Below are 72,089 nucleotides of genomic sequence, written 5' to 3'. Positions count from 1 at the left end.
GATTGCGCGGAAGATGTCTACCTATAAATTTACATGAAAATATTTATTAAAATTCACTTCTAATATGTTTTACATTTTTTCGTTATACAATATTAATTAAATTGTTTATCTAATAATTTTAATGTAAGTACAATTGAATATTTATTTTCTTTCAAAGTGAGTAACATAAATAATATATGTTTATATATATATGTATAAGATTTGCATTTAAGTGACTGGTCGCAATACATCTGGAACCATAAGATTTGCAATTTGACAGAAATATTCTTATTACTGAGCTGAAGTCAACCATGAACTAATTTTAGGAAATTCCATCTGCAACTTCTGCAGTTTGAAATCATGTTTTTTGTATATATAAAGCCTAGCCAGAATACTGATTTTTGACATGTGATATGGTAAATGTAATTATTCATGAATGGACTTTATGAAACGATACCTGTAAAAGGCAGTGTGAGCATAGCAAAGCGGACGAAGTACAGTTCGTGAAATATGAAGCAATAGCGCCTCAATTTTATTGCTTTTATCATTGATAAAAAAATATTTAATGCAATTTTGCACATACAAGTTTTTTTTTTAAATCATGGATGAGTCTTTGAAAAAAGTTGTAAATAAATCAATATAAGAAACTAGCCTATACCTGTGCATTAACAAGCATAGTTTATTTTCTCTTTCCCAAACAGGTATAGCTGTCTCAATCGATACAAAGTACTTTCTATAATAAGCCAACACTTCAATTTTAGGTAAATATTTATTGACATATTCAATCTCTAATCATTTAGCAACAGCTTAATAATGTTAGTTACAGATTGAGTTATGAATAAAGACATCTTTTATATCACTAGTTATTATTAAAGTGACATAATTAAAGTCGCGGAAGACACTGGATGTAGGCTGCATAAGACTGTTTATCGTGGCGATCTATGAATAACGTTTTTGCCGTTCAGTGGGTGTCTATGGGCTAAAAATATGAAGAAGTAATAATAATTAAAATGAAAAAGTAATAAATAATTATTAACTAAACAACTTACAGTATCAGTCAGTTTAGTTATATTCTGTATCATTTCATCTCTTGCAGGAGCCGCCAATTTCGCCATAAGATCGACAACAAAATTTGCATACTTATGGAAATCAAGGCTGTTGTTTTCAGCCTGTTGCTTAATGAAGTCATTATCCAATACCTCTTCAATCATTTCACGTAGTGTCACATGATGCGGTAAAAGAATAGAGAACAGACCCTGTGAAATAAAATATACAAACTTTAGATAATCTGACAAAGGTGCAAAACAAGTAATGATAATTACTTTTATAACAATTATGCAATGATGATGATTACTGATTTAATGTCTTGCGTTATATAGTGTATACTCTAAATCAAAGGTTCCTACTTTTCTTCTCGTAGACTAATTTCAAAATTTAGCTACTTTCAGGACTCCCCTCATTCCTATCATATTCAAAAGATCCAACAAAAAAAAGGTGAGATCTAATATGCAATATGCAAGGTTTCATTAGTAACTGTCACCGACCTTCTTAAAATGTATTTGCCAATATTGATAGAAGTCTTTAGTTCTTTACTTTGAAAAGCAGATAATTTTTCATAATTTTTTAGAAATTGTGACCTCCATTTTGTCACACCATAGTATACCTCGTTGAGTAACCCATAGACCTCTGGGGTCCACCTAGACCATTTTGGGAACTAAGACTTTAGGACAATTAATATTATATTACCTAGTTAAATTGATAACAGATAGCCACTGGGGCCTTAAGGTTCTGCAGCGGAGACCATAGACTGAGAAGCACTGTGTAGGACATTCACCCACAAGTTTGACAAATAATTATTCGGGTTGTCCAATAACAAGGATTTTTTGTTTGACTGCTGTTTATGAGCTGTGGTGATTTTTCAATATAAACATGGTGTGTGTAGAAACCCTAAAATTTATAATAATGAAGCACAGCATTCAATCTCTCCCTTAACGGTAACAATAAAAGTAAAAATATGCGTAGGTATATTTTACCTGCTTTACATCCTCAAGTAAAACAAGTGCCCGCTTGTATTCAGGAGGATCAGAGTTGAGCTGCTCCCTTAGTAAGTCAAAGTATGCTTTATGCATAGTTTCTTTAACAAGTTTTTGATAACTGCAATAGATTATAATGAAAAATTATTTCACAGTAAAATATCTATTTCAGTAATTCCACTATGGAGAGACAAAAAAAATCTGCATTTCTGACTAAAAATATTTGTGTAATATTGAATTCTCATTTTCTTTTAATATTAAAAATAATTTTCTGATGAACAAAATTTTAGTACATAGCTGAAAGGTAGGGACCAATGTCTGGTATCTAGATGCACTCCTAATCAATAATATTATTTGAATAAATATTTCTCCTTTTAATATTCTACAATGTAGCAAAGTGGCAGTAATTCCAAATAAATAAAATATTATACAATATAATCAGTACAGATTTAATATCAAAATGCATATTTTTTACACATGCATATTTTATACTTAAAGTAAGTTAGTCCTCATGAAAATTGCTTTATGAATGAGCAAGACAAATATTTATACCTTATTGTGTAAGGAAGACAACAATTAAAAATTACCTATTATCTGGTGGTTCAAAAGGTTCTAGTTTAAAATCCTGATCAACAGCAATTTCATGTGCCAATGCCATGTTTTGCATACCATGAGCCGCTTTCATTATATCTTCCAGTGTCACAAATTTAGGTGGAGATGCTCCTGTGATTGTAGAGCCCCTTACTCGAAACTGGATAGGCTCATTTGAGTAGTAACTACTAGCACTGAAACATAGCGACATAAAATAACATTATTAATTTTACAGATAAAAATAGATTATTTATTAAAGAAACAAAGAAAAGTCTGCTTTAATTAAATATCAAAGTTTAATAGACAAATAATTATAAGATTTTATTTAGATATTATAGTGAGGTATTGGTACTTTATCATATTTTAAGAATATTTTAGAACGATTATTTTTGAGTAACTAACATAAAAAAATCAATTATTTACATAAACGATAAACATGTGGTCTTACATTACTAAGATAAAGAAATTTAAATATATTTTACTTGCTGAATATTGACCAACCTTGATCTAGATCCAGTAGGCATTGGCTGGGATGGAGTCCTCGTACTCTTTTCTCCTTTGTCTCCCCATTGGGAGTCTGATCCACTTGATCCGTCACGGTCGCTCATCTTCGAATACAAATAATATCTGACGTACGCGGTAATAAACGAATGTATTAAACCTTTTACATCCCATATAAGGCGGGTGGCTCAGAAGCAAGATAAAAACTTCATATCATCTTGAAGCGGAATCACCTTGAGTCATAATAACCTTATCCATGTAACAAAGGAACAAAGGTTTGTTAAATAATTTAGTTTTATAGTATGCGTTTATTAATAACATTGGTTGTTTTAGGTTATATTATACGATATTTTGCTTAATGCCGTTTTTATAAAGGGTTTTAATCCCAATTGTTTTCATTTACTTGTCAATTTGGACGCTGTCAAAATATTTTTTATTGTAATGGAAAAATGACATTGGAGATGTTTTAGAGATTCGTTATAATGTTGTGTATAGAAAAAATGTATTTTTTTTATTAAAATAGAAAATTATCAAATCATTTCGATTCTAACATTCAATTAAAAGTTATATTTTTTGGTCGACATTTGTAGCTCGATGTTTTTTTTTAAATAAACCTAAATTTTTTTCTTTACAATATCTATAAATCTTAAAAATGTATTAAATTTACACACATTACATACATTTTAATATATTATATTACACATACATAAAATGAGAGTGACGCTATATATTAAAAAAATTGTTCGTTTTGCTTGATTTTGAAAATCCAAAACACGACTGATATAATATTAATATGACTTTTGAGGCTTGTTAAAGTGAGATTCGTATATTTTGTAGAACTGGAAGATAATTCAAAGTCTAAAGTAATTTCCATGCTATAACCCACTTAACTTTAGAAATTAAAGAAGCGCAAAAGTCGAGAAGGCAATTTAACTTCCTTTCTGACAGAACTAGCAACTAATTTGCCTGTGCAAACGTATTGCCCCTCTGCGAGTCTTGAAAGTAGATTACTTTTGAACTATTTATTTCTTTTTATGTTTTGAATTTATGTACAGGTGTGATCAAAGTAATATAATTCAAAATAAGTAATAAAATTAAATAGTAAATGATGATCTAGTAATATTACGTTTTTATTATTGTTAATATTTTTCAGTATAATTAAAAACTATTTATAAGTTTGATTAGGATATACCTATAGATAAGTCTTGTTTAGCATCACAAGCCAAAATTAAGCATTTAATATAAATATATGCACATGTAGATAAGATTTTTGGTTGCGGGTCAAAATTCGATTGAATATTTATTATTTTCGTTTCAAATAAATAAAAGCATTACGGTTTAACTCAGACCTAAGGATTTGTTGCTTTTACACTTGAATTCGTGTTATCGCACAATTCCTAAGAAGGGATTAGAGAAATATGGACTTTTTGCCTGATGACGGACTTCGATTAACACTAAAATGCATTATGGTGACAAACGTCACCACAACAAGTTCTTCCTATAAATCTACTACCTCTAAATCAAACCCTTCATGATAGTCATGTGATTCTGTCAATATAAGCTTCAATTTGCTCACTTTCCGGGGGATGGAGTCCCAGGAATGTGCGAACTTCATCGTGCAACTGGAATTTGTTTATCCCAGTAATTTTTTTTCATAAGTTCGCGGATCGTTCCGTTCCGTAAATTCAGCTTCGATGAAGCTGTAAAAGCTCTCCGGGCTGTTTAGACAATGTTATCAGAAAAATACAGTAAAAGCATTTCGTATGGAACAGCCATGAGGTTTACTTCAAAACAGTCTTTTATTTAATTTAAGATATAGAATCTCTCTCTACTCCTTATGATTTCTTGTTAACACCGTAGGTTTTATGGAGATAAGAAAATTTTAAAATTATTTTTATGTAAATACGAATTCTATCGGAGACTAAAAACTAAAGAAACGCAGAAGTCGCGGAGGCAATTTAACTTCCGCAGAGACAGAACTTAACTAGCAACTAATTTTACTGCGTCAAGGTACCGGCTTTGCTCGACGGACTTTTATTTTTTCTTAATATTTCTTCACAAACTGAGATATTAATATTTTGCAAAGTTTTTTCTAAGAATCTTTGAATATGAATGACGAACATGATTATATATAGGTGATTGGTTATAGGTGTAATAGCTTTAAACTGGTGAATATATTTCACCAGTTTAAAGCACTATATAAAAACAACGATTTTGTATGTATCAATATTTATTATTGTTTACTATATTAGAATGAATAAATGAATAACACATTTCATAGTGATCACTTTATATGGGGTGATTTGAAATAGATGTAAAAGTTTTATAACTATGGTTGATTACTACCGATTACTATTGATGCATAAGCCAAAGTTACAAGGATGTAAATCAATTGTTGTTGTCTAAAATTAGAGAATACCTTAGAAGTACAATGTGATTCTAGTTTGTTTCGGAGTGGGCTCTTGTAGAATTCTTCCCATGACATATATAAATGGTCACTTCAAATAATACCTATTATGATATTAATATGAATAAATGTGTAACAACATTACACACTGACAAAATTGGATTGAGTGCGAAAAACCAATTTCAATTTGTCATTTCGCTTATGGTTTTTTTTTTCAAAGTTACGAGATCACTTTGTAAATGTCGCTCGTATTGTGGGCATGATGTGGGTACGGCGGGCAGTTTTCCCGTCTGAATTGTATTACTTTCTGAAAGGATTCGATTATAAACGCTAATCTGAAAATGTTTTGATGTATGCTTAAAGAGTATAAATTATTCTTTACATAAAAAACAGTGTAGCTATAAAAATAAATTTTGGTTACGGAAATAAAAATGATAAACTTCTTCGCATCGAACAATTAGAACACTGTATTTTTCAATTTATTATTGTGTAACATAATGCATCGATTGTTTAAATAAACAGATTAAAACGAAATCGGTGTAAAATATGATTTTTTAGGTTATTTGCTATTAATTAATGTACGGCAGCAAAGGCAGCGCACCAGTAAAGGACAAAGACTTAAGGACGCAGGTTCGATTACCGACATACAACCTTAGATAATTCACCCTTTGTCCATTAATTATGCAGGATTGCCACCGCACACAAAAAAATCCAAAGCGACATCTTCGTACCCCACTTCGATCGCCAACCCAGCTACCAAGGGTGGATATTATGGGGTATACCCACATGGTTATCTTCGGCGAAGGTCTTTGCCTTGCAGACCAATTCTTATCTAAAAATCATTGGTTTCAAACATAATAAATAATATAATGATAAGTAGGTGAGAAAAAGTGATATGCTAATTTAAGCGTAATATATTCAAATTAATTATTGTTTATTTTGTACTGCCAGAAGTTATTGTCCTGTTGCATTCTATGGAAAAAACTAATTAATGTGGTGATCACGACCTGGTGAAAGTGGCGAGGTTAGACCATCCTTTAGGTGGACGGATGATCAAAGTAAGGGTGGCGGTAAGTAGGTGAATGCGGGCAGTGCAAGACTGGTCATCCTGGTGATCATTAGCCTGCACCTTGCAGTAGACTTCTATCGATCGGTATGAAAATGATGACGGTTTTAAAGCGTTTACTCTAATTAGCAATCACTCTCTATAATGTTCATGTATTTTTCACTCTAAATTAAAATGTTTATTGATTAGACTTCTCTTCGAATCTATGGATACGAAAGGTCCTGGCGTTTCACACAAAATTAACAAGCGGATTACGCGGCATCTGGTTCACGACGCGGGTAGTTTCGGACGAAAATCTGTTAGCCGCTGGAACAAGTTACCTGCTGAAATAATTTAAACTTTTAATCCGTGTTTGCGGTGTAAGCTTGTTTGTTTTCTATATGGCGTTTGTTACAGGTTTTCTATTTTACATGGCTATTTGTAGTGTATAATGTTTTTAAACGTATAATGTAAAATGGGATATATTTTTAAGTTTCATTGAAAACCTAAAGCATCATCGCGTCGCACCTATTTGCTGTCAAATAATAAAGCTTACATATTATTGTGTGCTAGTTAGAGGGCACTGGAGTTAGTGTAATAACGGTTCTAATGAAAAAAAAATATTTTTTCCAAGGCGATGAGTATAGCTATAGATAAGTTTTTACCTAAAAACACAAATAGCTTGTTTCCCTTACTATTAGGATGTAATTTCATTTATCTCGAGTCTGTCTATATATTTATTTACTCTTTATTGTGAATCAATATATATAATATAAAAAGATATTTGGTGAAATTGGAAAACAATGAAATATAAAGGGCGGTGGGTCGCAAATGGCAATTTCTCCCAGACAGGCATTGCTCTGTTTATTCTTAATTTAAAATAAAAAATCCTCGATCAATCTACCATCATGTTTTTGAGCTTTATAAACGGTATTCTTTTCAATTATGAAGTAATTTAAGTAACAACATTACAAGAAGACGCCAATTTCGTAATGAGAAAAATATAGAAATATATACTTATTAAACAACTGTACCGCTACTCAAAGCCGATAATCATTGAAAATGGCAACACTGCTTTTCCCTGATTCGTCAGTTCCAACTTTTATCTATCTGTTCCTTTCTCTCATCCCCTCCACCGGGAAGCGCGTGTAGAGGCAAAGAATCTGTGCTGCGCCCCTCAAACTCCGCATAGCCTCCGGTCCCTCGGAGCGCTTTCTCTGTATTGTGGAGCACTCGGTCCTTCTCGCGGCCCTTAAAGCGGAATTTAAATAATATCCGCTTCCTCGGCTCAACGCCAGGATACACGCCTCACATCGAGCTCCAGCGGTTTCAATGCACATGTCATGCACACTGTACTCACTTACACATCACACGGCGGCTGTGTCCGCCTAACACGCGTTCAAGCGAAGGCGGCCCGGAGACGCCCGTGTCTCTCCCGACATCCTACATAAACTACACCGCACTCACTACACTATACACCTTGTGGACGTCTTAGTCGTAGCTGGGGTACGATACCCAGCGTAAAATTTTTAGTCCGTGGACCTCTGTTACCACGGGCTCAATTTCGATGAAGCTGCACAAAGCCTAGACCGGCTAGCAGCATAACTTCTAAAACATCAAATGGCAATGGCAAAATGCGCTCCTCATCGGCGTTTTTCACACTGAGTGGTCAACGATCTTTTTGGTAAGTGCTCAAAACTAACTAAATAAATAAAAAAAAGTCAACGGATTTTTCCATTCGGAAATTTATAACAAGTATAATACTATTCTGTTCCCTTGAATTCGCATTTTAATTGTGTTAGCGTAACGGTAATGAAGGTGTATCTTCGTCTTCATCGTCTTCAGTACTTCGGAATCTGATAGCAATATGGATCAACCAAAGGTAGAAGTGCAGGCCGAGGTGCATATTGCGGAGTCTGCGACACAACCACCCGCTCGAGCGGAACTGTCGCTTTCGCCCCGCCCAGATGTTTCCTTTAGCAGAAAACTTAAGGCTTCGGAGCCCTCTAGGAAAAACATCACAAATGACATCGAAAGATAATAAAATAGGGCAACAGAAAGGCAATAAGCAATAGTTGTCAAGACAATAGCCGAACAGGTATAAGAATAATAATTTGGATGAGGGTAATTCCTCGGATGTTTCATTAAATGTTAGCAGTTAGCTATACAATGAGCTTCCAGATCAGCCGGTATAGGGTGCGGAATCCTGTTCAATATCCGCATTAATATGAACACAGTTCTTAAAGAACCTCCAGTGCCAAAATCTAATCAAAATGGTTTGGATAAGCTGAGGGTAATTCAACATTTTGACTATCCGGCTTGATCTAAAATGCGTTACACCGATATTCAAAAGAAAAATAATTCAAAGCCTGGGTTCATAGATTGAGAATGTAATGATGAGTTTAAAGCGTATGATAAATTTAATATGTCGCTTACTGAACGTGGTTTCGCAGCTATTTCGCAAGGTTTGCTAAAACAAACAAGAACTGTCTAAGATGGCTTTGAAGATCTCTTAGGCTTCCTTAAAGTAAACGTGCTATGGTTCATACAAAAATTAAAGAGATTTTCGAAGAATGTAATTATCAAAAAATTTCTTGTGACCTTTTCCAGATGGCTTGCGGCTATCGCGCAGACTTTGTTCAACATCGTAGAGATGCTATATTGCGCTCAATTAAAGACAAATATATAAAAACTAGTCTTTGAAGAATTCCACCTTCATGCGAAAACCTTTTTGATTCCGATATTCTTAACAGATCTTTAGATAAACAGGGAGGCGTAAGTGTGTAAGTTGCTTAATAAGCGTTTTATTGTTTGGTAAAACACTGTTACTAAGAACAATTTTAAATTGAATTGTTTTTCCGCTATTATACATTATTTATTTTAATTTGTCAAAGCAATTTGTTAAAAACTTAAATTGATTTATCATTTTATTGATTTAGCATATTAATAATAATCTTTATAATATTTCATTGAGCCGTCTTCTAATAAGTGTTACACATAGAAGCCATTGTCTTCCCATATTAATTGAAATCTTGGTAAGATATAAAAAATATCATCATTCCTATGTCCCTAAGATGCGGCAGACGGCGTCCACGGTACGTCGCCATCCCGAGCGGCCTTGAGCTTCGCTCTTTACTTCACTCCTCGTCATTCTGTCTTCACCTTCACCTTCACTTCAGCAGTGATCGTCCGCCGCCAGGTTTGCTTTAGGCAGCTACGTCTTCGTTTTTCTTGAGGATTCCATTCCTGCGCTTGTCTTGGTATGTGATCAGGGTCTCTTCGGAGCGTGTGGCCTATCCAGTTCCACTTGCGGCATTTGATCTGATAAAATTTCCAATAAAGTTTGACTGATAAAAATATGCTACATAGTAATTCTTAAGAGAACAGAATAAAAGATACCGTACAACAGATAATATATAATATGTAATTGCAACGTATTGCAAGTCTCTTTTAAGTATTAACTTATATTTAAAATGTTACTACTTACTTTTCATTAGTGTAAACATATTTTAAGCATAGACTGGGAGACTAGAACATTGATAGAGACGACGGGACGTCTCTCTAATGAGATCCTTCAGCGTGGTTTGCATTTCATATCGGTGCCCGCTTTAGTATTCATGGTAAGCCTAAGTAATTTTCAAACGATGAGATTAACGTAATTAGTTTAGAAGTTACGGTATTACTTTGTTTTAACAAATTCCTTACTCTAAATTGAGAATTTATATTCTTTATCTGCCTTTATTTTAAAATAGAATTGTTTATACTGTCGTATCAATTCCACCACGTGTAAGTTGATCTTAAATTAAGTTTGTTTAGTGTTTTTTTTTAAAAAGTTATCTATTATTTGTTGCAAAATATTCAGGGGCCAAATACGTAAGTAACATTTTTTATAATAGAGAGAGGTTCTCCATCCTAAATGAAATGAAACAAAATTGTGTGAAGTAAGTTATATGGCTATTACATATCGAATGCTTTTAAGAAATGGTTGGTTTGACAAAGTTACATGGATATTTAAACACCTGCGGGAATGTTATTATAAAAGGTGACCACAGTCGGTCGGCGTATGAGTGGTTCGTTGTGATGTTTCTTATCTCCGTGTCCTGTTCCATTATAGGTGTCTGGTGGTGGTGGTGGTTCATTATATCTGCCTCTCAAAGATCATTGAATAAATTAAAATATTCGCTTAGAAAGTTTAAATTAGTTTAGTTTTAATGTTGCCTAGTTAAATTTCAAAATTGTATGATTTTTTTTAAAATGAATTTTAAAAGTTTATCTTAAAAATAATCAACTATGTTAAACTGAGGTGTCCTCGTTAATTTTAGTTTATGTCTATCTTTATCATCTGATTTTTATGCTGTCTTATTGTGAAAACATTCCTAGTGAGTCAACGCTGAGATTACCGTGGCCTCCTTACTAACACCCTTCTTACTTAATATTGCCTCTATATTATTTTGGGAAATAAGTTCGTTTTATGTTAGTGTATACTAACATACAAGGTTGACAACAGGAATTATTTTGTATAACGCAGGAGTGGCCAATTATTAAGTATTATCCTTCGTGAGGATATTTACAAAAATTATATAATATTATTGTTGAATTAAAATATTAAAAAATAAAAACCAGTTTTACTATTTTTGATAATCCTTTAAAATTTGGCGAGTAATTTGTGACAACACTTTTCTTTTAATGAATACTGATAAGTGTGTATTTCATTGAAATAATGTAAAATATATATAATTTTTTAAGGGCCGCATATGGCTGTTGTAATGTAATGTTGTCTGATATAATGGATTTACTTTTTTTTTTCTAGCAATAAGCAAAAGTTCACGTGTGCGAAATTTCGCATCGATCGCAACTTACAGGTAAACTAATTATTTATTTTAGTAATCATAATTTTGATTCCATTTTAAATAAATGACTGTAAGAGTAAGACGTTTGATTGTAAACACCTGAACGTATGGACGTATTTGGTGTATACATTTTGGTTACTATCTCTTTTGTTGACCTGACTGCCAGTGCGTTCAACATTGCGTCGAAGTACAATCTAAAACTGAACATTTTTGGGCGAACTTAACTTTGTTTTATAATAGTATTTTTGCCGTTGATTACTCAATTGTTTAGTTAATTAGTCTTCAGCTGTTACTATGTGTTATAAAATACCACGAGTGTATTTTTATATTGTGTCTAGTACCTAAACTAGCCCTAGCATATCTTAGACAACAGAGAGATTCTGTCTATTACATGACATAAAAATATTCATAAATGTTTATATATGTAAAGTGTAATATGGATTTATTTTATGTACTTTCAACTTAAAATTAAGATATGTTTCAAAGTTTCGTGACGCGGGAGTGTAAAAACAACTTTTATAATATTTTTCTTTTTATTGGTAATAGAATGGACGTAAGTTATCTCGCCGTGTTGACTAGAGGTAAACTTTACGAAGGCAAATAACCAGACCTATTCCTGGGGGAATTGGATAGCCTCTATTATATTTGTTTTAGTTTAATATCAACCAAGTACGGTATGAAATAACTTGTGATAGTAAGAAAATGAAGATTCATTCACATTTAAAGAAAGAAACACAATTTCGTGACCTTTATAGACTTTTTTTTCATTAATTCTAATTTGTATCGCTAGTGTTTTTTTTTTTAATATTTTTTTTCGCTTTTGCTAAACGCAGACAGTTGGGAGAGGGTTGCCGCTATTTGATACGGATCTTTTTTCTCCCAGCTGCGAGGCACGACAGCGTTTTATATTTTTTTACAATTTTTCTTACATTATTTTCTGTTATGGGTAAATACAGCTAAAATTTAAACATATTAACAATACAATTTGGAAGTTTTACTCAATTATATGTTAGTTGGTACATTATAATATTTCAAGTCGCTGCCCAAGCCCTACAGACCGTTAAATGTCTTGAGATTTAGAACAATGTGCCGGGCCAACTCATCAAAAGATTCTGCAATACATTTTTTCTTGAGAAGGTCCGGTAAGTTGAACGGACGTATATTAAGGTTTTCACATAAGGTCACGTGGTTAAGTCTTTTGGATTTGAATCGGGCGCAGTGTCTGGTCGGTCGGTCTGGTGGTGGTCGGATTTTTTAGACTAGAAGCTGTTTTAAAAAGTTGAAATTTATTTTTTGATTTCACTCGTGCAACCAACGACCGTAGGTCCCCAGTGGGTAAACCGATAACGTAGTTCAGGTCATGCGAAATATCTGATAGGGACAGCGCTAGAGCTGTCATCGTAGTGAACTTTGGAGGACTTTTTATCAGCTGAAAAGAAGTTTTATTATAATTATACTATTAACATTTAAAAAGATTATACATTTATTTATAAACCTTTTTTATTATAGTATTTCAATGTATTTATACATAAATAAATTCATGTTTATATGTGTCTATGTAAATGTATTTGTCTTTTGAATATAGTATATAGTCATCATATTATTTCCATACCATTGTTGTCTGTAAAAATTGCCTCGAGTGATAAGACCGCCCATTGTATTTTTTATGTTATTATAACTTCATGTTTTTCCTTCTGATGTTACCTGTACAATAAAGGGTATTCAATTATATCCAAAAATGTAGCATTTACGAATTTGTACTCACGTTCTGTGTCTTAACATTACAAAGCTAATCACTAATAGATTTATTTGAAGGCTTGCGGGAAACGTTATTGGACGATAATAGAAAATGATTAAGGATCTTAGTAAATATATTAAAGATGATGATGAAGAAATTAGTAAGTAACGTGGAAGCGGCATGAATTCTGAGTTCTTATAGGTGTCTCCACTCCAGAACTTTAAGGCTTTAGAGGCCATCAGTTCTGCGCGCTGTTGAGTTGTCACTTTAATTTTCACTTGCCAATTCACTGGCCTATATCGGTTACTTTTTTCTTCCTCTGATATCCTCATTCCTGGTTAGATCTCGAAGAGACCCTGGTTTCAGGCCAATCGTTACTGAAAAACGAATTAGGAAGATGCTCTATGGATGAAATAATAATGATAATCAATATCTTTTACGGCAAAAAATGAATGAGCAGTGAGAGGATTCTTTCATATACATAATTTTAAATGATGTTTTTAAATTGTGTTCATACTTTAAACAAATCGTAACAAATAATGTTATTTGGTTTTTAAAACAAAGTCAAAGCTTTAAATTCTTTTTCCAAAGCATTTCCTATTATACTTTTACGTTGCCTGTCTGTTGTAGTTTTGACATTATCTGGCTTGTTTCTAGTACACCGAGTGGAAAGGTAACATTTTTGAACGTTTCACAATTTTTTGGGTTACCCGGACAATGTGAAGAGGAAAAAAAAGCAAGGCTGACGTAAAATAAAGATTTATAAATTGTAAGCTTAAATATTTTAATGATTGTAAAGAAGCAAGCGGTGGAACTGATGGTCGTTGGCACCGAAGGGTTCTTAAGTGACAACGAGACGGTGGACGTGGCGTAGGTAGGCTTCCTACGAGGTAAACTATCGACATGGATAAGATCGTGGGATGTGCGCTGGATGCGCGCAGTGCAAGATCGGTCATCGTGGCGTTCTTTGGGGAAGGCCTATAATGCCTTGGAGTGGGCATTTATCGGCTGCAAAGAAGATGAGAGCCAATCCGCTGAAATACATCGGTTACTTCTCAATGGATCTCCTCATTTTTGATTTGATGTCGAAGAGACATTGGCTTTAGGCCGCTTTCAAATCCAATCCTTCTTCCAGGCCCTATAGGAAATCTATGAAGGAGTCGTATGTCTAGTCGCGGATGTCCTTATATATATATATATATATATATATATATAAATATACGTTTATAATGTATAGTGATGTAATGATAATTTTCATTAAATAATGCTTCATGAGTTTAAAAGCTTTTTTGAGGGTAATATTTTATATTGGAATTATTATAATAAGTCCCATTCTACTTAATAAAATTAACAAACATAGATTTTGAATTAAACGTTTCGTATGATCTGAATTGTATAACAATTTATTTTCGTATTAAGTTGTGCAATTTAAATGACTAAAAGATTTCACAATATCATGCGTTCGCTGCAACGCAAGGAAGTAGACATTTCGCTTCTTCGCTGGCTTCTCGTTAAATGTGAACACATCATTAGCGTACGTTCACAAGGTATTTTGAGCTCTGTTAAATTTAATTTTACCAATTAAATTTAGCTTATTCAATATTTTAGTATTTTTACGTAAAATAGTTTATGTAACTTATTTAAAATTTGTTGGATGTTAATATAACAAGAACCTTATTCTAAGAGTTTGTGCGACGTGCCTCTGAGACTCCTAGTTAAATGGTAAAGTAGGCATTTCGTTCTTCGCCCGCTACTCGTTTTGTGTGAACACGTCTTAAGTCGGCATCGTTTCGTTAATGAGATTCTTTGGCTCACGGTTTGCATTTTATATCGGTTTACGTCTTTGTGTTCGCGCCAAGATTGTGAACTGAACTGATTATCTAATTAGAAGATTGTGGCTGGCTTTTAACGAGTTTCTTGTATAATTTAATTTATTTCTTCATCCTAATCTGATGCTGATGGCTTCTTTCAAGGGACAATTATAATTACTTAAAATAGTATAAGTTAAAGTAAAAACCAACAGTAATATATTGTATGTAATATGTGTGTACATAAATTTTTATACACCTTTTGCTTGTTGACCAGCAGAATCATTGAATAGTTGCTTGGAAGAAATGTCATTTCGCGATAAGAACCTTCGTATACCCAACTCTTTTTTAAACAGTGTATATGTTAATAAAGAACCATTCAAGATGAGAAACCTTTAAACTGCTTTCCGAAAAACCGTGCAATAGAAGTCCATAAATCCACAATCCACATAAATCTATATCATATAAGTATTAATAAAACGAAAACAAGTTTTATAACCAAAAAATTTAAGTTTTCAATGAAGGTTTAGTTCATAAATACGAAACATATAAAAATACTATTAAAAATCAATCTTTCAACTATTTATGGGTACTTGATAATGGTATGGTGATAAACGGTGCCCAGTTGTGTTTTGATGCTGTATGACTTCTGTAAGCACTGTCAAAAAAGAATTAAAACAGATAGAGATTCGTAGAACACAAAATTCGTGTAGAAGTGTGTTAATTTTTATTGTGGTATAAAAATACACATACGTACACAATTCCGGTAAAATTAAAGTCAACAAAAGCCATCAATGGATAAACTAACCAATGGATTCGCGATAACTTACTATCATCACGATAATTGGATTTTATTTGTTTATTTAAGTAAAAAGTATAAATAGTATTTGTAAAAAAATACGTATTATATTACACTTATGTACCCTATATTATATTTATATACCTTATAGTTAGGAGTAGTCATAGTAATATTTATGTTAGGTGTTTTATTTTTATCTAACTTATTTTTTTAAATTTTATTTAGATTTTTTTCCCTTTTATGATATTTACTTATTTTACCTACCCTAATTAATTTGTCTCTGCACCGCCCAAAACTTAATTAGTAAAAAATGTCTTCGTCGATAAGTATTTAAATAAATAAACTTATTATTTGTACGAGGTTGTTATAAAACAAAACGATCAGACAATCAATAAAGTGTCTTACGCTGACGGTGCAACAACCAAGAACATTTATCAACAGGTCAAATCCCGTCCAGCCGCGCGGACAGGATGACCACGTGCTCTGTACGATCAATCTTCATCGTGAGACGCCCACTTGGACCTCGTATACATTGCACTAAAGATCTTGGAATTATAGAATGACGACGTAGCGTTTTTTGGTGGGAAAATCTTACACGACATTATCTACATTGTGACACTATAAGATGGTGTTGATATTGTAAAGGTAAAAATAATATCTACCAAAGTTTCATCACAGGAGCTACTAAGACACGAAACGAATTTACACGTTCTTGTTATTGTGACATCTTGAAAGCTGGGGAAAAGACTTCGAAAACATTTCGAATAATCTTGTAATAAAACTTTTTTGACTGTACTATTTGTATCTGGATGGTTTGGATAACATTAAAAAGTTTTAACCTTTTTTATATTTTAATACTGTGATTCAAAAAAGAATAAAATGCAACACATCCGCGCAGAAAATTCGCCACGTTTATGGATCTAGTGCAGTGTCTGTGAGAGTAGCACATAGATAGCTTCAGAATTTTTAATCCGGGAAATTTTGATGTCAAAGATCACCTCGCTCTGATCATTCAGTCCGGAAAATAGACACCATTTTCAAAAAAGTGAATCAAGTTTTAAAAAAAATAGGATATATATTTGCTCCCAGTTACTTGACAGATTCTTGTTATGGTTTTAGGAATTTCCTTGTGTAATAACCTTTTGCATTAAAACGCATTGGTTATAAATAATGATCTTAAAAATAAAAAAAGAGTCTTTTACGACGATACGAATTATATCAGGGTTACTGTTTTATTTATATATTCAATTTATTAATGTTTATTCACTGTGGTGTAGTTACGATCGTGAAGAGATGTTTCTGACCTACCGGTGTATATATAGAACAAAACACCCGGTGCTAGAACGTGATGTATTGGAGACTACTGGAACAGAAAAGACCACGGAGAAGTTTACAGATGCGAGGAGGAATGGCATTATGAAAGAGGCGGGCAATAACTTATCCCTTACTGCCTAAAACAAAGAAAAGTGGAGGAAAAAGGTCTTCACCAAAATTTTAGTCAAGAAAGGCTTAGGAGGCGAAGGATGTCCGCCTAAATGGTAGATAGACGACCCTATTAGGGTCGTTGGAAGACTCTGGATGCACACCACTTCCAAACGGTCCTCTTGGAAGTCGGTGGAGAAGTCCTGAGTCCATCTCCAGCTGTGGATGTCAAAGGGTATAATGATTATGATGATGATAAATGAAATTTTTAAAAATCGTTTGCTATGAAATAGCGAACAGCAATTCAATTTATGTTTTTAATACTTTATTTCGTCTTAACTGGTTTATGATTTTGTATGGGCTTAAATTATATATAAAATAAAATTATAGATTAACTGAAATATCAATGAGTTTGGCACATTCTTTTTGATTCTCGTGCCGTCTTTAAAAATGAAAACGCGTAAGATCGATTGATGTATAGGCCGCAGGTTATAGATGGATTTATTAGATCCTCATCAGAGCTGAAAGTGAGTTGTACTTTTCTGGATGTTGAATCACAGCCATATATCGAAACAAGTTATATGGGCACGTAATGAACAACAACATGCAAACGTTTACATCGCACGTAATGAGTCATTAGTAAATGTTGTTGTTTTTTTTTAACAATTCACATGTATTTTATTAGCGGATGTAACATAGGCTTATTCTATTAAAGAGTTTAGATATAGCTTAGCATTATTGTGGGCAGGGAGAGTCTAATTATATTTAGAGTAATGAATAATATAAATACCACAGCAGCGACTAACTGACTGAGCAGCCGAATTCGAATTGATATTCGAATTTTGATTGATGTTCGAATTTCAATTCGGATGAGCAATAATATTTTTACACTAAAAAGTATTGATCACCGTAGTGACCAGTAATATGGCGTGTTCTTATTTGAACGTTTGAATTTCGAATTCTTTATGTAAGCAGCACTAATGCGGCCCATGTGTGAGCGACTTAGGTTTTAACATCAATAGCTTCAGAACATGAATCCTTTAAAGTTTTTACATAGATTTTCAATTGAAATTTTACCAGTATCGAGGTGCTTAGTGGGTAAGTTGTGCGGCTTTTCTAAGTTGGTTTGCTTCAAAACAAATCAAACTTATAAGGATTTTTAGATTATAAGGCACGAGTAAAATTTTTTATTTCATTTACAGTGAATTTTTATCACGGAATACAATAATCCTGAAGCTGACGGATTCATCACAATACCTTGATTTTATTATATTTATACATTATAATACTTTTTATAATATTTTATTACAGCATTTAGTACTTCGTTGGTATATCAAGGTTAGGTTTTTTAACAACTTTTTATCTTTTTTTTATGATAACTATTTTTCTCGCCTACATCCAATAACGTACATCTTCAAAGCTCAGACGGTAAGATTGTAGAGAATTTCTGATGAAAGATACATAGCATATATAATTTAAATACGTATCGAACATTGTTAATGTATGAATCAAGTAGGAAGAAGCGGCATCTATATGTATAAAAATATTGTTTAACCGTGTATGTTTAAAATTTAAAAACTTTAAATTAAAAATGTCAGCCACTTTTGCAGAAGTTTGTAAGGCGTGATTTAATAAAAAAATTGATAGAGAATACTCGGGAATTAAATTCTTAATATTAATACTTTGTATGAAAGTGCATAAATCCTTCTCAAAACGTCGTAATCCTCACAACAGAGCGTAGGGACTCTTTTTAAAAAGTTAATCGCTTATGTTAGAAGTGTACAAATAAATAAAGTTTATGTATCAATGTCTTGTTGGGTGGTCTACTATTAGAGGATAAAACGAAATATAGCTGTCACTGGCTTGCAACAACTTTAAATTTTTAGATCTTGCTGAGGTCTAATAATTCTTCATCACTGTAAGGCACAGTGGTCTTCCAAAGATCGTCACGATGACCGGTCTTGAATTGCCCGCATGTAGTAACTTCCTGTGAACATAACTATGTCATCGGTCCACTTAGCTGAGGGCTTATCTAAGGCGCGTCTGATGGCTCGTGGTGACCAATCGAAAACTTTTCGGCACGTTGGCCATCGGTTGCACGAGCAATATGACGCGCCCACAGCTACTTCAGATGAGCAATTTTTCGAGCTACGATGGTTACCTTGTTTCTTCTACGGAACTCCTCATTTCTGATTCAAGCCCCTCCTTTGCTCTCTGGATGACTTGGACCTTTCTTATGAGAACCATCGTAAGCAAAAATTAACCTCTAATAATACACGAGATATTATTTGTTTGTTTCAAGATACTGTAAAAGCTGTGTGCGCCACATACTTGTTACAAAAATGACCAATACATAAGTTACATTTATGTGCTTTTAAAAAATCAACAAGTAGATAAGCGTGCATAAGTTTACCAGAAGAAAAACTTAGCAAGTCAATAAGCGTAGACAAGTTCGTGTAAGTTAATTTGTTCGAGTGTGCAAATCTTCCAGGCACGTTTTGAGTCGCTGCATATTTTATACCAAAAAATAAAACTTGTGGAAGGTTTTTAAAGTAATTTATCTTTGGTGTTTATGGTATCAGTTCATTATGGAAAAGGGGTTTTTAGCATAAAATAGTTTGGGAATCCTTGGTTCAAAATTTAAAAACATATAGACAATAGATATATGTGTAAATTAAAAAAAATGTGTTAAATTTCATATTGGTTTTAAATGAAATATTAAATGCAATGGCGTAAGAGATTAAGTTATCTGGCAATGTTTATGTAGAGATAAAGTTTTGGAAAACTTTAGTTAGGAAATTTGCGGTTCGCGAAGCTCGGTCGCGCTGGACTTGTTAATTAGTTTTCATTATTTTTGGTCATAGAATTAATTTTTCTTTCATGTAATGTATAATTTAATAAAAAATTGTAACCTTGTTAATAAAAATATGAGTTAACTCATGCGACGAATATTTTTAACCCTTTTTATATCTACAAAACATATATTGATATCTTTTTAAAATATATGTTCGTTCATTTATCATTTTTGATGTTGAGGTAAATCCGAAAAAACGACTACGATAAAGGTTTTATCGAACACTTAAGAATGTGTTGTAATTTTTCTAAGTTCAGTAATTTGTCATTTATATCATTGTTATACTTATGTTATGTTGGTGTGACCGCATTGTAAAATCGTTAATTGTTGGTTGACACATACTTTGTATACATCTGATTGTTAAAAATTGATAATTGAGAGACGACGAATATATTCGTTCCAAGATGTTTGGTATGAATTGTTCTAGTTTGAAAGGGAAATATTTTATTTTGACAAAATCATCAAAACTGAGTTTCTTGTTTTTTTACTCAGTACGCGTTATGAACTAACGTAAACTTAACTTTAAACTAATGATTATAGATGATTGTAATAATCTATATAAAAAACAATTTTGACTTTGAATTTGACTTTGATTGTGTAACCCTTGTTGGTGGATATAAATAATCACGCACAGATGGCACAAAAAAGAGAGATGTCGTCTGAACCATTGTGTTAGTCGAATAAAAGAAAATCAGCCAAAGCTATTTGTTGGCAAAAGTTTATTGTAATTATTTAAATTGTGTTAGTGATGTCGGCATCACCCAGCGGATTAGCAAGTAAAAGTTACAATGGGCAGCCCATAAAGAGCATCGAATAGTTTGTTACTTGGTCTATAAGTTTCTTGAGAGGAGACCGCAGACTGGCAAACGTAACGTGAAACTTCCACCGACCAGATGGGTAGAAGACCTTGTTAAGGTCCGGTTCGACCGGTCTTATTGGAAATCTGTGAAGGAGAGTCATAAGACGCCCCCGTCAAGCAGTGGACGTCTTATGGCTGAAATGATGGTGATATCAGCAAAGTTGAAGTCTTTTCCAAAAACTTCTTCGAACTACTTTTAATCCTTTCACTGAGATATTTTAAATTTAACATAGAAAATCTTCTAAAAAGAAGTTATGCTTACTAGATCGATACCGAATTTATTAAATAGAGATTATTGTATAGTAATAAAAGCAAATACGAAGAAAATATACGATCCTAGCACAATGGTCAGCACGGATCGGGATTAGACAAATTACAAGTTTTACTTGTTATATTAGTTTTCCTCGCAGACCCTTATTTAAGTAAAGCAATCGTGTGTGTTTTAACTGGATAACTTTTGTTCAACCGCCTTTAGTTTATATTGACTTCCTTCTACAATATTGGAAATAGAATTAATTTCCAATATTGAAATTATCTCTGTTTATTTAAATAAAAGTGAGAAGGTAACAAGCGGGCAGTAGTATCTCAGCGGTAGAGGAATGAGATTTGTGAACGGATTTGACTACCGGGATACAATTGAATATATATATATATATATATATATATATATATATATATATATATATATATATATATATATATGATGGACAAATGCGTCCTCTGCGTACCATAACACCATTCTGCGAAACGTGGCAATTATGGAATATTCCCTATAGATATCTTTAGCTATACCTATGCCTTGTAGTAGGCATCTATGGGCTGAAACAACGATTTAGAGAAAAAATTGATTTAGAGCTAAAATTGAAATTTTATTAAATTTGTCGATCATAGAGGATGTTCCGTGCCTTTTCAACTTCACTACCATTTGACAGGTAGGTGGACATAAGACTGCCTCGTAGATTTACAATGTGACCGGCGGCCTACATTTTATGACTATAAGATCGTCTGTTCGACTTGTGGGAGAAGGTCTCACGTTACGTTAGGCGGTCAGATTAATTTAGGCTTATACATACCCAATACAGATTAAGATATTGTTTACTGATGGTGTTCCATGAAGAATAGATCCTAAATTAATGTTAGGATGATTGTTCTAGAACATTTTTGAACGGGTTTTAATCTATACATAGCAGCATATCAGTCTGTAAAGTTATTGGCATTATGTGTTAGCTACTAACTACAATTCTTACTCCACAATTATCACTAATTCGGGGTACAAGTTAACAGATTTGATTACAACATTGCTTTTATGTGTTTAATACATGTACAATACGCATTTATCAGCGGGTCGGCGGGCGGTGCACTTTGTTGCACGACTACCACTGCATGTGCGTAAGAGGCTAAATATTGGTCCTTTTCCTACTGTATTCATTATTGATTAATATCTTTACCTGCAGATATTGTACTGCCAAAAATTATTGGCCTGTCACATACCAAACGTAAAAAAAATATTAATGTAACATATTTAGATTGTAACAGATTTAATTGGTTATATGTGTAGCTTTACAGTTTCATGCTGACAAATGAGCTATACCTTCTCTACTTTAAAGCTTTTCATTTATATCCTATTACCCTTTTTACATTTAATAACGAATATAAGTCCGAGCTACTAATTTTTTTTTAATCATTTAGATTTTTTACTACCGGGTTTTGATACTTATTGTTCACTAAGAAGCTGTTCTCAATACAATTTCTAACCTAATAATACGACTGTTCAGTATTCAGACGGCATCTCCGATTTCCAGTTTTGCTTGCGGTTATGCATATAAAATAATTGTGTCTAGTCTGTTTGTTTTGAATAGAAATATTATACGTAATGTCTTAGAAAAATAATTACAATGGTGACAATAAATCTTTTCTTGGTTGAACAAGATATATGTTTAATTTTGTACAATAAAAATAGAAAGAAAGTAGTACATACGATAGAAAGAAATAAGAAATGAATTAATTTAACATTTATTTATTAAATTTAACAATTAGCTACGTGACCAGCTAATAGATTCCACGCATGAATAATGATGAATTAAAATTAAGATTTATTTAAAATTATGATAAGAATTTTAGGTAATTCGATAGATTAACCAGTGAAAAAAGAAAGGAAAAAAAAACTGTAAATAGTAATTGTAGTAATATGATAGGTAGTACAACGTCTGCGCCGCTTAAGAGAAGAAGTGTATGGCCATGAAAAAGGATAATGAAAAAACAAGATTTGTCTAAATGTAGAGAAAGAAGTTTCTGGAAGCTTTAGTTTAAAGTTTAAGGTTCCCTTATTTATAAGTGAATGATAATGGAAATAAAATGCACTGGTATCTTATTCGAATAATATCAATATAGTCAGGATTTAATGTTTAAAACTGTAGTATTTACTTCTTTTTACAAAATTTCAACTAGATTTAAAATGTAGATATAACAATATAGTTATAATAAACAAAAAATATACGGCATCCATATTGGATTATGGGTTGTTCCGGTTCTTTTAGATAACACTTATGTCTCAGCAGCGGAAACATTACAATAATAGTATGCTATGCATTTATTTATATACATATGTAAACCATAACTGAATAACTTGGTTGAAATTCTAACTACGTGTGTTCAAGAAGGCGCTTTAAGTTTTAACTAGAGTGAATTTAAAAAGTAAATCGCCTAGAATTTATAAGAAGTTTCCCGTAGGATTTCCAGTTGCAACCTCCCGTCTATTCAGAGGCTTAGTGGCGAACTTTTCGAGCGTTTCGAAACTTTGCTCAACACCTAAGTAGGCCAAGTGTTTATTTGAAAGAGTTAAAACGATAAGTATTAAGTAATTATCGAATGGTAAGTAATTGTAAACGTTTTTGAATAGGCACCAAGTGTGTGGTCACAGAAATAGTTCTGTATTAATACACCTAATAATTTTTAATTAATATTTATAAATAATGTGAAAACGTAATGCTATCTATGATTTCGAAGTAAGAATTGTGACCATATTTACATATCATTCAAGTTATTTATAATACATATTTTCCATCTTAGTGCCATCTTGTAAATAAAAAATAGAAACTACACTATTTTTTTTATATTATAGCATACAGGAGTGTTATAACACAGAGGTATAATTGACAGACTTATCGCAATTTGTGATTTCTTGCAGACAAGCATTGATTGGATTGGAAGAGACTAGGAATTTTGTTTGAATGAAATTTGGAAAGGATAGAAGAGAATAAGAAGTAAAAAGAATAATTATACAGAAGTAAGATAATAACTTTTGTAATAGACTTATTTATTTCTATTGCAAGCCAAACAGACAACAAAATATAAACCAAGTAATATAAATTAAAATACGTGTTAATTTAAATAAAAGTCTACCATACAGTAGAGGTTGAATATTTTAAATTAATAGAATTGAACTGACGGACTGTATAAAAAAGACGATCGCAGCGTTCTTAGCGCTGTCGTGTAATAGTTATCAAAATAAACTGAGTAAAAAAATAAAATAAAATTATTGAAATAAGTTTATCAAGAATAAGGAGATCTGTAGACGAATGAATGTATCTGCCATAACCTGGTGGATTAGCAAGTTGAAGTGGCAGTGAGCGCAGAACAGATGGCCGTAGAGACCTTAAGATTTTGGAGACTCATGCGCAGCGCAGATTGTCCACTCACAAGGTGAAATGAATTTGTTCATATCTTCATAAGACGCTGGATGCAGACCGCTTCCTACCGATATGAAGAGACCTAGTTTTAAACTGAAATGATTGTGACGAATATATGATGTTCATTTAGTTTTTTTGCAAGTTGATATATTTATAAACCGAAAAACAAAGAATACAAAGTGGAACATGCCAAAGGTTACCAAAAAACCTTTCGATTCATTTAAAACAGTTTCGATTAATACATTGTAAACTTTCGACAGATCAACACGAAACTGAAATTAAAGCTGGGTACAATCCGCAATACGATTTAATTATCGCTGATGGGGTGAAGCCAACCGAACACGAACGAACGGACACAAAAGTTGGACGACGGATTAAAGAGTTTATCTGGAAAGTTCTACGTAGCTCTTCATAGAAGCTTTTATTTCGAGATAGAAAATATTCATAACATTTCGAAAGTGAACGAAACTTATCTACTTTAGTCAAGCGTCAGATTTATAAAGGATCTTTTTATACATTACTATTAAAACTATCGAATAATATATACGAATATATACGAATCATATTTTATTCCAATGTGCTCCATACCTGAAGTAGAAGTTTTACGACCAATGTTTATTTATCAGTGTAACTGTCTGTCATGAAGGATTTCACGGGATTTTTCAACTGTATTGAATCTGGAATGAGAAGATTTGTAGACGAATGAAAGTGACCGTACGATAGTCCAGCGGATTGGCAAATTGAAGTGATTGTGGGCAGGCTACATAGCTTATAAACCAGATGGCCGCAGGGGCTAAAATGATCTGGCGCAGGTCTACCTGAAATAAGGACAGAGAATATTATTAGGGACGTCGGCAAGCACAAGACGCAGGATACTTCACTCTAATGGAAATGTATGGAGTACGCCGATGTTCATCAGTGGACCTTTTATGGCTTAAGTGATAATGATGGTGATGAAATACAATGTCGACAAAGTTTTTAATCTTTTAAAATTAAGATTGTGTAATGAAAAGCTTTGTCGCTTAGTTGGTTAACTGTATATCTGTGTAAAAATCGTGTATGTTTAACAATCTATTCGATGCAATTTATATATTTATATATTTTTTTTTATAGCGCTGTTCAAATTTAATATTCACAACATTCACACATAAAATTGTGAAATGAAATGAAACCAAATTGATCATTTATAATAATATGTTTCTATAATAAAATTATGCATCAATAAATGGATAAGTAATGCATGACTAATCAATTAATATGCGTAAAATTAAAATTGTGCAGGAAATATTTTTATGAGACGTATAAGTTCATTCAAATACATATCGTTCGGTGTACGATCATGATTGCGATTGTGTTTTGTTATTTGGTGCGTATTTTTACATGATTTCTATAAGGAACTGTTGATCTTTTATCAAGGTCAAATAGGTTAATTTTTCGTTTGTTTAAGAGAGTCCGTCATCGTATTGGCAACATGACGTTCTCCCCTAACCCTTGATAATGAGATTTATAATTTTTAGTAGGATTTTTTTGTAATTTGCAATTGTCCATCCCGCTATAATAAGATGTTATTATTTTTATCCTGTGTCGCAGCACTACATGAAGTGCTGAATGATTTTTTTATTAGGCCTTCAAATCCTGTGATCTAGTTAAAATATTTGCGTCTTGGAAACTTTTATCTACTTCGTTATTCACATTAGGCAAGCCCAGCTATTTAAGTATTTCACAGTTTTTGTCAAACTAGGATACATTGGCGATTTTTCTCATTGTTGTTTTGGAATCGCAGCATGATGTAGATATGTTATTATTTATCTATAGCAATAACGCTTTGCAGCAGCAGCTAGCTACTACTGGTACACCAGCAGTAAAGACTTATCTTATAAAATTCCAATTTTGTGCATTAATTATATAGGTTTGCCACTGCTCACAAACAAGTTTCCTGCCCATCCTGGCAGCAGAGTTCTCTAGGTACGATAAGACCACACTGCAATCGCCAACCCGTCTGCCAAATGTGGCTATTAAAGTATATCCCACATAGATATCTTTGAATGAGGTGTATGGCTATGCCTTGTAGTGGGTGTCGGTAGGCTAAAACTACAAGTAATGCTTTAGATCTGTCGATAACACTAAAAGTCCAGAGACATGTTGAGTAATATATAAATGGTTCTTTATGATTCTATATATCTTCTCTTAATCTTAAAAGCGTGTAACACAAAGTTTCTGTTAACAACTAATGTTAATACAACATTTTAGGTATTTCAGAACTGTTTAATAAATGTTTCTACTGAAGACGAAAATAATGAGAACAATGATCAGTCCAAACTTGCGGGTTTATTCACGAAAAATAATGACGGAGCAGATAGTGGCCATAATAAAAAAGACTTGAGCACATCTGCACCAGATAAAAGTAAAGACACAGAGAAGCGTCAACCTTTATCGTTAAAACTATTAATGCGTTTGCTAAGTACGTACAATTCTTACCTTACCCGTAATTATCACTATGTTTAAAATAATTAACATTTCATATAATTATTCAAGAGTTTATTGACGAAAATATTGACATGATAAAGATTATTTTTAATAATATACTAATTACCATTCTTATCATTTCAGCGGTAGGACTGTCGGCTGTCGACTGCTAAACATAGGCTTTTCCCCCTTAGATTTCCAATAAGACTGGTAGGAACTGATATGCACCTAGCGTCTTCCGACGATCATAAAGAGGTCGTTTGTTCACTTTGTGGTAGACGTGCTACGCTGCGCCTATAGCTCCGAATTTTTTTTGGAGTTCTTAAGGCCTCAGCGGCCAGATGGTGCAAATAACATATGTTCTGCGATCAATGATGCCAGCCCATCACCGCTTTAAATAGACAATCCGTTGTAGAGCTATGTAGGTGACTTTTGTTCGCTTATGGATCCACTCATTCCTGTTTCGTACTCGAGAGATGTACAAAATATAGATTTCTATTCGTTGAGCAACTGTGATCTTGCCAACGTGGCTTGAAGTGAGTTAACCTATATGTCATCACTGGCTTCACACTAATCGTATAACTTCATCTTGAGGCACTGAGAAGATATCTCGTTGTTTGCCGACCGCTGCCTACAAATAACCTTATTTTGCAATTATATGAATGACCTTGAATGACTTATTAATAAAATGCATAACAGGAATATGTTTAGTTTTTATTTTAAATATGAAGAATAGTGTAGTGGAACATAGTTCTGCAATATTAAATAAAAATGTGTAGGATTACATTAATGGGGTTAAAAGTTAACAGATATATGCAAAACGACTGACATATTGTAATTATAATTAATGTTTATTTTTTTTAGAACTCAAAGGTGGATTTGATGACGGAGTGGATGGAATCTCAAAAGCTTTCGGAGGTTTACACAATGTTGGTGGAGGACTATTCGGAATGATAACAGAAGGATTACAAAATATTGGCCAATACCCACCATTCAATTTACTCAGAACATAATAAAGTCACTTATCATTCGATTGTTAAGCCACAAATTATATTTTAATTCCAGAATAAACTGATACGATAATAATACGAGCAGTCAATTTGATCAAATGGAATATAAAGTGGTTTTAAAACAGACTTATTATTTTATTTAAATATCTAATTATACTACGCGTAAATTATTTTTTAACAAAACACTTTTACTACTAACATTACTTACTAGTACCACTTGTAAAATTATTTCGTCTGTGTGATCCTTTTTGATAATAATAAATAAAAGTTAGCGTAAAAAATTGTCCGGTAAGTCCGGTAAGTTTGTATATAAATGTAGTATTTTTAAAATTTATATACTAAAACGTAATGATTTAAGATCGAAATTCATTCGAGGTAAAAGTACATTTATAGCATTTAATTAATGAAGGGTGTTTGAAATACATATCAAATCAACATTCATCAACATTTTTAAACATCCAAGAAACTATAACATCTTTATACTCAAAATCATTTAAAATGCGTTACGGTATATAGATATGCAGAGTTTTATAAGTAGGCTTAAGTTCACTCAGAGAGCAATGGAGAGAGCGCTAAGCTCGCTGCTCCGCTATGAGATGGAATCATAAAGATGAGATCAACAGAAGAAGGAAGGTAGCCATCGTAGTTTAAAGAATTGCTAGTCTGAAGTATTAGTGGACGGCGCCAATCCCTCGTCCAACTGTCGGCACTTGGGGCCGAAGGTATTTCGAGTGACGTCCAAGAACCGGTAGACTGCGGTGTTGGTAGAACCTCCCTAGATGGACCGAGGACATAGTCAAAGTCGCGGAAAGTCGCTGGATGCAGGTTGTACAAAACCTGTCATTATGGCGATCTTTCGAGAAGACCTATGCCTTGTAATGTGCAGGGTTGGATCAAGGTTCAACTTTGTCCCCCGGATTAAGAGGGTAGCGGGTGCCATGCACAGACTGGTGCCTAATCTCGAGGGATCCACGGAGGAAGTCCGCCGCCTCTATGCAGGGGTCGTGCGGTCCATAGTTTTGTACGGGGCGCCCGTGTGGGCAAAAAGGCTGGCCATTGGACGCTTTAGAACTAACATCTACAGCGTCCAGCGGAGGATGGCCATACGGATCGTACGCGGATATCGTACGACATCGTTCCAGGCGGCGACAATCCTGGCGCGCTTTACGCCCTTGGACACTCTGGCGGAGATGGATGCGAGGGTCTACGACCGCGTCCATACCCTCCACCAGGACGGCGATGGCGAGCCGGACCGAGTACTTGAGGCGGTCAGATGACGGGAACGGCGGGGGGTGCTTACGACGTGGCGCGCTAAGCTCTCGGAAGAGCGTTATGCGCGCAGACGCGTCGTTGGAGCGATCCTGCCCGTTTTCGAGGCCTGGATGCAGCGACGAGACGGAAGACTCCTACAGGCTTGCGCAGGTGATCCCCGGGCACGGTTGCTTCGGTGATTACCTGTGTAGGATTGAGCGGTAGGGGTAGGCGGTAGGGCCGCCCAAGATTCCGCCTTGCACACGCTCGCGGACTGCCTGGCGTGGCAGTCGGAGCGGCGGATCTTGGCGGACGAGATCAGACGGGACCTTTCCTTGCCAGCAGTCGTGTCGGCGATGCTGAGCGGGTCATCGGCGTGGAGGACCGTGGCATCTTTCTGTGAGACCGAGAGGCGGCCGAACGGGATCTGCAGAGGACAGATCCCGCTCGGAGACGACGCCGTCAGCGTAGGGACGCGCCTCGCGACGGCCTTCCGGTGTATGGTGCTCCCCTACCATAAACGGGACCTTCAGAGTCGCGGGAGTTTAGGGTGGGGGCCCTAAACTCCCCCTAGCTTCGGCAACTCTGAGGCGGACGATGGTTCGACGTGGTATTGAACCATCGTGATAGCACCACGAGGATTTCGAAAATGACGGGCTATCGAAAATGGCACGGTGTGAGGGAAGACTGCGTGGCGATCCCTGACCGGGAGATACCACGGTCCCCCGTATAGCGCAGAGGGCGATCACTGGGGGGGTTTTAGTGGGTAGGAATCCCACATACCCCTGTCCCTCCCCCCAAAGATGAGGCATCTTGAACACCCGAAAGATTTTCCCCCCTAAAAACCAAAAAAGGGTTCAACTTTATTTAATGGCCGTGTAGTCTAATCAACAAATTTATTACGAAACGAGAACGAAGTATTGTATAATTTCTTGAACTTCTTTATTCTCATTAAAATAACGAATTTCTAGTTGAAAAACTCTTAACTTAGTTAACATATTCATTTTATAATTCTATGTTGTTTTTTTAACGAAAAGTTTAATTACAGACGCAAAAATTTATTATACTTTTGAAAAAAAAAAGAAAGATTTTTATTTATGATAAGTCATGTAGAGATTGCCCTTTATTTCCTTTAAAAGGTCTTAATTAAGTTATGAATGCTACAAAATGTTATTACTGGTGATTAAAGACATAAATATAGGAGGCATCATTTTTCTTATTAATAATCCTGATAGCTTTTTTTTCGTTGTTTACAACGTTTATTGCAAAAAGATTTTACTCTCTTATGGCTGAGAAACTATTCTAGGTTTACGGGTTAAATTTAATAGGTTTTGTTAATGAAGTCTGCTTCATTATTATCGTCATCTGGAGGGAAGACCGTCCTTTACCGCTTACACCATAAATTTCCAATAAGTACTTTTCGAAGCGACCAACTGCCAACGTCGCTGCACCTTCATCGCTGCTTTTGCCGTTCCTTGACGTTACTCCAGAACCATAAAGCCCCAGCGACCATCTATTCTGCGCGCTATGAGGCCTGGCCACTATCACCATTACTTTTCAATCCGCTGGATTCAGAGTCTAGCTAGCGAGCTAGTCTGTGATGATTTAAAAAGTCTTCTTAACGATGAAAAAATATTTAAATTTAAAAATGGATATTGTTTCGATAATTTTTAAGAACTCTCCTAGATAATATCTTTGAATTTAAATATATTCTCAATGCCCTGGTAAAAAATTGTTGAGCGGTTTAAAAACGCAGTAAATTTGCTTTTATTTTAAAGACGTTTTGCTTACGGAAATATATTTTATTATAGTAGTTTTTTAGCTAAAGTGTGTAATATTGTTAAATTTATTTTGTTGTTTTATTTAGCTTTAAAAGATAAAATAACGCTGCTTAAGAATTAGGTTAATATCCTTATCCTTTAAATTATCTTTTCAACTAAGTTTCTAAGTCAATGGTTGGCCTCACTCTATTACCAATAATTAATTTATATTTCGGGTTATATTAATTAAGGATTATAATTTCAGGTAGCTTTTGATTGCTTTATTAAACTTAACCTGATTAAATTATTATTTATAACGCTTTAAATTAAGCGTAAAAAGTTATATATTTTGTCTGAAATTTCTTTATGAATAATTCTACGTATCGTATTATAGTTGATTTATATGGGTACTTTGAATTCATATATATAGTTAGCGTTTAATTTAAAAGTAATTTATATAGGTTAATCTATGAGCAAGCGCATCGATATACGTTTACTTATAAGGTGGATAGAGGATTTTGTGAAGCGCGTTGGAAGATGCTGGGTGGCGACCGCTCTCAATTAGAGGCATCTAGCAGTGGACGTTCTGCAGCTGAAATGATGATGATGAATCTATGGGCCAATATCAGTTGGCTCCTACCCAGCTGACCAAACATTTTTCTTACCGATTGATCTAAGAAAGGTAGGTGGGTTAGATACCAACTGTTTAAAAAATGTAATTGACTGGTAGAGAACAGATTTATCTACAAACTCTCCATCGCACTAAATAGCAACATTAAGTAAAATCGTAAGTCTTGTTTCAGTGTTACTGATATATCTTGTGTGAAGAGTTCAGGGGTAACATAGCCGTTAGCGTCTACAGCCATGTTCACTGTACTAGCCATGGCAGCGTTTATAATCACAACAAGCCAGAGGCGGCATGTGCTCAGTTATTAACTAAGGATATTTGGTAACATCAACTGGTGATGAAATTTGCATTTGTTATTATGATCCTGAGATCAAGAGATAGGTTTAGGGTAAAAGGTGGATTGGAATCGTTTTTTCGCACAATTGATGATTAAGATAGCAGAAAATAGCTTGTTCGGAATAATTTCGTTTGACACGTTTATTTTATATGAATTATAGAATAAATTGAATAAAACACCGGCTAAAGATAGGTGTCAGATATTTGATGATAATAAAAAGATATATGATGATAATTAGAGAGATAGTAGTTACCAGTATTTAAAAATTTTTTTGGGTCGTGGCCACTCGTGTCCGGGTTCGATTCTTTTTTGCGTCTTTATGTTAGGAAAACATGAATGGTGGTGATGAACTCTTTTTTTAACTTTTTGAAGTGGTCGTTGTTTTGGCCGTTTATCTTCTACATTGGTAACAGCTTCTACAGATATTATAAGCTCATCTGTGCAAAGTAGCCGAAGTAATTAAAGATTCTGCCCAAGTAATCTCTGGATAGTAGAGTTCTTTTTTTGTAATCATTAAGGATGGACTAACTAGTGATTTGCTGTCAATGGTTTTTTTAATATTCAGGTCCAACACTGCATTTCCTAAGCGTCCAGGTTTCCCAAGAATATGGAGAAGACCAGAGCATGTATTAGTGTTATATTGGTGCTTCTGTGGATTATCCTGTTTTCCCATACGTTCTCCAATCTTTTTTTTACAGCTTTAGCAATTTTCTAATGCTATGTAACATTTTAGCATTACAACTTCTCTAGATATTACAAGTGAACCATGGTAAACAAATTGGACGCCTGATTCAAGGTCTTGCAACTCGTGTCTTCTTCAACGTTTCGGCTCGATTTTTTAATAATTAAATATGTTATGTTGGTATTATCCGCACCTAGTCGGTGAACGCATTCTTTCTTTAAAAGTTGTTATGTTGTAAATTATTTCATAGAGTACATTAAAACATAAATGGTACAGAGTTCTTGAGTGAAATGGAGTGATGAATGCCAACCAAACGTGTAATGGATTTCGTAATTGTCATGTTAATATTAACATTACAAATTATGTATACACTCAACTCGTTTAGATAAATAAAGTTAAATAAAGTATAAATGCGCTACAAGTCGCCCATTTCATCAATACCCGAGCATTACTTACTATCATTTTTGCTTTACGAAAGTGAAAAATCATGAATTGTGATTATTTAGTCTTGCTGTTCCTTGGGGTGAGGATGTTTTTTTTTTATTTGTTGTTCTACTTTCCTTTTTTAGTTTTATTTATACATTCATTCATATATAATAATAAATAGCGATAATTTCTGTACGTCATGACAAAAATACCTGAGACAGGAGATCATTAGTATAATATAAAACAGAATCGAATCGAACTACGATGGCAATCCTTAAATTAAAATACAGATATGTGAACATCGCACAAAAAACTGTATCTGTATTTTTTTGTTATGATTTTTACAAAAATTCTTAACACCACTGTGTTAAGGATTCAATTAGTTCCAAAACATTAATATTAGAGGGTTTTAAATGAGCTTTTATTTACACTCCTGAAATCTATTGAATGGTATACAAAAGATATGACAAAAGCATTTATTACATCAAAATGCAAAACTGGCTGATATTTCCGCATCAAAATTCTTCTGCTGCTAATAGCACTAATACTGTGCAGTGATACTTCGGGTGGAGGCTTGCACTAGGTTCGGTTGAATCACCGACCGTTATATTTCATATAAGGTAAAATATCTGATACATCGGTAATTAATGCCCGTTTTGCATTTCGCGGTTTGTTCATTTTTTGTTGCTTGTACCATAGTTTTTGACCTTAAGCAGAATGACGTATTTAGGTCAATAATTTCACAAATTACCGATAATAAAGTTATTCAGTAATTGTGATATACCATCTAATGTGTTAAAGTGACGAATGAAGATACGATTTAGAAGTGATTTAAAATATAAATCCTAGGTATTTCAGGTATGACATGATTAACGATTTCGTTTGATAATAATAATAATGGATTTTAATTTCAGTTGACTAATAGGGAGCCTGGACAAGTTGGTGAAGATGTCTCGCATGTACTGAGAGAAATTGGTAGACATTGTCATCGAGGAACACCTGATCTTGATGTCGAAGCTCTAACCCAGCGACCATTACATATCGATGAGGAGTATAAAAATTATCTTGCTCCTGAAGTTCAAGCAAATGAAAACGCCAGACGAAACAACATCATTATAAAAAAATTTGATCAGATCCCTTTTACTAGAGGGGACACGGACATATTCCAAGTCATGAATAATAACAGAATTGATAACGAAATAGTTAGAATTCCAGTAAATGCGATTTTAAATCTCGTCTCACCTGACCAACTGCATACACTTTATCGGCGTAAGCATGTGTTCGATGTACCAAGCAATGATCCTTCTGCACCGAAACAGGTTGCATTATCAGGGAGACTACTAGAGACTCTTCTTAGTAAGTTTATATTTAGTTTATTTACTTGATATTAGAGTGATATAAAATGGACACCTCATTCCTTCGTTCTTTTATTGTTGAATATTTATAGGTATTTTTAACTATTTAACATATCCATTTTAAAGATGGTTTATGTTGGACTTGTATTGAATTGACCTCCATGACAGTCTATAGCATCACTAAGTGGAAGGGCTAAAGGAACGTTTTTGCATACATTAGTAGCTCTGCAAATGACGTCCGCTAAAGCAGTTCTAAGTGAAATAATAAATGTCTTCCTTCGTTCCGAGAATACGTGCCGGAACACAGCGCTTTTCACTCCAGTTGTCTTCCCGTAATGCGTATACCGTAATTCTGTTGATAGCCAACAGAGTTAATTTATAAATTAAAAATTGAAAAAATAATACATTACTTCTACTATTTCAGAGGCAAAGCAGAGAATGCATGAAGCAATCAACCAAGGAGTACTAGGCGCAGAACATATCTTCTCGGGTATTCACAGCGGCTTTGGGGCGTTAAATGATTTAATCGGCGGTGGCTCTCATAGTATTGTAGATCTTATTCGCTAATGTATACACATTATGTAACCCATACCGTGAATTAAAAATATGAATAATTTTTATCGTTTCTTTATATACCTAATCTATGAGATATCCGTTATAGTAACCAATAAAATAATATTAACGTTTTATTTATTAGTTAATCTAATCACTCTTTTTACAATTTGTGTAATGGCGGACTTAATGACTTATGGGAATATTCAATCTAGGGTGGCGTAAAGATGAATAGGTAGATGTGCAAATGTTTTGAAAAATTATTTATTTATGCAATACTATATGCTAAATATACGTGATAAATATTACCAGAAAACACAGATTTAAATGAAAAAATAACTGGCATTTAGGATAAGATACGTAGATAATAGATCTCAAACTTTCTTTTTAAGCGTATAAAGAATTTTAGACTCGATAATTCTGAAGAGGCAGTTTATTCTTAAGTAGAATGCTCCGGACAGGAGAATGAATTGAATAAATTGTTCACGATTTATTAATTTTTGTTTTGTTATTATTTACTAAATTTTTTATGCTAAACATACACGATATATGTAATTTGAAAACACTTGAATGAAAGCATAGCTTGCTAACAGAGAGAATATCTTTCGATTTCTCCATAAATAGGTTTTAAACTTTCTTTTTGTAATCTAACGTTTTGTTGACTCCCTAATTCTAAAGATGAAGTTTATTCTAAAGAAGAATGCTTCAAACAGAAGAAATAACGTAGTCAGTTTTGTGAAAAGACAAAGTAGTAAACATTTTCTCTCATGGCTTGGGTCAAAAAATTGTAAGTATGTGGTAAAGTAGGAAGGTAGTGTTATAGACATAGATAAGGGAAAGTTAAGGCGCCAGGGGACACATGCAATTTTTCTATATCAATTAGAGAACGTTGTTAATAAAACTTCAATTTGGCTGTTCCTTGTTTTAATAGCCGTCTGAATAGGATGACTTTCAATTTTATTGCACGGTGAACTAATTACAGTTACTGCTCACTGATGTGTAAATTTTACAATAATATGATCAAGGAAACAGATATTTTTATACCTCTTATTATGAAATAGTGGATTTTGTGAAGCGCGCTGGAAGATGCTGGGTGGCGACCGCTTTCAATCAGAGACATCCAGCAGTGGACGTTCTGCAGCTGAAATGATGATGATGATGAATCTAAAGGCCAATATCAGTTGGCTCCTACCCAGCTGACCAAACATTTTTCTTACCGATTGATCTAAGAAAGGTAGGTGGGTTAGATACCAGCTGTTTAAAAAATGTAATTGTCTGGTAAAGAATAGCTTTATCTACAGACGCTCCATCGCACTAAATAGCAACATTAAGTAAAATCGCAAGTCTTGTTACAGTGTTACTGATATATGTTGTGTGAAGAGTTGAGGGGTAACATAGCCGTTAGCGTCTACAGCCATGTTCACTGTACTAGCCATGGCAGCGTTTATAATCACATCAAGCCAGAGGCGGCATGTGCTCAGTTATCAACTAAGGATATTTGGTAGCATCAACTGGTGATGAAATTTGCATTTGTTGTTGTTATCCTGAGATCAAGAGATAGGCTTAAGGTAAAAGGTGGTTTAGAGTCGTTTCGCACAATTGTTGAATAAGATAGCAGAAAATAGCTTGTTCGGAATTGTTTCGTTTGACACGTTTATTTTGTATGAATCATAGAATAATTTAAATAAAACACCGGCTAAAGTGAGGTGTCAGATATTTGACGATAATTAAAATATTTTTTATATAAATATATATATATACATATATATATATATATATATATATATATATATATATATATATATATATATATATAAAATAATAGAGAGATAGAAGTTACCAGTATTTAAAATTTCTTTTGGGTCGTGGCCACTCGTGTACGGGTTTGATTCTTTTTTGTGTCTTTGTGGTAGGAAACCATGAATGGTGGTGTTGAACTCTTTTTAACTTTTTGAAGTGGTCGTTGTTTTGGTCGTTTATCTTCTACATTGATAGCAGCTTCTACGTGATTTGCTGTCAATGGTTTTTTTTTAATATTCAGGTCCAACACTGCATTTCCTAAGCGTCCAGGTTTCGCAAGAATATGGAGAAGACCAGAGCATGTATTAGTGTTATATTGGTGCTTCTGTGGATTATCCTGTTTTCCCATACGTTCTCCAGTCTTTTTTTACAGCTTTAGCAATTTTCTAATGCTATGTAACATTTTAGCATTACAATCTCTCTAGATATTACAAGTGAACCATGGTAAACAAATTGGGCGCCTGATTCAAGGTCTTGCAACTCGTGTGTCCTCTTCAACGTTTCGGCTCGATTTTTTAATTATTAAATATGTTATGTTGTTATTATCTGCACCTAGTCGGTGAACGCATTCTTTCTTTAAAAGTTGTTATGTTGTAAATTATTTCATAGAGTACATTAAAACATAAATGGTACAGAGTTCTTGAGTGAAATGGAGTGATGAATGCCAACCAAACGTGTAATGGGTTTTGTAATCGTCATGTAAATATTAACATTACAAATTATTTACACACTCAACTTGTTTAGATAAATAAAGTAAAATAAAGTATAAATGCGCTACAAGTCGCCCATTTCATCAATACCCGAGCATTACTTACCATCATTTTTGCTTCACGAAAGTAAAAAATCATGAATTGTGATTATTTAGTCTTGCTGTTCCTTGGGGTGAGAATGTTTTTTTTCTATTTGTTTTTTACTCTACTTTTTTAGTTTTATTTATACATTCTATAATATATTTATGCAAAACAATAATAAATAGCGATAATTTATGTACGACATGATAAAAATACCTGAGACAGGAGCCCAAATTTGTAAAAAACAGAATCAAATAGAATTACGATGGCAATATCCAAATTAAAATACAAGTCTGTGAACATCGCACAAAAAACTGTATCTGTATTTTAACAATCCTTAACACCACTGTGTTAAGGATTCAATTAGTTCCAAAACATTAATATAACAGGGTTTTAAATGAGGTTTTATTTACACTCTTGAAATCATTGAATGGTATACAAAAGACACGACAAAAGCATTTATTACATCAAAATGCAAAACTGGCTGATATTTCCGCTTCAAAATTCTTCTGCTACCAATAGCACCAATACTGTGCAGTGATACTTCGGGTGGAGGTTTGCACTAGGTTCGGTTGAAACGACGGTCGGATATAAGTTAAAATATCTGATACATCGGTAATTAATGCCCGTTTTGCATTTCACGGTTTGTTCATTTGTTGTTGCTTGTACCATAGTTTTTGAAATTTAGTGTTGAGCTCTCGATGTGGATAGTACTCCAGCACCCAATTGTTTTGATAAACCTTAAGCAGAATGACGTATTTAGGTCAATTATTTCACAAATTACCGATAATAAAGTTATTCAGTAATTGTGATATACCATCTAATATGTTAAAGTGACGAATGAAGATACGATTTGGAGGTGATTAAAAATATAAATCCTCTTTGCAATCTTCTATAGGTATTTCAGGTATGATATGATTAACGATTGCGTTTAATAATAATAATGATAATGGATTGTAATTCCAGTTGACTAATAGGGAGCCTGGACAAGTTGGTGAAGATGTTTCGCATGTACTGAGAGAAATTGGTAGACATTGTCATCGAGGAACACCGGATCTTGATGTCGAAGCTCTAACCCAGCGACCATTATATATCGATGAGGAGTATAAAAATTATCTTGCTCCTGAAGTTCAAGCAGATGAAAACGCCAGACGAAATAACATCATTACAAAAAAATTTGGTCAGATCCCTTTTACTAGAGGGGACACGGATATATTCCAAGTCATGAATAATAACAGATTTGATAACGAAATAGTTAGAATTCCAGTAAATGCGATTTTAAATCTCGTCTCACCTGACCAACTGCATGCACTTTATTGGCGTAATCATGTGTTCGATGTTCCAAGCAATGATCCTTCTGCACCGAAACAGGTTGCATTATCAGGGAGACTACTAGAGACTCTTCTTAGTAAGTTTATATTTAGTTTATTTACTTGATACTAGAGTGATATAAAATGGACACCTCATTCCTTCGTTCTTTTATTGTTGAATATTTATAGGTATTTTTAACTATTTAACATATCCATTTTAAAGAGGGTTTATATTGGACTTGTATTGAATTGACCTCTATGACAGTCTATAGCATCACTAAGTGGAAGGGCTAAAGAAACGTTTTTTCATACATTAGTAGCTCTGCAAATGACGGCCGCTAAAACAGTTCCACAGTGAAATAATAAATGTCTTCCTTCGTTCCGAGAATACGTGCCGGAACACAGCGCTTTTCACTCCAGTTGTCTTCCCGTAATGCGTATACCGTAATTCTGTTGATAGCCAACAGAGTTAATTTTTAAATAAAAAATTGAAAAAATAATACATTACTTCTACTATTTCAGAGGCAAAGCAGAGAATGCATGAAGCAATCAACCAAGGAGTATTAGGCGCAGAACATATCTTCTCGGGTATTCACAGCGGCTTTGGGGCGTTAAATGATTTAATCGGCGGTGGCTCTCATAGTATTGTAGATATTATTGGCTAATATTTACACATTATGTAACCCATACCGTGAATTAAAAATATGAATAATTTTTATCGTTTCTTTACATACCTAATCTATGAGATATCCGTTATAGTAACCAATAAAATAATATTAACGATTTATTTATTAGTTAATCTAATCACTCTTTTTACAACTTGTGTAATGGCGGACTTAATGACTTATGGGAATATTCAATCTAGGGTGGCGTAAAGATGAATAGGTAGATCTGCAAATGTTTTGAAAAATTATTTATTATTTAATGGATTCAGGCGTTACATTGCGGAAGTCCATCCTAAATAAGAAAGGACCAATATCTAGCCACCTCCGCACATGCAGTGGTTGTCGTGCATGAAAGTGCACCGCCCGCCAGCCCGCTCGTAAGTGCGCATGCGACAGACAATGCCAATTACACAACCGCCACCGTAAATTCACTCAACACGTGTTTCACCCCTCCACGGGGCATTTTCAGGAGTTGCTACACAGATTAGTGCTAAACACCGAGTGCTATTAATTATTTATTTATACAATACTAAAATCTAAATAAACGTGATAAATATTACCAGAAAACACAGATTTGAATGAAAAAATAACTGACGTTTAGGATAAGATACGTAGATAATAGGCCTCAAAGTTTCTTTTTAAGCGTATAAAGAATTTTAGACTCGATAATTCTGAAGAGGTAGTTTATTCTTAAGTAGAAAGCTCTGGACAGGAGAATGAATTGAATAAATTGTTCACGATTTATTAATTTTTGTTTTGTTATTATTTACTACATTTTTTATGCTAAACATACACGATATATGTAATTTGAAAACACTTGAATGAAAACATAGCTTGCTAACAGAGAGAATATCCTTCGATTTCTCCATAAATAGGTTTTAAACTTTCTTTTTGTAATCTAACGTTTTGTTGACTACCTAATTCTAAAGATGAAGTTTATTCTAAAGAAGAAGAATGCTTCAAACAGAAGAAATAGTAGTCAGTTTTGTAAAAAGACAAAGTAGTAAAAATTTTCTCTAATAGCTTGGGTCAAGAGATGGTAAGTATGTGGTTAAGTAGGAAGGTAGTGTTATAGACATAGATAAGGGAAATAGAGGTGCTAAGGCGCCAGGGGACACATGCAATTTTTCTATATCAATTAGAGAACGTTGTTAATAAAACTTCAATTTGGCTGTTCCTTGTTTCAATAGCCGTCTGAATAGCAGGATGACTCTCAATTTTATTGCACGGTGAACTAATTACAGTTACTGCTCACTGATGTGTAAATTTTACAATAACATGATCAGGGAAACAGATATTTTTATACCTCTTATTATGAAACTAGGTATAATTACATCTATATATAATGTTTTATTGTTAATTACAGTAACTTAATTCAGATTGTACTTACTCTTAATGCGTGAAAATCGTATCTTGCGTTTGTAGTATGCGTAATAGACTGGTTTAGTGAACCTAAATGGTCTAGTTTGTCGAGAAAATCTGCATTTAGGTCAAAATAGCATACATCAGCGTTATCTTAGAAAGAATAAGGGATTGTGCGAGTATCATCTCGGTCGTGATCAGAAACAAATTCTTCAAGTAATAGAGAGAGCCCAAGGCACTGGTTACCTGTTGCGGAACATAAATCACCTATGGACGCTAGCGTAAGTTTTAATCAATTAGCAGGTCAAGGGAATATCAGCTCTGTAAAATATTAATGTGGCTAAACTTGTAATATTTAGTTTATTTAATATATCGAGCTTCCTATAATTATAGTTTGCCTAAGATTGGCTTTATTTTTAAATCGAATTTGTTTGACCAATTATTTATGTGTACCAGCACCAAATTCATCAGATAGCTCGTCAGAGGGCACAGAATCGGTATCAGGCTGCGTGTAAAGTTGCAAGTCTTCAGCATAGAAATAATAAGTACATTGAAAGTTCAAAGTCATTAGTTTAATAAATACAGTAAACAATAAAGGATAGAGAATATTGCCTTGAGCGACACTATTATTGGTATCGTACTACATCGACGAACAATCATTAAGGCGTAACTAATGAGTACGAAAAGTTTTATGAAGTCGTGGATGGTGGCGTTACATGCTTTTGTAACTGCATAAGTCCAGCGAGTCTTCCGCATTGCCGACAATTCTAAGCTTTTTTAGATTTCCTTTACTCTTCCGTATAATATCACCGAATTTCTTGCAAATTTTTCTTAAACAAACTGTGGATAGTTAGGTTCTTTCTCGAGCTCTTAGAGATACTGCAATACTGCATGACAACTGCGTCTATTCTTGGCATTGTAGGTCAGTTAGATGACCAGATTTTGAACGTTTTCAGAAATATGATGGAGAAATAGACACGCATTAAATTGTCTTTATTGAATCTGTAGATCCCCCTGCTTCTTTATACTTTTCCCAATCTTTTTACTGCAGCTTTAGCCATTTGATGTTATAGGTGAATAGTAAAAAAAACTGGTCGATTGATTCGATATCTTGGAGCTTGTATGTCCTACTCAACATTCCAGTTTTGTCCACGAATTATTAGATATGTTGTGTTGATAATTTCGGCACCTAGTCGGCTAACGCGTTCTTTCCTCAACAGTTAGTTTAAATTTATTTCATATAGTAAATAATAAATTATAAATTGTGTGGAGTTCTAGGTGAAATGAAGTGATGAATGCCAACCAAACGTGTAATGGAGCTCGTAATCGTCATGATAATAATAATATTACATATTATTTACACACTCAACGTGTTTAGATAAATAAAGTAAAATTTAGTATAAATGCGCTACAAGTTGCTCATTTTGTCAATACCCGAGTATTACTTTAAGAGCATTACTTTCTTTTTTTTTCGCTTTTCAAGGTTTAAAAATCATGAATTGTGATTATTTAGTCTTGCTGTTCCTTGGGGTAAGAATGTTTATGATTAATTGTTTTCATTTACTTTTTTGTTTTATTTATAAATTCATTCATATTTTTGTGCAATGTAAATAATTATTAGCGATCAACTTGTGAACATTACAATAAAAATGTCAAAAGGGCTTAATTTATCCGCAATTACAATATACAATACATTACAATATTTTTTTTAAAACAATTTTTTCTTACATAATCTGAGTATTATATTAAATAAAATAAATTAGAATCGATTTGACCTTTCCTGTGATCCCTTGACTGAATATAAAGTACGTTGTCATGAGAGGTCTAAAGGCGCTGTCGCTTATAAATTTAAATATCTGATACATCGGTAATTGATGCCGGTTTTGTATACAGCGGTAATTGTTGCTTTTACCTGATTTTTTGACGTTCTAAGAGACCTAAAATGGATGCTGCTACTGTACCTATTTCTTTTAATAAAATTATTTTATATTTATTGTATATTTGCTGTAAGAGTTGTATTGGTTTGGTAGAAATATGTTTAGCTCAGTAGCTTCTCTAACTTTTGTTCAGTAAATATTTTTTGGGAAAGACACATATATTTTGTGGTAATTTTTAAAACATAAATCATCTCAGAAATCACCAACCATTGCATTTAATAACAAAAATAATAATCGGTTTTAATTCTAGTTGACCAATAAGGATCCTGGTCCGGTTAGTGAAAATGTCTCGGAAGTCCTGAGACAAGTCGCTAAATATTGTCATCAAGTATCATCGGATAATGATTTAGTACCTCTTGGTCCTGAAATAGAAGCAGTCGTGAACGCCAGACGAAATCACATTCGGATACCGAAGTTTAATCAGATCCCTATTACCAAGCAGAACTTTGATTTATTTCAAGTTATAAACAATAACAGGATTAATAACGAAATAGTTACAATTCCAGTGAATGCGATTTTAAATCTGGTGTCACCTGACCAACTGCATTCTCTATATCGGAATAAACAAGCAATTAACGTACCAAGCAATGATCCTTTTGCACCGAAATTGGTTGCATTATCGAAGAGAGTACTTGAAATTCTTATAAGTAAGTTTATATTCGGTTTATTTAGTTAATATTATAGTGATATCGTGATAGACACCACATTCCTTGAATCATTTATTATTGAATATTTATAGGTATTTTTTATTATTTAACATTTTTACTTCAAAGATGTTTTAAGTCGGACTTGTATTGACTTTACCCCTATGACGCTTTATAGCATCACTAAGTAGAAAGGCTAAAGGAACGATAGTCGCTAAAGCAGTTCCATCATGAGACATATTTCTTCCTTCCTTTCAAGAATACGTGCCGGAACACAGCGCTTTTTACTCTTGATATCTATATGTATATGTACTTTGGGCCCGCTCGGTCACATCGGGCTTATCTTGTCAGATCTTCTATCAGAAGAAGAAAATCAACATTTTCTATCACCATGTTTAATCCGTTAATGGTATTAAGTGTGCCTATAGTTTTTGTATGGTCTATGCGGCCTTAAAGCTCTGGAATAGTGACCGCAAACCTCTATGCGCAGCATAGCATACAGCCCCGTACGGTGGCGCCTTGTTATGGTCGTCGGAAGACACTGGGTGTAAACCATTACACTTTTATTTCTATAAATCTATGAGACAGGCGCTGTCTAAAAGTCCTCCGATTAAAATGATGACGAAATTGATAACTAAGTAAATAATGAATCGAAGTGTAATAATTATGTAATAACTTTTTAAATTAGCTTATAGTTTGTAGGTAAATAGATGTATTGTTGATCTGTATTTACAAAAAATCTTTTTTTTTTTTTTGTTAACCTTGCGCATGTTTGCTTTCTATTTAAATTGCAATTAACCTCGTGATTTAATTGCTTTTTATTTGTATGTAATATTATTAAATCTGTAGGCGATGATTTATAGAACAAAAATTTTAAAAATATTTTTTTACTTCTACTATTTCAGAGGCAAAGCAGAGAATGCATGAAGCAATCAACCAAGGAGTACTAGGCGCAGAGCATATCTTCTCGGGTATTCACGGTGGGTTTGGGGCGTTAAATGATTTGATCGGCGGTAGCTCTCATATTGCTGTAGATCTTATCGGCTAATGTTTTTAATATCATTATCTAACCCATACCATGAATAAAAAATGTTTATAAATTAAATGGTTTTTATTTATACCTTCATATACCGTTACAATAACCAATAAAATAATATTCAAGTTTTATTTATTAATCAATTTATTCACTCTTTTTACAACTTGCGTAATGGCGGACAAACGATTCATAGGCGTATTCAATCTAAGGTGGCGGACGTAAAGATAATTAGAGAGATCTTCTAATATTTTGGCAAAATAGTTAACCTATATCTAACCTCTAGGTTATGTTATAGGAATCAATAACATAAAGTTCACGTCTTATTTATTATTTAATCTATCCATTCTTTTTACAACTTGTTTAATGGCGGACTTAATACCCTATAGGTATTTACTATCAAACAACATGGGGCGATGTAAAGATAAGACACGTGTTTTGTAAATGTTATTGAAAAGATATTTAAATATTCATGATTTATTACCTTGTTTTTCATATTGTTACAAAGCTCGAGTTACAGAACCCTCTAAACAATAAACACTGAACCCTACGATCATAAAGTGCCGTAAACACGCGAGACCTCATAGTTATCTATATATTTATGTGTACGGTTCTCGGAAATTCTAACCGAGTACTTACTAGAACCTTCTTTGTAGTATAAATAGGTGTACTCCCCATGTCGACAGTTCAGTGTTGTTTTTTGAATTATAAGATCTACGATCTGTGATATGAAGTGACTATTTGGTAAGTAATTTGAACAACGATTTCTGAACTATTTGGAAGCTTAGTTTGGACTAAGCGAAAGTATACTCAGTGTTAAAGAAGGGTGACCATCTGATTTGTGAACAAAGGACTTCTTGTAAACCAGTGGTGTTTCATTTCGAGTCAGAACCCACCTGTAACAATATATTAAATATACATGATAAATGTTATCTGAAAAACTTAAATAGAAAGATAACTGGCTAACATAGAAAAAATTCTACGATTTTTCCGTTAATAAGTATTCAACTTAATTTTTAAAAATCTAGTATTTTGTAAACTACCTAATTCTAAAGAGGAAGTATATTCTAAAGCAGAATGTTTCGGATAGGAAAAAGGAATAAACGTGGTCAAATTTGTGACAAAAATAATGTAGTGAATTCTTTTGTATTTATTTGATTTAAAGAATTACAAGTATGGAATTAAGTTTGAAGGCGAAAAGATAGACATAAATAAGTAATAGTGAATAGTTAAAACCTGCAAATTTCTCTGCCAGTAAATTAAATTTGAGATCAAATAAACGAGCAACGACGTTGTATTTCCGAAGGGTAAAACGAATCGAATGCGGTTATTTAAAATTTAGCCTGGTTTCTTGAGAATATCTTCATTCAGGGCAAAATAGCATACATCAGCGTAATCTATGATAGAAAGGATGTGAAACTGTGCGAGCAGCATCTCGTTTTGGATCGGTTATAAATTCTTAAGGCGATAGAGAGAGCCCAGGGCATTTGTGACCTTTTGTGGAACATAAATCATTAACTGACGCCTGCTTGCGTTTGTGTCAATTAGCAGAGCAAGGTTCTTTACAGATTGGAACTAAGGAATATCAGTTCTGTAAAATATTATTAAGGGTGAACTTGTGATATACAGTTTATTTAAAATTCTCTACTTTCCTGTAAGGGTTTCATTAGTTCGGCGTCATTTTTAAATCGAATTTGTTTGACAAACCTTTTATGCCTTTTAGGTTAAAATACTCCCGTCAGCCCGTCACAGTGCACAAACTCGATCTGTCTGTGTGTAAAGTTGTAAGTCCTTAGCATACAAATAATATGTACATTGAAAGTTTATAATCATGATGTTAACAATTATTGTAAACAATAAAGGATAGGGAATACTGCCTTGAAACACCATTATTGATATAATACAGTATCGACGAACGCTCATTAAAGCATAACGACTGTTGATGCCCTCGAAGATATGTTGTGAACCAGCGCATTGGAGTTCCGAAAGTTTTATAGAGCCGTGCACAGAGCGTATTATATGTTTTTGTAACTACGTTAGTTCAGCGAGTCATTCATATTGCCGACAGTTCTAAGCTTCTCTAGATTTTCTTAAATCTTCCGTGCAATATCGTCGAAGTACTCGAGGACTGTACTTAAGCAAACTGTGGATAGCAGATGCTCATTTTGTGCTCTTTGAAGTTAGACGTATAAATTCGGTTAAAATGTTATTTTTCATTTGACGCCGATACTGCATCTCCAGATTTTGCACGTTTTTAGAAATATGGTAAAGACGTAGACAATGAATATGGTGAAGGCGTAGGTTGAATTTCGGTGGGTCTATGGATTACCTGTACTCTGTTTCTGTTTTTCTATACTTTTAACGACCCTTTTTTTCAAACTTTTAGGCAATTGCATTCTTCGCATTACTTAATTGTTACAGTCGATTAATTGATATTATAGGTAAACTGTGATAAAAAATGTTGGATTAATCTTGAAACTCGTCTGTACTCAACATTTTTTCTCTCTCCACAAAAATATTAGATATGTTGTGTTTATATTTTCCGTATCTAGTAGGCGATTGTGTACTTTCCCCAAAAGTTAAAATATGTAAAATTATTTCATAAAGTAAATAATAAAGTATAAATTGTTGTAGTTGTAGTTGGAGTTCATAGGTGAAGTGGAGTGACGAATGCCAACCAAACGTGTAATGGGTTTCGTATTCGTCATGACAATATTAATATTATGAATTATTTACACGCTCAACATGTTTAGATAAATAATGTAATATTTAATATATAAACGCAACAAGTTGCTGGCTCATTTGATCAATAACCGAGCACCACTTTCCTCCATTTTTCGTTTTAAGAAATTTAAAAATAATGAATTGTGATTATTTAGTTTTGCTATTCCTTGGGGTGAGAATGTTTTTGATTTATTGTTTTCATTCATTTTTTTCTTTTATTATTCATGCATTTATATATTCGCCCTATAAATAATTAATAGCGTTCACTTGTATACGTGTAGTTAACAATGATTATTTTTTTAAATTTATTACGAAAGAGATGATGACAGTTTCAAAGGCACTGTTGCTTATAAATTTGAATATCTGATACATCAGTAATTGTTGCCAGTTTTGCATATCGCGGTCATTGTTGCTTTTACCTTAGTTTTTGAAGTTTTAGCGAAGAGCTCACGAAACAATAATACCAGTACAGTACCTATTTCTTTCGATACAATTACTCAATGTACTTTCTTTGCAGTATGAGTTGTAATGGTTAGGTTTAAAGGCGTTGCGGCCTGTTTAGCACAGTAGTTTTAAAATTAGGTTGTGTAAAGTACTTTAGTTTTTTCGGTAATGAGATTTACCATCCGTGTTCATACCAAGTGTTTAACTGACGAATGGAGTGACGATACGGAATGCGGTGTGATGATTTTTAAAATATAACCCTTTTCAGAAATCCTTTATCGCTATTTCAGGTATAATTTAACCCATTGAATTTAATAGCAAATAGTAATAATTGTTTTTAATTCTAGTTGAACAATAAGGACCCTGGACCAGTTAGTGAAAATGTCTCGAATGTACTGAGAGAAGTCGCCAAATATTGTCATCAAGTATCATCGGATAATGATTTAGTACCTCTTGGTCCTGAAATAGAAGCAGTCGAGAACACCAGACGAAATGACATTTGGATAAAGAAGTTTCATGAGATCCCTATTACGGGAGGAAACTTGCACTTCTCTCAAGTTTTTAATAATAATAGAATAAGAAACGGAGTAGTCACAATTCCAGTGAATGCGATTTCAAATCTGGTGTCACCTTACCAACTGCATTCTCTATATCGGAATAAACAAGCGTTTGACGTACCAAGCAATGATCCTTTTGCACCGAAATTGTTTGCATTATCGAAGAGAGTACTTGAAATTCTTATAAGTAAGTTTATATTCGGTTTATTTAGTTAATATTAGAGTGATACCGCGATGAATTTAATTAGTTAATATTAAATGTTAATACAACCAATATTATCAAGAATATTACTAGGGACACTTCTTAATAAGTCTTAGTCTGCTATAGTGGGTTCAATTATACGTAATTTATTGTTTATTTTATTATTGAATAGTTATTAGTATTTTTAACTTTCAATACATTATTTTTAAAATCGGACTAGCCCTGACTTAGGCCTCCATAATGTTCTACATCATTACTTAGTCGAAGCGCTAAAGGAATTTTATGAACACATTCGTAACTCTATAAACGTGGCCTAAAAAATGGCCGCTAAAGCAGTTCCATCATGAGATAAATCTCTCCGTTCCTCCCGTGAATACGTGCCGAAACGCAGCGTATCTTATTATAGAATTATCTATTTAGCACGTACATTTTTCTTGAGTATATCACACAGAGGTCAAGGTAATCAAGAGAATGAATATCCATAAGTGCAACCCTTTTCCATCAGATTTTTATAATTCTACCGTAGATGACAAATATTCCCCATAGCCTATAGACGCCGCATCCGCAGTGATTCTCTGCTTACTTACGGTAGCATTGAAATATCAACACATCTCTCTCACCATGATTTCTTTTCTACTGCTGAAGTAGAAGCACAACCACCCACTTGCTCTCTTGTCCGCTAGCTCGACTTCGAAGTATGCTCATTTAGTCTACTTGGTGTGGTCGCCTCGGGCTAGCCTCGTAATCTCCTGCTATCAATTTCAGGGACAGTAATAAAGTAAAAAATATTATAAATACCATTTTCTATCACGCGCTCAAGTTTGAATAGTCAAATGCTTTAAATATACCTTTTATTATATATATATATACACACACACATACATACATACATATGTATATATATATAACTATATTTTGACGATTGTGTTTTAAGCAGATATTTTATTTTTTCTTTAACTTTTACTTTAACGTATTTTTTGGTTACAAAAGTCAAATTGACAAGGAATTTTTCAAATTTTTTAATTTTTTTTCTGGTATAGCCTGAATTACAATTTATTTTTTGTCCAGAAAGTCTTTACATGACCCTAAACAGAAAAAATAAATAGTTAAACTAGTCCTCATGGTAAGAAATAACATATGCTATGGGCACTGGAAGTACTTCAAATAACATTATCAGCAAAGATAAACACTTCACGATATGAAAAAATAGATGGAAAAAGTACATGCAGATTGCTAAGGAGTACATAGTTCTGTGAGTATATTTCGTTTATGTGGTAGTGGATGTGTACGTGCGGGATGTGATTACAATTGCATTTGTACTAAATTTTTAAATTCTTTATTTCTGTAATTAATAACAAGGAGATAATAAATATTTTTGTTATGTGTATAATTCCTAGCAGTGTGAATATTGCTCACGTACATATCCACACACATAACACCGTTCACTTGTGGTAACCAGCGGTGGGGAACAGAGATTTGCGATCTTAATATTGGCTAAGTCGTTAGTAATGTCCAAACTTAATAGTTGTTCTTTTTATATGAAATTTAACAATGTTTGTTGATGTAGTATACATTGATATAAACCATGTAAATGAGCCAAGAATCTAGAACCTAAACCACACATTTCGAAAAGCTACTTTTTAATTTTAAAATGGAATTTTGACTCAAACGCGCGCTCAGGTTTATGGAGGATTTTTTAACCGCAAAAACATCTAAATATAAAACAGTGATAGACACGGTATTAATACAAGAAATAAAAATAAAATGTACAATTAATTTCTGAACTGCCACCAGGAAGATTTAATATGTACATTAAAAAACAAAATTATTGGAAAAAGTTAATTGTTCTATCTAACAATACTATACTGATGTTAATAATGGAATTAAATGTTGTTGATGCTCACTTATGAAACTAATTATTGTCATGGACCCAACGTAAAATAATTTTTGAAAAGAGCAACTACTGAGTTTCTCGCCGCCTCTTCTCAGCAAAACTGCCTTCCGAAGCGGTGGAAGCTTCCTGTAGATTCCTACAATGCACAATGCTGACATTATATGTTGGTTGAATCAAAATTGCTTCTAATAGTCTATTCGAATAAAGAATACTTTGATTTTGATTTATTCAATATGTATAGAGAAGCAATCTTCAGAATACCAATTTCTCAAAAAAAAAAATATCTTCAAGGAATCTCTAGGTTTAAGCCTCCATAGCTTTTTAGTGCAATAAATATACTTACTATATGATTCAACAGATCTCGAGCGAAAGTTAAATATATTTGATGATTTTATTATCATATTTAAGCCGTATAGCAAGGATAAATAGATGGTATAGCATAGAAGGCTTTGTCATAGCGGTCAGCAAAAACTATCAAGGACTAATGCTAGCGCTAGGGTTACTGATAAAGTGAGATGCACTTTTAATTACGTCCATTTATGCCGCTACATTATATGTGTTAACGAATACAAATAAAAATGTCCTAATCATACTCCAATGCAGTTCCGATTATAATAATGTTTAAGTCAATGGTGGCTTGCGTCCAAAAGTAATAAAAATCTTTGGAAAGTAACCTATGGAAACTTATGCAACGCCTAGTTATGTTGTCGAATAGTATAATACATACATTATCATCAAGCAAATTGAAGCGCTAACTGCGCTCATAACAGGTTGTCAAATATCTCCCTTCCGCTTTTTTGCTCTTTATTCAATGCTTTATAAAAAGTGTTACAGTGATCGGATTTAGTTCAAATATGCGCCGTTTTGTTCGATAATCTGTTTCCATCTAGACGGCAACTTCATAATACCTCCCTCGTAGAAGCCCCCCTCCTTATTTGCGAAGAACTCGGACAGCCACTTTTCACAAACCTCTTTTGAGTTCAACTTTACACCACCAAGGGGGTTCGCCATGGACAGGAACAGGTGGTAATCACTTGGCGCTATGTCCGGACTATATGGTGGATGTGATAAAACCTCCCATCCGAGCTCCCGTAGCTTCTGACGAGTCATCAACGAAGTGTGTGGTCTGGCGTTGTCCTGGTGGAACACTACACCCTTCCTGTTGGCCAATTCTGGACGCTTCTGGTCGATCGCCTGCTTCAAGCGGTCCAGTTGTTCGCAGTAGATGGTAGAATTAAGCGTCTGGCCATATGGGAGCAGCTCATAGTGGATGATTCCCTTCCAATCCTACCAAACACAGCAAAACCTTCCTGGTCGTCAATCCCGGCTTGGCCACTGTTTGGGACGATTCACCGGCCTTCGACCACGACCGTTTTCGCTTGATATTGTCGTATGTGATCCATTTTTCGTCGCCAGTCACCATCCGCTTCAAGAATGGGTCGAGTTCGTTCCGTTTCAGCAGCATATCGCAGGCGTTGATTCGGTCCAGAAGGTTTTTTTGCGTCAAATCATGCGGCACCCAAACATCAAGCTTTTTTTTGTATCCAGCCTTCTGCAGATGGTTTAAAATGTTTTGGTGACTAACTCCCATCTCATGGGCGATGTCACGAGATGCCACATGCCGGTCTAACTCGATGTAGTCCATGATTTGATCGGTATTTGTCGTCACAGGTCTTCGGCCGGCTGGCTTATCCATGGTGTCGTTTTCGCCGGTTCTGAATCGTCGAAACCATTCCTCCGCGGTTCGAAGTGATAGAGTACCATCCCCCAAAACACCATTAATCTCACGGAACGTTTCTCTAGCGGATTTGCCTTTAACGAAGGAAAACTTCAAAATAGCGCGAATTTCGGCGTTAGTGAACGCCATGTTTACACGTCTATAACTGTTGAACGCAATATCCAAACTAATCATGCATAGCGTCGTTTTGTAGGTTATGTCAAGACCTTTCAAATTATGTATAGTATTGCCAGATACGAGCTCTGTAGCGCTTTGTACATAGCCGCGAAATTCAAAAGACAAAAAGGCGGAAGGGAGATATTTGACAACCTTTTATTAAAATTATTAGGCTGACGAAACGTTTGCAAAAATGGATACTAGTGTTGGTTTTGTATTTTAGATTCCTGATATTGTATTATGCTTATTTGGTAGCAAGTAAATTCATTGACTCCTTTTTGACACTGTTTGCAGGCCGAATTTTAACTGGTTCTTTTGGACGTCTATTGGGAAGACTTTCGTCTGCCATTGAACGTAGTGCGGTTGAAATGAAAAATCAAAAAGTTAATGTTTTTGTGCCTGTCATCACCATTATTTACTACTATAATCACAAATTTTTATGACAATAATGTTAAAAACATTTGGAATGCATTTTTTTTAAATATTGTTATCCACTAATTATCATTCGATTTTGGCTTGACGTTGATTTATGGTACTAAGCGTATACATATCGACTATATGAATAGCTGAGAAAATCATGTATAATCTTTATCCTACAGAGCTATTTAATTTGTGCTATTTTTATAATAAAATACAGAAAATTTTATACAATTTTCTATTACGTCTGCATTGCACGTTTGTATTGAATGCATATTTGAATCGGCGACCTCGTCGAATATGACCCGCATAAGCAAGTTGATATTAATTTGCATCGGGTCAGGTACATCTATTTACATGTCAAACTACGATTTGAAAAAATATTTAAACGAATGCATTTCTGGTAATGAAAACAATAAACAACCTCGTTTTATTCTATTCTAATTTTTGTTATTTTTTCGTAACTGTAGCGGACGCTATAAAAATGTCAACCTTTTTGAGATAACATACGGTTTAGATTTGACTAATTAATCTGGATTTAAGATAAGTCGTAACTGTTACAACTGTATAAAAAAAACTGATGTAATATGTCTGCAGTGGCATTGGATATTTTTCGCAGTAACTTTGAAATATTAATATTTTTTACAGTCACCGATGAAGCTCGAAGAATTGCTCATATGATGTGGCAGTGGGCGAGTCACTCGTGAAACCGATAGTCGCCAGGGTCGAAAGATTCTCGAGTGGTGACCACGTGCCGGTTGAGGCGTTATGCGTCTCCCTACTAGATGGACTAACAGGATAGTTAAGTTCACGGGAAGTCGCTCGATGCGACCAGCGCAAAACCGGTCCCATTACAAAGGGAGACCTATCCTTTGCAATGGGCGTCTATAAGCTGAAAAGAAAGAAGAAGAAAGCAAAGTATTTGTCGAAGATTACAGATGTTGTTCTCTTAAAATCTGTGTAAAGTTTTTACAAAACACTTAATTAGATGAACAATAAAATCGCCTCTAGATTGGAAGTATTTTGAACCATTGACCAATCATCAACTTTTAAAGAATTCGAATGTAAGAATACGTACCAGGTTAATTACATTTTTCTTATTTAATTGTTCTACATATGACTGTTCAGGTTTAGATTTAGCGTCATGGAATAGGGGAGAGTAGGATATTTTATTAAATTATTTTAAGTACTAGCTGACCAGACCAGTCTTAGCTATTAATAATGAAAAACATCTATTTTAATGGTTGTTGCCCCAAAGTGCTAATACGATATATTTATCGATATTACAGAAAAAAAAGTTTTTACAAAGCATTACACAAGTAAAAAAGGTTATTATAATTAGTGCTTCAACATTAACAAAAGATATATGGGTTAATTTTTATATACAGGTTGATTGGAACTAGGTATAAAAGCATCAAAGAGATTAATTTATCAATTAATATAGTGGAGTACATCCTATCCAAAAATCAATGGTTTCAAAGATATCAAAATTTGGTATTTCTTTTGTTATGAAAAATCCCGACTATGACAAAATAAATCTAAATAAAAAATATAATGTTAATAAAATATTTAAATCGGAAAAAAACGATAAAACTGATATTAATGTAAACGTATGACTAATATAGTGATATATGCGGTCTCTGAACTCTGTTACTGAGCACGAAAATGAGTCAAACACAGTTGAACATATGATTCATTTCAAGATTCATTCAAGGTTTTACAGAAATACAGGGTGCACTTTTTACAAGATGAATTTGTTGGAAATTCATACTGTATACTAAAGAGACTTTTTTTATTCTATGTGATCCAGAAATACATGTTTTCTATAATAAGAAAGTTAATGGACACCATAATTTTCAAGTTGTCGTCGCTCGCCCTGTGCGCAGTTTACCGTAAAATTAATAAACTTTCCTTAACGAATACTCTGACTTCTCGTTTTATATGTTACAGTCGCTGACCAAAAAAAGTTTGAACATCATTTTTAAAAATAATCTTAGTACATCAAAATGTAATCGATTAAGAACAGTCTCAATTTTTTTCTTCTTCGAAACGAAGGCTTATTGACCTGGAGATCAAAAAGCGGTCAATGTCGGATTTCGAAATCGGTTTCTTCGAAATAAAAAATAACTAAATTTTGTGTTTGATGAGATGTATTAGTCACTATACAAGATGTGTCACGTGCACAAACAAGAATGACTAATGTTGTAGTAGGAAGTATCATTGTTGTAAGTTAAAAAACAGTTATCTTTTGAGAAAATTATGTCTAAAACTTTTTGATAAGACAAAAGCGACGTCGTTACAGCCCATAGCCGCCCAGTGCAAGGTATAGGCTTCTTCCAAAGACATCTATGGGTGGATATACCACAATCGACACACTTGGTGGGTGGATTAAAGATCGATGTGTGGTATAATGGTACGTTGAGGACACTAATGTCCATTCTCTGGAAACTTGTTTGTAAGCAGTGGTAATCATATATGTATTTAACACACAAAGTATGAATTATATAAGATTGTATCCTCTGAATTGAACCCGTGACTTACTGATGATCTAAAAGTGCGTGTAATTGCTCTCTCGTATAAAAATATTTACTCATATAAAAATAATTTTCTCGCCTATTATCAGATCATTATTATTCCTATTAAAATACATTACGAAATTCTGCAGAGTCCAATTAATTTATTATCGCGTTGAAGTGTCTCCATAAACGGTAATTAATATACATATGGACTATAGACTGGTACAATAATATTTTCAATTAGATACAATTTCAATATTAATATTGCCGTATTTGAATTCGGATAATAACCAACTGCACTAATGGTACAATAGCATAGAGCAAGCATAACGTATTCTAGTGGTCATTTCAAACGGAATACTATAGTGGTGTTCCAGATAAGTTTGATTTGAATATTGATCGTACATTGTTATAAATATATTATCAGAGGAAATAAAGCGTTGATTGCTCGGTTTAGGTTGTGTTTTTAGTAGTGATAAAAGAAGAGGCGTTTATTTTTCTATTCACGATGTAGGTTTTTATTTTTAATTACGTGCAAAACTTATTACCGATAGATATTATCTAGCACATACTTTCTGAAATGTTTAAAAAACAGCAATTTGATTTCAAACGGTTAGTTTGAAATCAAATTGCTTTTATTTTGACATTACACTAAAGAAAAAATACGAAAGTTCTGTGTTTTATTTGAAGTTTCCAATTAAATGCGAAAATTAATATGTCATCTGCAACACATTGAGAATCCAATGAAAACAATCAAATGCTTAGTTCTACTTTTTAGTCGTCTTTTTTTCAGCTCATTGATGTCCACAGCAAGGCAGATGCCTCCTCCGAAGATATCTATGGGGGATAAAGCAGAATTGCCACACTTGCAAGCGTGTTAGCGATCGCAAGGTATGGTATGCGGAAGACGTTGCTGTGATCCTTTGGAAGCGGTATGTGAGTTGTGGAAATCCTGTATACTTAACAACACAGAGTGTGGATTATATTATATTGTATCCCGGGAATCGAATCCGCGATCTACGATCCTAATTATTAGTCCTCTGCCGCTGGACTACAGCCCTTTTGTTCAACTTTTTGAGTATATGTGTCCCGCACTCCGTTTCAGTTGTTTTATATTATAATTTTAGACTCAGTTTCTTTGTGTATGATGTTTGAACATAATGATTATTATCTACACTATTATATATCAAATAAAAATGTTTTACTTCAATTGTGAGTAAATCTATTTTATTGTTACATTAAAAACTGTCAAAGTGTATAAAGAGGTCTTAAAAATTTAATTTAGTATCAAGATGCTGGTCAAAATATATGTGGTAATCGGGATGCAGGGATTGAATTTTAAAGTCCTTCGTGTGGCACAAATATTTATTTTAAAAAGAGCTCCTAGCCTAAAATTGCGCATGCTCCTTTATTGTTCAACCGTCGTCTGTCTCCCTTCCTCTTACACGCCTCTCGCTTGCACCATCTGACGTTCCTATTCACGTATACCATTACGTTCCATTCCACATATATATCTAAATATAATCTTTATTTACTTAGTTTAAATAGACATACATGTGTGATGTACGCATATGTAGTAATCATAAGTCGGTAGAGGCAGTGTGGATTAGCCTGGGAGGCTAGGTGAAGCAACGAAGTAATCAAGGTTGCGGCAAGTCGCGGCAAGCGGGCACCGCAAGAACAGTTATAGTGGCAATCGGTCAATGGGTGTCTATCGGCTAACATGAATGATGTTTGTAATGTTTCTTTATTTGAAACATTTACTAGGTCTTTTACCTTTACTGTATTATTTCACTAATTGTAGCAGTTTCCTTAGCTTCTAACATTTCTGTTTAACATGTCGATTTAGATGTTTCATTTAAAATAATTTACATCAATTTGTAAAAAAAGGGGCGAATATTTTAAATTTAGCTGTGACAAGATATCGGAAGGTTTTACTGCCACCTGAAACTTTCATTAAGTGCACAGGTACAAACCTTCCGATCGAACTATGTCATCGGTAACACCGTCACGCCTTTTTCATGTATCCTTCCTTTACTTTTACGTACGTTGGTTTAGCGGTTACGGCTTTCGTTAGCGAGCGAGCGATTTATATGAAACCTAATATAGTTTACTACTAAAAGAGGTACGCGCTAGCAGTATGAAACCGGTATGTTTTTTTTTAAAAGGAGACAAATTAATTTTGGAACTTTTTAGTATATTTTTGTGGTTGCAAAGGACAAGTGGCTGCCACAACAAAGGAGTGATAAGGAATGTCTGCTTAAGCGAGCTAAGATCTCAGCGAACTTCCACTTTGAATTTATAACACGTAGCGACTCTAATCGAGGCTTCTCAGGTAGCCCTGATGCTTCGCTACTTTAAAAGAGGTTTTATGCCGGAAAATGCAACTTAGCCTAAATATTTTTTGATGAAATTAAAACGCTTCTTTTCTTTAGTAATAATATTATAGTCGAATGAATCTACTTTTAAAGGCAAGTGAATTTTATGTGGATAAGCCTTTCATAATATATTAGAATTTGTACCCATATCACTGTAAAATGCCATCTTCATAATCCTTACTTTGAATATTTCGCACCTGAGTCCTAATAGCTATTATTACGTGGTTTCAGACGTGTTTAAATAAATAAAAGAAATATTCAAATACTACAACTAATAAGCTTTATAGTACCCGGCATGTAATTTGGCATATCGGAAAAAAGTTATCACAAATACTCCGATAACTTGGTAATTGCAAATGAAAAATATAACTTACGAAACTGAATCAAGTGCCGGATACTATACATTTATTTATCTATTGTTCAAATACGTAGACAATGATGCAATGATGATATATTTTATATGATAGTCTAAAGGAAGTTCTAACACAACATTACTTAATCGCTTTTTCCCTGTAATTTCTTGAAGAACAGAAATATGACTATAACAACCGCATAGTTTAAAGCGGGGATGTAAATAATTGGTATCAAATTACTATCCAATTAAATTGCATTTTTCCAAGATAAAATCTGTACCTGGTTTACATGCTTGAAATTTTCAACGAAGAAAAATGCATTGGCAAATATTGCACGTAAAATTAAAAATATATTTTTATTTTGATAACACAAATTTTATTATAGTGATGAAGATCTTCATATCTTTTACTCAAGTAGGAATTGACTTGGAAATTAAAGACAATCTTATGTCGTCGTCAGCGGTACAACGAAAAAGTGAATTCCATAGAAATAAAATTATTCATTTACGCCGGTATAAAAACGAGCGAGGCTCGAATGAATATACGCTCATCTACTTAGGATTTTATGTTGTTACTACTTCCTCGAACTAACGGCCCTAGGAAGAATTCCACAATATTTTTTACGAGCTGCGATACGACGGATTCGCTACACTGGCTTTTAATAACGGACAAACAGTGTGCACTTTGTATATGTGATGTTTACTCTACCTACAACGCTCAATAAAAATCAAAATATTTTAATTCAAGTAGACAATCGTTGATTATTTTAAATGAATGATGATGTGCTGAAAGGAACTGGCTAGAAAATCAACAGTAGCTCTTTTTAAATTAAATTTAACAAATTTTGATGTGTACATTTTACTATTAACCTTAACCATACGAATTAACCTTACGAAATAACATTAACCATACGAATGTGTCAATAAATCAAGTTTTTAAAAAGTTTTTTTAAGCATTTAGATCAACCCAAAATTTTCAATGCTAAAATAATATTGAGTTAATAATACACTTGTAATCGAGTGGGAGTACCCCGGAGGAAGAAGACGGAGACTTGCGATTGTGGGTTCAGTACAATCTTATTTATATTCTACACTTGTATTAATCATAAAGGATCGCCACTGCTCCTAAAAAAATTACATAAGATGGGCAGCGGTGTCCTCTGCGTAATACAACACCATAATGTGATAGACGACCCGCCTGACAAACGTGGCGACTATGCTTTATCACCTCATGTATATTACCTCCCTTAAACCTACGTATTGCAGTGAGCGTCTATAGGCTAAAACGACGACGATGATAGTTTAAATTTGATATTTAAAACTATATGCACACTTAGACCCGTGGAATTGTTAATTTTTTGAAAACGATTTAGGTGTAACGAGTATAATTTAATTTTTATAGTTTAACATGTGTTTGTCACTGTTTTTATGTAAGGTTTTAAATTTTCGCGTATAAATAATATTTTATTAAATATGTAATGTAATGAAAAGCAACCTTTGAAATACTAATCTCTTTTGAAATATTTCAGGGAATCTTAAGCTTTTAAGTTATAAATAGCTCGCACATCTTTTTACTTTGTAAAATTAATTTAAAATTCTGTAACATAAAATGCTATGAAAATAACTAAAATATACAAGTCGAGATTATATCCAACGTAGTCGAGATAATATCTGAACCGCTGGAATCCCTCGATAACCTTACCTGTCATATATTCGTATATACAAAACATATATATGTATATATATATATGTATATATACATATATATATACATATATATGTTTTGTCACAACTTATTATTATATCGTAGTTTTAATACAATATACAGGATGTAGGTGGATTGTAAATCTATAGGGGAGGCCCGTGTCCACCTGTAGACGTCCCACGGCTAAAATAATAATGATAATGACTATTTATATATAATAATAATATTTTTGCTTATTCGCACTCTCGTGTTCATTTACATATCATAATTATGTACATTACTATATAGTCGAGATTTTAACAGATCTAAATACGTAGTGATTATTTATTTACTCCCTGTTGTTCATAAATAAGGCGAATCAAGCTGAATCTCTTTCATATGATATACGTTATTTTTATTAATATATTAATTTTATAGTAGTTCCGCAATTTATACTTTAAACTTTCATATATACATTGAAAGTTATTATTTCTTGTCCAAATGATTTATTTGAAATTTCTATTTGTAGTATTAATGTAAAGAATTAAACAAATCGACGTAATTTATTATTTAAAATATTACATTTCAATTCACCGTTTATACTTTTAAGTTAAAATTAAATTCCATCAGCGAACAAGATAATTAGCTGAATATGCGACACGCCTCACTTCGACGAAAACTTCAAAACTTGTTTCTTCGTAGGGTAAGCTAAAATTAAATTTAGTTTTAACTCTTCGTTTCATTAAAATTTATTATTAATTAATAAATCTTAATTAAATTAAGGGAAGTGTAAAAAACGTTATCATATTCGGTCAAACCGCGTATTTCTTAATGACCATTGCATGTTTAGCTTCTATCTTGTGAGTTATTTTTAAAATTTTATAAAACCAAGAGCTAAATCTAAAACTTTTAATCCTGTGATCTACATATTACGAGGCCATATTTCAAGCATTTTAAAAATTTTAAAAAAGGATTTTGTTTCATTATTTCTTTAAAACTAGTAAACTGTATTTATTTTTAATATGTTTTCCGTCAAGGTTACTGATGTAGCTCAAAGAATTGCTATATAATTGACAGCGGGCGACACACGTCGCTCCTTGAAGCCGAAAACTTGTCGCGTGGCGGTCACAACCCGGCGGATGCAACTTGGGGAGCTCTCCCAAGATGGACCGACGATATAATCACGGTCGCTAAATACGGGCAGCGTAAGGCTGGTCATAAAAGCGATCTTTGGTGAATGCCTATACCATGACTAATGAATGAATGTCTTCTGTTTATAAGTATGATATTTTTTCCGGCTAAATTTCACATTACCTTTAAAAAAGCTTCTTGTTTCATTTCTTTCACTGCTATCCAAAAGTAGAACAGAAATATGTTTACCTTTCTTCTGAGTTATTAAAAAAATCCAAATTAAAACCATCTGTTTAATTTGAATAGTAATCAAAAGCCTGTCTTGAAGCTCTAACAAAATTTAATTAAAGTGCAAATCTCTATGTTAAGTATTTCATCCCATTTTACTCTGTGTTGTGGTTTCATAACGGATTCGTGTATCACACAAGAATTTATATTTCAAGTATTGTATAATCGAATATTAATTTTTTTTATTGTTATATGCTGGCTTGTCTAACTAATATCATGCTAAATAATTATGTTAACTTTGTGGCTATTACATTATAATTTCACATTTTTGGACAACAGTATCGTTAACAATATTAATATTAAGTTTCTTGTTAATAGTTTTAGCAGATTTAAGCTTGTTATAAACTAACATGAACTTAATATTAGACTGTTGATTATATATGATCGTGATGATCCGATTTAATAAAGCCGTTTTGACTTTGATTTTATCCTGGACGCGTGAAATAATTTTGGAGCGTTTATGATAATGGGTGGGTTCCTCTAGCACTACCCTAGGATGAGGCATTAGACAACCGTAGTTGAAACTACGGGACTACGCGTAAGTGTTCCTGAAATAAAATGTTGTTAAATAATATTACACTTATTCACGAGTATTACAATTGTATGATTTAAAATATCACTAATTTCTCTAAAATTGAACAAAACTATAAAATCAAACTAATGTAATATTTAAAATATTAAATAAAAACTATGTTTAGTTGATGGTTAATTGACAACCGGCAGAAGTAAAATCAGATCACGTCAATTAGCTGCGGTGTAGTTAGGTAATATAAAAATGCTGACTAGGGCGGTTACTTTTTATATAAAATAGTTGTTTATTGGCGTAAAATGTACTTTTGCTGTTTATATTAATATCCATTCTATATATAGGATGTTTGGAGATAGGTGTAAAAGCTCTAAAGGTGTAAAAGTATAGATAATTTGCTGGTAATTAATGTATGGTATGCTCCATACAAAAAACCTCTTCTTTCAGAAATAGTAAATAAAGTAATGAAAACCTAGTAAAAAAAACTGTTTGTAAATTCAGGTTATTAAAAATTAATTATTGTTTACTATCTACTCCTGGGGATGGTCTATGTTCAGCAGTTTATGTCTTGCAGCTGAAACTGATGATAATAATGATGATCGTTTCCCGATAGATTCTCACATTGATCACTTTATACAGGACGGTTGGATGGATGTAAAAGCTTTAAAGAAGTAAATGTATAGCTCTTTTACTCTTTACACCAAAATAACTCCATAACACCACATAACAAAATAACTATATATGTTAAATTTGTCTCAGTATAAAATAAAGATTCTCAAACCGTAATTTTGATAAAAGGAGTAAAAAAAGGCAAAGGCGTGTAATTCGGTAGAAGTACAGCATAATCTTTTCGCTGGCTCCACGACGGAAAGACATATGTAATATGTGGGTTTTCTCCAGGAGAAAAAAATTCTTAAGGTATGGTGATCTAAGGTTTATCATTCCTATCCACGATGCCTCTGTAATTTTTAAAAGGTCAAAGATTTATCAAAACAGACAAATAGTTAATCAAACGAACGAACGACGAACAAACCTATTGTTTATTTAAAGATTACGGTCTCTTATTATAAGGGTGATATTAACGAGAAAGAAAGATTTAATCCGAGGTCAAAACGGAAGTTTGTTAATCGTAAAGTTAGCTTGTTAAGGCACACGCGATGGTTTTACTATAGTAGGGGCATGCGGGACAAACTAATGTAACAAACTTTTACTTGTTATTTATCTAATACTGGCTGTGAATGGACCATTTTGTTTGGTATTACGTCATTAATGGGGGTAGAATGGATTATTACTAATATTGATAAATCTTCTTTATTAATTTTTCTGAACGTGCAATAACCATTTTCATTAATAATTGTATCCGAAATGAAAGCTTTCTTAACCTGTTTAAAACGTATAATATGGTTTTAGCTTGAAATAATATTAGATGACACTAAAAACCTTGTCTTTTAAGCAATAATGGATCTTTGTTATTTAACTTCGTTTAGTTTAGTGTCAACCGCGAACTTTAGCTGTTTTATTTAGATGCTTCTATTAAAACTGCTGTAATCTTTTAGATAATTTAAACAAAACGTTTTTACTATCATTGTCAAATATTTATACTGTTCCATAGGATGAAGTAAATGTAATAAACTCTGCAACCTTCTGCAAGCTATATCCTATTTTGCGCGCTGACAGTTTGTCTTCGTCAGCCAATTTGATTTGTGCATTTTGTTCATAAGTGTCACTAACCACTAACTTCTACTTTCTTCTATTACATTCTTTATTGGTTAAGATCCTCGGAAGCAGCTAGATGCAGGTTGTTTTCAAATGGTCCTCTAGAAAATTTATGAGTTACGCCAATCTGTCGCTGTGGACGCACTATGTCTAAAATCATGATGATGACTAAGAAGGAATCTTCTTTATCACAAAAGCACTTTTTGATACTAAACTACCAAGTGCTGGAACAACATTCTTCCTCCATTGAGAATATTTAAAAAGTGCTTATGTAGTGTTTTACATAATTTAAAAAAAGCAGGGACTCAATACCCTAATTAAAAATGGTAGTTCAATTTTCATAGAAGGTTACATAATACAATACACGATTAGTACACATACATTGCTTCTTCTATAACAGGTGACGGTCTGTAGGGTCGTGATTAAAAATCAGCGCATCGCCCACTGAGTGATTATTGTCACCCATTTTATACTACGGCGATACACCAGTTGTACCCGTTTACATATTTTTATTAAATATATGTGTTTATTTTTATTCTGTTTAAGTGTTGGTTTTATATTATATTGTCTGTTGTACCATATACTCGTATAAACAATTCAATAATAATTGTACATATATGTAATACATATTGATGCTTTTTACGTTATTTTTACTTAAGAAAAATTCCGTAGTAGAACATAACATCGATATCGTTATCGTCTGTATTAGTTCGTAGTGTATAATTAAGTGGAGTTTTGGGCAAAAATAGCTGTTCCGCAAACTAAATCTGCTCCGAGCGGGGCCCCGTTCAACTTGTTAATTAGTTTCGTTTCCACTATTTTCTGTTCGTACATTGTATGCGGATTATTATGTGATCTTTTTTCATGTGAGTACTATATTTTTTGGGATGTACGATAAGAGTCTGGTCATTACAATAGTATAACATACAATTCGGATTTTCTTACTCCAACATATTTATAATATTACATAGTAAAGATATTTCATTCGTAAGTCGTCCGCTGTTGAACAAATTCGTCTCTAATAGTTGATGTGGGTAGCGATATGGTTTATATTTGTTGTTTTATTTCTTACAATGAAATAAATCACTTTTCACGTATACGTCAACATCCATTCGTCGCTTCGATAACTCAGTTGTACCTATCCTTGTTTATGGACATCCTACGCTACGCTTGATAATCTCTGGTCTCCCCTCTATAAACTTTAAATTAAAAGCTACCTATTTTACGTGCTCTATGTATCCATAAGTGGGAGGTGTTATGTCCGACAAGGTCTTGTGCAAACAACGAAAGTTACAGCTATCTATAGGACCTACATATGTATGTTTTTCTGCCAAATAAAGATTATTATAACTATATTACATAACTCCTAAGAGGAATAACTTTTATCTGAACAATTATCGTTCAATCTAAAAAAAAAATTATAAGGAATCCTATCTTCAGCAGTGGACATCTTACAGTTGAAACGACTACTGATGGTTAAAATTGATAGATTTTATAAATTATGTTTTGTGTGGGAGTAAAGTCATGTATCAATCAGAATTTAAGTTTCGAAGCGATCGTTTCAAGTATGGGACCATAGATAAAGTATTATAATAAGTAAAGCGTAAAATATACATAAGCATATTTGAAATTGGGAACAATAATGAACTAGTGAAGAGGTTATACTGACTTTCATTTTTGTATGTAGACTATTCAGTAAGACTACTGAGCAATGCCCAAAGTATGAACAGTCACGAAGCTAAATACTAACAACTTTGGCGGGCTAGTAATACGTTGACAGAACGATAAGCGGCTTTATCGCAGAAGTTATACACAGAATGGAATATATACTTTAATGTCCATATAATTTGTTTTCATAAGTAATGTGTATTTTACTTTGAACATACTTCCTTTTTTATGTTTGTATTATACTCCCTTTGAACTCTAGCATTATAAATAGGTGAAACTATGTGTAAAACATTGTTGGGACGGAATGTTCTTCAGGTTTTTAGGGCTAGTATCTTGATTGAGTCACAACGTATTTTTTACAAATGTAAATAAGGAGTTGTTATCTTTTGGAGAGTGTGTGTATGTATAATATTAATAACTATGCATATTAACGAAGAACACGTATATGAAGTTCACATCCAAGTTTATCTTCGAAAGAGAAATTTATTACAAAATATTGATTTTGTATGATATTTTGTTATCAAAAAAAATAGATTTAAAAGTATCCTATTCAAAACTGCTACCGTTAAGTTTTAAATCTGCCAATCTGAAATTACATTTTCTTGCTTTACCATTGGTCTTTAATTCTAATATTGTTTTTAGTTTTAAACCTTAATTACACACATTGTTAATGCAACGTTCCGAAACATAATCTTTTACACAAAAGGTTAATCCGGATTATATCTCAAATGAAACTTTTTAATCCGTTCATTGTGAGTTTTAGTCTAATTTTGGTATTAATATAAAAGTTTTTACATTAATCGTTTGAACAATAAGTATCTCAGTATTATTGAACACCGGTATTGCAAAATCTTTACGAAGCAATTGTATGCTTTAAATATTTTCTTTTATGATTACTAGTTTGACTTACACATAGTCCAACTGATACCATACATGTATTTTCTCATTATTTACTGGTTTTCTTTGGCTACGTCTTCTCTCTGCGCCAATATTTTCAGGTGTAACAATATTCGCTGTAAAATTTCTTCCGACAATCCGATAAAAGCAATCGGACAAACCTTACTATTGAAATGATAAAATCTTCTAGTTGATAGTTCAAATAGAGATTGTTATTTGAAATTACTTTGTGGTGCCTGCCTAAATAGCCTAAGAAACCTGAAAGCCTCCCAAACAGTTGAAATAAATTATTAGTCATGAGTCGAGGTTTTACTAGGTCGACGATAGATGCTGACAATCAGTCCTACTGAAAATCTGTGGATGAGGCCTATGTCAGGCAGTGGACACCTTAAGGCTGAAATGCCGATGGTGATGAATCTGTACCTCCTGAGGCTTCCCGAATTATTAAAAATACATCTGAACTAAGTCCCTCCAGTCTCTTCAAATTACACAATAAAATATTCTGATAAGAAGGAAATGTGATAATAAAAAACGATCAAGTAAATAGTGAAAGATGAGATGTGTTATAAAGAGGTTTAAATTATATTTAAATATTAATAAATACTAATTTCACAAAATAAAAAGGCTTTGAAAAATTGGTAATAGAGACTGACATGTTTGACTACGCCCCATAGCAATGACTAAGCGGCTACGGAGATGAAGAAAATATTTTCTGGTAAAATAAATAATGCAACTATGAAAAGCATTCACAGTTTAGTTATTCTAAAACAATTTTAAGTAAGTGCCTTCAACGCCTTGCTAACTCAATGGAAATAAATGCCTATGACCAAATATTGATCTACATTTTTATATATAGATGAGCGTATGATACTCTAGTATTGTAATCTTTAGATTTCTGCCATGATCCCTTTCTTGAAGCTTAATGTGTATAGTTTATTACAGAATATCCTTTACCTTCTAACTTTTATATATTATATTAGAGTATGTCTGAAAATGGATTTATTGTTGATTCGTTCTTTCCTTAACAAATCTTTTAATTCCTTGATCAAGCGCAATTTGTAGTTACCTGTCATTGACATTGCAATGTGTTGTATTTTTAATAGCCTTTTATTTGTAATTCTGTTGTAAATCAATACAAATAAAGTATGAAATAAGGTATAAATGATTGTGAATACATTTTATATTAATTGTTTGGTATATAAATACGCTACGTACTGTATAGTGATGTTATACTACATAATAACAATTTATAATAATGACCCAAAAATATGTGAACACAAAGAAAAAGTAACTAGTAAAACACTTTCACAAACCTGATACATTAGAGAGAAATAAAAAAACTATTTTACGTGATTATTAATTTTCAAAAAATTGTCTGTATACAAAACTGAATACATTGTTTACATCAAAGAAGTATAAAAATTTATAAAAGGACTATGTAATATATTTTAAAAATTTCTTTCTGTTCTAATGAGTAAATCATCTATACAGCGTCTAAAATAGTGTTATTTGAATACGAACAGTGTCGAACTTTCGCCGTAAAATAACTTATCGTACCCACGAACATCGCTCGAACCAGCTGAAAGAATTTATTTTCATGAGGAAAAATTGCAGAGACGTGCCTTAAGTCTGCAACCTAATAAAAACTTTTAATGTTTGAGCAAAGAATTTTGATTTCCATTTCATATCAAGTATTACTATATTATTAAAATTACAATAATTTAGTTCTAGTTTTTTTAATACACGAGGACTGTTAAACATCGCGTTTTTTTATTTTTTTTTATTGTTTTTATTTATTCACCACTATTGTTGTACTTTTTCGTCTTTTCAGCAGACTGACGCTTACGGCATGGCATAGGTTTCAGCGATTTTCCCCGAACTTAACCATGTTGTCGGTCCACTTAGTGGCGGCTTATCCTCGCTGCGTTATCGGCTCGAGGTGGCCTCTCCAGAATGTTTTGGGCCCAACGGCCATCGGCCAGCAATGTGCCCAGCCTGCTGCCATTTCATATATTTTTTGTTCGCTTCAAAGTAATTTGCATCTTATATATTACTTAAATCTTTTTTAATCCTTGAAGCATTTCATGAAATATGTTTTTGTGATCTTCGGCGGCTCTATGGATATCATTAGCCTTAAAATGATATAAAATGATGATGTAAATTAAATCGTACAACTGTGACATTCACTTTGCCTTTGTATATCAGTTTTTTAATGACTGATTTATTAATTGTAATATTCGTGTTAAAGATAAAATTCATGCAGAAAATTTCTTTAATAACTAGAAATCACTTGAATGTAGTTTAGATTTAGCGAGGAAATAACTGTATTTCCGTATTTTATTGGTTCACAAATGCCTTTTTTACAAGAGACTAAATCCTAAAGAATGGAGCGATCAATAGTTTTAAAACGAAAAGAATCTCTTTGTTAAAATATATCCGTACGATTTTTTTTGTTTCTTTTTTAATACAACCCGAATTCGATTCGCACTACTCAAAGGATTTTTATCGCATCGTGAAAAATTTTCCTTCTGTATTGTATTACAAAAGAGTATTCACCGGTTTCTTTTTTCTTCTAATAAAAATGTAAATATTCTTTAATGCATATCAAATGTTTTTCGGTTCCATCTAGGATTACCACATGTGATATTCTATCTTATAATATATTCGATAATTAAAAAATTGAAACTTTTTTTAAACATTGGCTGCTCCAATATTGACTGCGACCTAATTTCATACAGACAAAATAACATTTTATATTGTCAAGTCGATGTATAATAAAAAATTCAGTGTAGTCACTTGATTATATCATCATTGTAATGTCTTATGGTACACGATATTTATTATTTTATCAAATACGTGCTTGTACATACGTAGTATATGTCAATCAAAGAGTTTTTCTTTGATTGATGTCAAATGTTTGACAACAGGGATTTATATTTCAGTTAATTCTGTGGATTAAATATGAAAAAGCAACTGTTATTTTTACTGTTTTCCGCGTAATTTTTGATTCTACATAAAAACCTTCCACGTGTCTTCAGGAAAAGATGAAAAATAAATTAACTGAGATAAAGATTTGGCGCAATTCGGCCAATAAATTACTCGCGTAATTTTTAAAAAAAAATGGCCATTGGAGCAGTTTGTTTTATATTTGCTAATTTAAATGTCGTCTATTGTATAAACTACCGACCCATCTATATTGCCTTTTACTAAAGTAATATACTAATTAATATATTATATGTGTAAGAGTAAGTACGTAATATATTACATCTCCAATCAATCCGTTTATAATTTGCAAAGCTTAACAATTTTAATGTACTTTCACTTATCGTAGTTTACGAGTATACTGAGTGATTGGTAGTAGGTGTAAAAGCCTTAAAACTTTTCGCACACAAATGAGCTATAAATTTACAATTCTGTGCTTGGCACTAATCGGTGTAACGTAACTCTTGAATATGCCCCGTGGAGGGGTGAAACACGTGTTGAGTGACGGTTGCAGTTGTGTGATTCGCATTGTTTGCCGCATACGCATTATCAGCGGGCTGGCGGGCGGTGCACTTTGTTGCACGACTACCACTGCATGTGCGGAAGTGGCTAAATATTGGTCCTTTTCTTACTTAAATTTTACATACCTATAAGCAATCACCATGTATGTCCATCTTATTTTTTTATTTCGCCAAAAAACGCTCACTGCAAGCCATAGGTCTCCCCCAAAATATGATATGGCGACCGGTTTTATGTTGCCCGTATCCGGCGACTTACCGCGACCTTAACTTTGTCATCACTCCACCTAGAGGGGTGTCTTCCCACGCCTCGTCTGTGGGCTCACGGTTGCCACTCGAGAACTTTTCGGTCCAATCACACGACCGATGACGACCGACCATTGCCACTTCAGACGAGCAATTCTTCGAGCTACGTCAGTGACTTTGGTTCTTTTGCGGATCTCCTTATGTTTGATTTGATCTCGCAACCAAACTCCGAGCATAGTTCTCTCCATTGCTCTCTCGGTGACCTTGAGCCTTTTTAAATACCAATATAACCGATCATGTCTCTGATCTGTGCATTTTGAACGATAAGATTTTTCGGAGCTTCCCGAATTTTGACCATCCGAGATGTAGATATGCACATAGTTAATTTTTTTACAATTGTTATTATATTACATTTATCTATAGCTTCGATTGATTTTCTTAAAATAAAAAGACATGTGTTTTTATTTATTTACAACTACATATTACATATTCATAAGACTACTTTAAAAGTTATTCCTTCTAAGTGGGTCACTTGATGATTCGACAGAACATGTTGCGACACTGCGTACGAAATCACTTAGCGTATGACAAATAGTGTCGGCAGTGACATGCTTTTAAGGAATATTGTTGTGAGAAAACCCCTTTAACAAATTTTTGTGCTTTATGAAAAAATATTTCCTGATGCTTGCGCTTGCTTTTCAAATAATGTTACATAGTGTTTGTAAATATTTGAATGCAAAACCGTTAACATTAATAGTTAACAGAATAATAAACCAAATTTGGTCTACTTTGGTCACATAGTACGCAGCTTTCGCAGTGTAGAATATCCATATACAAGGTGTAAAGAACCCCTTGTGAACCTAGTCAGAAGATAAGCTGATGAATATAAGCTGGTTACAACCGTACCTGTAGGAAGTCTAGAGTGGAGGACTATGTCCAGCGGTACACGTTGATGAAAACGGAGGTATTCTGTTAGTAAAATTCTTCCGACTCTTCACTTCCGACAACTACGGTACGGTAAAGTAGGCACGACATGGTTATTAAACTTTCATCTTATCCATATTTATTTTAAGGCCTACTTCTCCGGACGCTCTACTGAATTCATCAAGCATTGTATTCCATATTAAATGTAATTTAATTTGTTTTAATTATTAATTTATATTTTCAAATTTAGATTCGAAACTAACAAGTGTGTTAATTAACTAAATTATAAAAGCGACTTTAATAATACATTTACGTATGAAAGATTAAAATAATTAATGAAAATTAAAAACGATACATCCATATTAAGAACCAAATTAATTTTATTACGGTGCAGCTTTACAAAATCACATCTAATATTCCTTGTTTGATTAGTTTTTTTATACAACATCCTGTATATAGCCAAGACTTTTTTGTCTATATACGCTTTTTTAACGGTACAGCGCTTCCAGCCGAATGATGTACTGCATCTGCTGTTGTGGTGTAAATGTACTTGTAATAAAAATAAGTACAGAGAAGAGGATATGTTGCGCAATGAAATTGTAAAAATAAAAATAGTATACAGGATGATTAGTTATAGGTGAAAAGTTTTAAAGGCGTGAAAGTATAGCTCATTTGTCACAAAAGGATTTAAAACTTTTATGCAAATTTTCAATTAGTCTGTTTAAAGTAAATCTGTCTGAAATATTATATAATAATTTACTTTTTTGTATCGAAACGTGGCAGGTTAATAACTTTTGGCAGGACAAAGTCTGCAGGAACAAATAGTAAATAATAACTTATTTTTATAAATAGTAATTCGAATTTAGATTTTTTTTCTATATTATCATATGTTATTATTTCTAAAACCATTGACTTTTGAGAAGGTTGTACCAGTACATCAACTGACAGTAAATGACTATATGAATGTATTAACTCGTTTAAAGCTTTTATACTTATAACCACGCTGTAGAATTGCTGTGAATTGTATAATATATTGGAGCCTGAAATCATCAGTCGAAATGGTAATTTATATAACAAAATCATTACAACACAACTGTCGAGTACCGCAGACGTCAGCGACGGACCCGTTTTCGTGGCATTTCAACAAGCTGATTATACAGAAATTTGCATCGGCGTAGACAATCCTATTTCCATGTCAAAACATTCGCATTAACTGGAAGGAAGAAAATGGATCTTTAGATGAAATAATTAGTTTATTTTGATCTTTTATGAAGTACAAAACTTTTTAATGATTTTTTGTATTGTAAGATCGCTTCGCCGCCTGTGGTGTCTGTTGATGCTAGTGCTGAAAGTTAGTTGGATGAAACGGAATTGTCCGCCAACTTGTAGTCGCTTTGCCTGTGCATATTTACAATGTAAAGTGTGTGATGGTTGAATGCTGAAAGAGCTGAAGGTTCAGAGCTTCGACTTATTTGCAATAAGTGAGCTTGAAAGCTCCTTTAGCAGACATCCCGCTTTTTGTTTCCAAAGTCGTTGAAGCGGGTGCT

General features: G+C 33.3%; 1 protein-coding gene and 5 long non-coding RNA genes across 6 annotated transcripts in view; 4 read left to right on the top strand and 2 right to left on the bottom strand.

Annotated features, from left to right (window-relative positions):
* The window catches only part of LOC137923744 (T-complex protein 11-like protein 1), a 9,930-nt gene extending 6,415 nt beyond the window's left edge, over window positions 1-3,515 (bottom strand). Inside the window, exons 1-5 of the mRNA XM_068767005.1 lie at window positions 3,105-3,515; window positions 2,600-2,797; window positions 2,013-2,133; window positions 1,029-1,235; window positions 1-21 (exon numbers count right to left, since the gene is read on the bottom strand). The exon at window positions 1-21 is cut by the window's left edge and continues 130 nt beyond it. Coding sequence (XP_068623106.1) covers window positions 1-21; window positions 1,029-1,235; window positions 2,013-2,133; window positions 2,600-2,797; window positions 3,105-3,211 — 654 coding nt within the window. The 5' untranslated portion in view covers window positions 3,212-3,515. The remainder of the gene's footprint in view (window positions 22-1,028; window positions 1,236-2,012; window positions 2,134-2,599; window positions 2,798-3,104) is intronic.
* Window positions 3,516-24,403: 20,888 nt separating this feature from the next.
* LOC137923802 (uncharacterized) lies at window positions 24,404-25,647 on the bottom strand. Its single transcript, XR_011107566.1, has 2 exons — window positions 25,164-25,647; window positions 24,404-24,639 (listed from the first exon to the last, which is right to left on the bottom strand). It is a non-coding gene; the product is annotated as an uncharacterized lncRNA (long non-coding RNA).
* Window positions 25,648-25,880: 233 nt separating this feature from the next.
* LOC137923815 (uncharacterized) lies at window positions 25,881-28,126 on the top strand. Its single transcript, XR_011107570.1, has 3 exons — window positions 25,881-25,941; window positions 26,826-27,036; window positions 27,906-28,126. It is a non-coding gene; the product is annotated as an uncharacterized lncRNA (long non-coding RNA).
* A 4,994-nt stretch (window positions 28,127-33,120) lies between these two features.
* Window positions 33,121-35,106, top strand: LOC137923750 (uncharacterized). The gene is made up of 3 exons (XR_011107565.1): window positions 33,121-33,232; window positions 34,050-34,491; window positions 34,915-35,106. It is a non-coding gene; the product is annotated as an uncharacterized lncRNA (long non-coding RNA).
* A 2,509-nt stretch (window positions 35,107-37,615) lies between these two features.
* Window positions 37,616-39,605, top strand: LOC137923810 (uncharacterized). Its single transcript, XR_011107568.1, has 3 exons — window positions 37,616-37,724; window positions 38,600-39,041; window positions 39,466-39,605. It is a non-coding gene; the product is annotated as an uncharacterized lncRNA (long non-coding RNA).
* A 2,792-nt stretch (window positions 39,606-42,397) lies between these two features.
* On the top strand, window positions 42,398-44,656 carry LOC137923808 (uncharacterized). The gene is made up of 3 exons (XR_011107567.1): window positions 42,398-42,500; window positions 43,158-43,554; window positions 44,457-44,656. It is a non-coding gene; the product is annotated as an uncharacterized lncRNA (long non-coding RNA).
* The last annotated feature ends 27,433 nt before the right edge of the window (window positions 44,657-72,089 follow it).

The sequence above is a fragment of the Battus philenor genome, unplaced genomic scaffold, assembly GCF_028537555.1.
Source record: "Battus philenor isolate CCGP_79_NKW_IND1 unplaced genomic scaffold, ilBatPhil1.0.hap1 SCAF_22, whole genome shotgun sequence".
In the NCBI taxonomy this organism is placed as follows: Eukaryota; Metazoa; Arthropoda; class Insecta; order Lepidoptera; family Papilionidae; genus Battus; species Battus philenor.
The sequence above is the reverse complement of the archived record's forward strand: the minus strand, read 5'-3'. Positions and strand labels throughout refer to the sequence as shown.